The sequence below is a fragment of the Amborella trichopoda genome, chromosome 1, assembly GCF_054954075.1.
Source record: "Amborella trichopoda isolate Santa Cruz 75 chromosome 1, AtrichopodaSantaCruz75HAP2 v2.0, whole genome shotgun sequence".
Taxonomy (NCBI): Eukaryota; Viridiplantae; Streptophyta; class Magnoliopsida; order Amborellales; family Amborellaceae; genus Amborella; species Amborella trichopoda.
The window spans coordinates 40,670,245-40,742,333 of NC_142336.1; the positions used below are offsets into that span (position 1 = coordinate 40,670,245).

At 35.4% G+C, this 72,089-nt stretch overlaps 2 protein-coding genes, 1 long non-coding RNA gene and 2 other non-coding genes across 6 annotated transcripts; 4 read left to right on the forward strand and 1 right to left on the reverse strand.

Annotated features, from left to right (window-relative positions):
- The first annotated feature begins 499 nt into the window (after nucleotides 1-499).
- On the forward strand, nucleotides 500-18,057 carry LOC18426345 (dihydrolipoyllysine-residue acetyltransferase component 2 of pyruvate dehydrogenase complex, mitochondrial). Of its 2 annotated transcripts, none has more exons than XM_088865407.1 (18): nucleotides 500-635; nucleotides 2,991-3,127; nucleotides 3,251-3,540; nucleotides 3,649-3,689; nucleotides 4,243-4,298; nucleotides 5,084-5,158; nucleotides 5,251-5,343; nucleotides 7,832-8,077; nucleotides 8,213-8,285; nucleotides 11,728-11,822; nucleotides 12,030-12,115; nucleotides 12,214-12,289; nucleotides 15,495-15,562; nucleotides 15,648-15,714; nucleotides 16,423-16,518; nucleotides 16,602-16,704; nucleotides 17,294-17,389; nucleotides 17,648-18,057. In XM_088865407.1, the coding sequence occupies exons 3-18, from the start codon at nucleotides 3,371-3,373 to the stop codon at nucleotides 17,716-17,718; spliced, it is 1,512 nt and encodes a 503-aa protein (XP_088721533.1). In that variant the 5' UTR covers nucleotides 500-635; nucleotides 2,991-3,127; nucleotides 3,251-3,370; the 3' UTR covers nucleotides 17,719-18,057. The 2 variants fall into 2 exon arrangements, with proteins under 2 accessions (XP_088721533.1, XP_006833061.1); XM_006832998.4 differs by having other exon boundaries at nucleotides 3,416-3,540.
- On the reverse strand, nucleotides 16,044-16,174 carry LOC148783830 (U6atac minor spliceosomal RNA). The gene has a single exon (XR_016047588.1). It is a non-coding gene; the product is annotated as a U6atac minor spliceosomal RNA (small nuclear RNA).
- A 10,330-nt stretch (nucleotides 18,058-28,387) lies between the features above and the next one.
- LOC148783831 (U6atac minor spliceosomal RNA) lies at nucleotides 28,388-28,519 on the forward strand. Its single transcript, XR_016047589.1, has one exon. It is a non-coding gene; the product is annotated as a U6atac minor spliceosomal RNA (small nuclear RNA).
- An 8,217-nt stretch (nucleotides 28,520-36,736) lies between these two features.
- Nucleotides 36,737-37,811, forward strand: LOC110006572 (hypothetical protein). Its single transcript, XR_016054627.1, has 2 exons — nucleotides 36,737-36,862; nucleotides 36,941-37,811. It is a non-coding gene; the product is annotated as a hypothetical protein (long non-coding RNA).
- Nucleotides 37,812-64,115: 26,304 nt separating this feature from the next.
- Nucleotides 64,116-69,955, forward strand: LOC18426338 (peroxidase 52). The gene is made up of 3 exons (XM_006832994.4): nucleotides 64,116-64,442; nucleotides 65,542-65,733; nucleotides 69,095-69,955. Exons 1-3 carry the CDS (start codon nucleotides 64,236-64,238, stop codon nucleotides 69,641-69,643), a joined length of 948 nt encoding a protein of 315 aa, XP_006833057.2. The 5' UTR covers nucleotides 64,116-64,235; the 3' UTR covers nucleotides 69,644-69,955.
- Nucleotides 69,956-72,089: the final 2,134 nt, after the last annotated feature.

Consider the following 72,089-nt stretch of genomic DNA (forward strand, 5'->3'; position numbering starts at 1 on the left):
TCTTTTTTTCTTTTTGCAAACTAGCAAGTTAAATTTTAAGAAATTTTTAATAAAGGCCATTTCCAACCGATTCATCGATTCGAACCGGTTTTCCACATAAGTGATCCGAGTCACCAATCCATTTTTTAAACCTTGATGTTGGCCATGGGCTTGAATCTTGAGCTCGAGATTGCATCTCTTTTCATACAGACCCTTATTATAACTCATTTTTGTTCTCTAAAAATGAAATACTCTAAATCATAAATGAAACGGTTTGTGACTCACTTGACGTAAATTAGAATGCTAGATGATAGGAAGTATGCAACTTTTATACAGGATGGAAAGAATAAAAGCTTTCTCCTAAAAAGTATGGTGGGATGTGGAAAAGTAGAAATTGGGGGCGTCTAAAATTTTCCCTAAATTTTTTGAATACCTTTCTTCATATTGCCCTCAGCGCACGAGGTGGCACGTAAATTTCAGTTCTTGTTAAATATCTGAAAGAGAGAGGGGCTGTTGGTTTGTTGCCAAAAGAGCTTGAAGGAACGACGAAGAAGCGAGGGAAGAGTTCAGTTTTAGAGAGAGAATGATTGCTGCCAAGTTGGCTCGGCCATTGGCCAGTCGCAGGAACCAATTTAGTCGCATCTCCAACTCTGTTGGTAATTCGATGGATTCCATTTTCTCCCTCTCTCTGTTTTCTCTTTTTTTTTATGTCAGATCTCTTCTCGAAATTCTTGGAAACTCGATTTGGGTTTTGTTGTTTGGGTCTTTTTAGATGTGGGTTTCCATTTGTACTGGCTATGGTTCGTCTTTTGAGCTCTGGGTTTGAAGAAAAAATGGGAGAGAACGTGATTAGCATTTATGAGTTTTATGAATTTTTTCTGGGGTTTATGAATTATGATAGGATTATTTTTGCCCTTATGTTAACTATTACCCTAGAGGTTTGCTGAGGATGTATGTTAATCTCTGATGCGACCTTTCGGAAGTAACAGGACCCTGTTACTTTCTCTCTCTATGTATATATATTCCTATGCCATTGTTTCGCCCTCTATATTTTCTTTTATGTTTTTTCATTAAATGGTGTTTTTTGATGATTTGATCTTCAAAAGTTACTGGTAAGAGGACTAGTAAGAGGATGATTGTGTTGCCATTTGAAATTGATTTTTAAATACGAAAAGGTGCCGATTCCCATTGATGTTGCTGAACCAAGATTTTAGGATACCTACATCGGCTGATGAATGGAGAATTTGAGTTTTTCATTCTAAAGTTTGACTTTTGAGTGGTTGAGATTCACATTGGGAGAATTGGGACTCTCAGGGTTTGGATATGGAGACTGGGTCTCTCTCTTCCTTTTTATTCTGGATAATTGATCGCTGTGTATCTCTATAAAAGAAAAAAAAAAAAAAAGAAACTCAGAAAAAAAAAGAAAAAACTTGGCTTGATAATTGAATGCTAGTGCCATATAACATTTGGCGCTGTTCTGACTGGCTCAATCAACTGGTTGTGGCTAACTTACTGACACTTATTTCATTTGATTAGATTGAGTATGCATAGTCGACAAGATGAGGATTAGTAAAAAAATTGTAACCATCGATAGGTTGGAGCACACTTGGTGCTCCACTGGCTAACAATCAACTGGTTGTGTCATATAACATTTGGTGTTCTACTGACTAACAAAAGCAACAATGCTTTGAGTTTCAATGACTATGCCGGAAGTTTAGCTTTAGGGCTGATTGCCATGCATGTCCTCGAGTGAGTAAACTCTGACATGGATCAACCAGGAAAAAAAAAGAAAAAAGAAGACCATGTTCCAGCATTGTAGTTGTAAAACTCTTAAGCTTTAGCACAGCTGTGTGTGTGTGTGTGTATTGCACTGGTGGAACTTGGTAAGTCTTAGTTGAGTCTTAAAAACTTGGCTAGAGCATAAGCTGCACCCATCAAGTGAATCTTGAATATTAGCCATGAGTCTGTCAACAATGATTATAGTTGATTAAATTTAGAAATATTTGTCACAAAATGATTGTCATTCGACTTGAGCTAAATGTCTATGATTTTAGTAGTTGCAGGAATTTTGTATTTGTGCTGGCTCTCCCCCTCTGCTACTTCAAACACAATCTTCATCTCATTAATTCTTGAAACTCTCTCCCTTGCTGTTTCATACTTTGGATCTTTCTAAATATTATTGTTCTCCTGCTTGTCTGCCTCTACCTCTCTCACTCATTATCATTCACCAGTCAACTTTAACTTCTACTCATGTTGGCACCCTTGTTCTAGACAAATTATATATCTAGTTAGTTCTGTTTTAGTATGGAAATCTAGGTATAACGTATGGTAATCAGTTTATTTACTAGTTTGTATGCCATCATATTAGATCTCATCTCCGTCATGTCATAAACTAATCATTGTTTAAGAACTAGGGATGGAATTATGGAAATTCAGATGAATCTTTGAGTCAACTTGGTGTGATCACATTGCATTTTTCTAACAGTGAAAATACATGGGAAAGATTCATGATTTGACCAGCCAACTCTTAAAAGTCATGTGAGTCCCAAAGTCGCTTTGGCACCTTTTCATTATATTTGGAGAGGGGGCTATCAAGCCTTTCTATTGGAAGCTCTCTTCTTGTTTATTGATTTTAACCTTCTAAATCATTTACTTTGTTCCTTTTGAGTTTTCATCTCTTCATAGTTTCTGTTTCACAAAAAGCAATGTATACTTCTACATCTTTGTCTGTCTACACTTTTGTTTGCAATTAGATGTATAAACTTTGTTATGAATAACAATGCCATGGGGCTTCTAAAGTTGGATTTGGCTGCTGCATTGTGACTAATTTGCTAATAGTTGTTTATATCAAGTTTTTCATTGGACACCTGATTATATCAAAATCTCCTTGACATGATGATACAGGAAAGTATCAGGCCATCAATAATCAATCAAGCAGTTCTTTGCATGTGAATTATAATCTGTCTCGGGTTTTCTTCTATGATTTTCTTGTTTATTGGAATATCTTGCAGGTCTTCTAAGAGGACATGGACATGGTTTGGCCCCAGAAAAGAAAGCCAGATATGTTGTCTCCCCCATTGGAGACTCGCTGACATCAACGCACAGCTTCCACCTTAGCGATGGATCCAGAGCTTTTGATTCAACTGAGGCAATAGAACCTTGCTTCCTTTTTTTTACTTTCTAGTGTCCCTTTTTTGTTTTTACTTTATCTCCATTTATTACTTTTGTCATTAGCAGCCATCTTATCTGCAATTTTGATGTTACTTATCAGAAAATCAGGCTAGGCAGAGAAAGAAAGCATTGACTGGAAATTAATGAATACGGAAGAAGACTATAGGTTTCATTGATTCTAGGCAGTAGCTCTCTTTTGATTCATAAATATTCTGGTAGTATGGAATGTTTACTTGCTCCTAAATATGTCCAGCATTCTTTTCAGGTTTCTCAGCTTGCAAAATGCAAGGAAATTTTTTCACAAAGTGTGACTCAAATGGGTTCACATATGGCAGCCATATATTATACCTCTTGCACTAAGAGCAAGAGATTTACCAACACCTTTGCTGGGTTCGTTGCGGAATTCTTCACTCTCCGTTCATAAACTCAAACACTAGTATCTAGTTTGAATTATCATTTTTATATAAACTACCTAAACTTGGTATTCTTCTGTTTCAGTTCACTGATCCCTGCAAAAAGAGGATTTGCAACTGACTCGGGTATGGTGTTTCTTGCCGACCAAAATTTCCCATCTTTTTTTTTTTGTTGTTTCTGGCATGAATGTGATGTGTGGGACTTTCAGTTCTTTTTTTTATCAAAAAGTTTCCAGTGTTCAACGTTTATAAAAATCATTTAGGATCAGTAAGTTCTGTTCTTGTTGTTAGCTGCTCTTTAGCAGGTTCATTGTCTTCTTTTTCCCATGATACTCTCATTGTATCTGCATTTTAAAGGACTCCTACTCATGTAATAAATTTTCCATTAATGTTTATCATAAACGTATTAATATTCAATTAGTTGTATTGAACAGTGTTTATAGTGATAGCTGATATTCTGGCTTGTTATGACCATATTAGATCCTTTTTTTTATGAGCGTCAACTTCAGTAGGAATAATTCTAGGCATACACTTGGCAATGTAGCAAGATTGAGTAGAACTTCTTTAGCGACTCTATTACATGTGTGTCAAAATTTTGGAAGCTGATGTTCTACGTGCGTTTCTGGCTAACATATGCATCTCTACATGTTTATAAGAAACTACACAAATGTGATTTCAGGGCTTCCTCTGCACCAAGAAATAGGAATGCCGTCTCTCTCTCCCACAATGACCGAGGTATGCTTGGCTTTCTTATCTTAGCGATTTCGTGATGCACGCCTTTTGGTGGAGGTTCTAGTTTAGTCTGAAATGAAAATGTAGTGAATGAACTCTGACACTTAAAAATTGATTTCATCTGTCATCACTTTGTGAAAGAATAGCCTAGTTCTTAAAATGCGGATTATTAATTAAAAGTTTTGTGGATTGTTAAAAGAAATATCTTCTAGTTACCTTGTCCTTTGTTGTTCCTTTTTCTTTATTCCGGAAGTGTTTCTTCTTATCAAATCATTTTTCTTGTAAGGCTTTTTGTCACCATAGCAAATGTTGTCACAAGGATATGGGCCATTTAGATCTGTCAGTTTGAAGCAATATACTGAAAACTGGAGTGGACTGCCCAGTTCAAGTGGTTGAGCCAGGAAGGTGCTGGAAAAGTTATCCTGTGATAAAAAACTGGTCTTTCGAAGAGACCTGGTTGAACTTGTGAACCAGTTAGTTGAACTAGAAAATTTGCCTGTTATTTAGAAATTGTCTTTATTTATTTACAACCATGTGAGCTGATTGAGCTGGATTGGACTGGACCGATCCCTTCTGCGGTTCCATCTCTTTTCCAGCTTTTATATCATTGGCTTAAGCTCTGTTCAGTTCCTTTTGTTGATCTAGAAGTTGGAGCTAAATTGGTAATGAGCTTGATTCCAGTCAGAAGATTATGGTTTTGATACTGCTGTCTTGAAGATGTGTATATCTGTCAATTTTCAGACAACTTTGTAGTTCTTACTCCTTGATTAATGTTTCTGTATATACAGGGTAACATTGCGAGGTGGCTGAAAAAGGAGGGGGATAAGGTCTCACCTGGCGAAGTTCTATGTGAAGTTGAGACAGTAAGCACTATTTACCATAACGTTTTTGAAATAGAACCTTCTACTCTCTCATGCCATAATATTGTGTTTACTATTCATGTATCTTCCAATAGGATAAAGCTACAGTTGAGATGGAATGCATGGAAGAAGGCTATCTAGCGAAGATAGTACAGGGGGATGGAGCAAAGGAAATCAAAGTTGGGGAGGTATACTCCTGACTCTACAATCCTATTTACTTTTGTGCTCTGTAATGCTTTTATAAAAATAATTACCTGTGCAAGTTTCAATCAATGATTTGTACAATTTATTGTTTTCTAAGACAAAATTACAGTAATCTCTCAGTGCACTCATCTACCCTGCAAACCCGATTAAAGGAAAATCTGGTAATGAATTATGAAAATAGTCAGACACTCACACCATAATCTTAAATGGATGAGTAGAGCAGACCTGCTGTGTTTTCATGATGATCAATGAGACTTAGAAGTGGATATGAAGCGTGGGGTTAACTTCACTTTGTTGTTTGCTGTTTCCATTTCACGTAATTCTTTTCTTGACTGTTTTGTTGTTTACTTTTTTACTCTAAATAGTTTTGATACGGACTATAAATACTGATATTTGGTTCTTCTATTTTCGTCGTTCTGAGTGCCTTGACTTATTTAGAACTTGAAACGGTAAAATATTTTGAACTGTTGCGACTGTAGTAATAATCTAACAATGTGGTTGGTTTGGTAATAGTTTGCTTTTATGTCATCCTACGATTTTTTCTTTAGTCATATAATTCTGGCTATACAATTACTTTGAATGATTTTGTGGCATAGAATTTGCTAGGGTTTATGATTTTATAATTTTCTCTTGACACGTATGACTTCTATTGAGATGTCCCTTGAAGTGAAATTTACGATTCAATAGTTACTGCTGTGATGGAATCCTAGTGCTTCTGTTAGTCCCTTTGTTTTCTTTATATTCTAGTTTCATTGTAATATTGTTTATTTTTTTTCCATATCCAGTGTCTTTTAATAAGTTCTAAAGTTGACGCTAAAACTTTCAGAGCTTCACTGGTTTTTCATAAAATGCTTCACAGTTTCCGACTACTTTGTTTTCTTTCTACATTAGAGAATTTTCCAGAAAACTGAAAATATTGAGGATATATTTTTTATTTTCATATCTTTGCTTTTTGTTAAAGTGTAAGCCTCTAAAAGGGCAAGAGGAAGGCCCAAAAGGAAGAAGTAGTGAGAAAAGATATAGTGACTTCTGTTCTTATTGAGGGTATGGTCATTGACAGAGAAGAATGGAGGAACAAGATTTATGTAGCTGACCCCAAATAATTGGGATAAGGCTTGGATGATGATTATTGTATTTGCTTTTTGTTATAATTTTATGGTGGCTGTCTTTTCGGTTGGTAAAGTTTATGTAGTTTTCAATTTTTCAAATGGCTCGTCCACCAGACCAGTGAGGGGTTGCTCCAATCATAACTGGTCCGGCCACCTGGTTGAACTGGTCAGGATGGATGTAAAATAATAAGATAAATAGGAATAATAGCTTAAAAAACTAAAACATGTTACCAAAAAGGTTGCCATCTTTGTTTATTTGGTCTAACTAATCAAACCGGTTAGTCTAACTACCTAAAACTGGTCAAACTTTGGTTCTAACCAGTTTTTTATCAAACTCGTTTGCTTGCGACCCAAAGGTACCAGTCTTGATTGCTATGATTACAAGGATTTGGTTGGTATTTGACTTGGATTTCAAGATACAAGGGGTTCTCTCTCGGTGAATTATTTGGGCCTTTTCTGGTGGGCATTGTATGGTAGCCTTTCATATGAGGTTGTTTGTTCCTGGGCCATTTGATAGGAAGGGGCTTCCTTGCTGCAGCATCATCTGGTCTCCAGGTGATAGTAATCATTTTCAAGGTCTATGTGACCAGCTAATGAAAGGTGGAATATTCATTTTCTGTCTATCTTGATGGTATCCATTTGGTTTTGTGTGAACGAATTCTTTTTTTGATTATGGCCCCGTATTTTTAGAGATGATTTTCCTCATACCTTTGATTCAGGTGCACATACTAGGTTGTTAAAGAAAAAAAGACACGATTCCTTTAAAATGTGGATGTTGGTATTTTTATCTTTAGTGTTCTTTTTTACTTTAGTTATTCCTTCTGAATTAAGTGTTCTTTTATCCATTACCCACATAGATATCATTTTTTTTACAAGCTTTAAAACTGGAAAGATGCTATGGCTGCAGGACAGATGTGCAATTCAATGTATTGTATTAGAGTGCGAGGAGAGACATCTGTTTTAAGTTGTATGTAGTGAAATTTAAGTATTAGTGTGTTGTTGCTTGGTGCCTTTATGTGTCAATGTATGCAGGTGTGCGTGATCATGTGCTTGTTTCTGTATATGCATCGTGTAGGTCAGTGGTGGGGTTTGACTCTGGGATGTGTGCTGCAGTTGTTAATGCTGTAATCATCAAGATAGGTGCCCAAATCTCAATATAGATTGACATATAAGCTTTTTGGGAGGCAGATTTTATCTTGCTATTTAACATGGAGAGTTGCATTTCACTAGTGACTGTTCATGCTTATTGATGATATTCAAATGGTGCCTGGGGTCTGAACTCCTATGACCCTTCTTGACACGAAAGTGTTCTGTTTTGCAGCTGGAATATTTTCTCAATTCTTTGAATGTTGATCTTATTTAGGTGATTGCAATAACTGTGGAAGAAGAGGATGACATAGCCAAGTTCAAAGATTACACAGGTCCATCTTCCACTGCTTCTGCTGCCCCTTCTTCTGGTGGTTCATCTGAACAAGCCCCACCTAAAGAAGATGTTCCCCAGACTTCTAGTGTTCCTGAATTAAAGAGTAAAAAGACAGATGGACTTTCTCAACCAGATGATCGCATTTTCTCAAGCCCCCTCGCACGAAAGATGGCAGAAGATCACAATGTGAGTAATTATGGTTGCTAAACTCTTCCATGACTTTTAATTGAGGGAGAGCTAGATATAATTTATTTCTTCCTTTATCCTCTTACATATATGTCTTCATCTTGTCTTCAAGTCAACCTGTATGCAAAATTTCAGGTGCCCCTTTCAAGCATCAAAGGTACAGGTCCTGATGGGCGCATTGTGAAGGCTGACATTGAAGATTACTTAGGTTAGTACTTATGCTGTGCCTTCTTTAGTGGATAGCCTGAAATTGATCTTTTTTTCTTGGTTCTTTTACTTGGTGTGTTGTTTGGCTTGTCTAGATGGTCTTTTGAAGCTCTTTCAGTGGGCATTAGTAATTAATTTTTTGTTTGTTGTTTCTTAACATGCTATCATTAAAATAACAAATAAAAATGTGCAATGGGTGCCCAGATGATCAATGGCATATTGCCCAAAATACCATGCTATTCCTGATGACACCCATGTTAGCCAGTTGTTAGCCACCTTGTTTGTATCCCTATATTCACTATTTACTACATTTTTTATGACTTTGACAACCACTGATTGATAGCTACACGTGTCTCCCAAGTTTCCAAGGAACAGGAGAGCCCTACCCCCCTGAAGATCAGATTGATGGCCTATTCCTAGGGTGTGCATAAGTTGTAAATAGCACGACTTTCCATGTGGACATTTGTCTGGAGCCAATAGCTACATATAGCCCCTTATATGGAAAACACCACTTCCTAGGTATAAGGGCAAACTTCAAAAAGCTCTTTCCCCCTTATTCCGAGTAGAATGGTTTGGCGTGGCCTGTTATTTTTCCATGTAAAAGGATGCTCTAAGATAATCACCCTCAATTAGTCCTTGACTCCTTGTCCAGTGAGCTCATTTGTTGGGATCTGCAGTCCACCCATGGTAGTATTGTTCCTCCACCACAATTAATATCTTTGGTTCCTAGGGCTTCAACATTACACAAGGCTGGTCTTTCGATTCCTTATTGCATTGGACCTGCTAATATTGGTGAACACAGGTTCCCTATAGCTGCCCTAGATGCTGTTAGGTCATCTATTTTGAGGCCTTCTTTTAATCTTTCCCATTCACCCATGAAGTGATCTCTGAAGAAGAACTCCAATACTATTATATCCAGGCTCTGTCATGTTTCCTCTAAAACTCTATTTTCCTCTTATTCCAGATGTAGACACTTTGTAGGAAAGGACAATCATTTTCGTATGGATCTGCTCTTGGTTTAGCCTTTACCCACCAATACCTGTAATAAACTAAGAAAGAAGGTTGGCATCACCTGGCATATTTGAAGAGATCAATTACCATCCAAATTATCCATTAAAAATTTGCTGAACCATAGATGACTCATTGATTGCTCCTCCCCTCCGTGTAATATAAACATGCTAGGATTAACCATAGGTTTGTGTTGTAAATGGGGAGGCACAAGAAATTCTCTGTATGCTAACCTTAAGAACATGGCCACCAGGATCTTTTTCCTTGCAGTACTTCGAAATTGAATGAGAAGCGTGGAATCTCTGCACATAGTTTACCATCCATGAACATAATTGAACACAGCTTGGAAGTTTCAAATCCCAGACCATCTATCTTGTCTATTGCTCTTCCCGGAGATAAAGTTCATCAGTCACAATGTTTTAAAAAAAGGACCGCCCAGCGCGGCGCCCAAGGGGCCTTAGGCCACACACCACTACCTAGGCGGCCCAGGCAGGCGCTCAGCATCCAGTTATGAGCAGGTGCCCAGGCCCCTGGGCCCTTTTATATTTTTAAAGAAGAGCCCCTAAGGGTAAATGAGGTAATTTTGACCCCAAAAATGCTTAAAATGAGTATGGGGGTTACCCCCCAAAGTAAAAAATAAAATAAAATAAAAAATCCATAAACCCTAAAACGATTAACTATACCTATTTCTCATAATCGAAAAAAATTTGAACAAGCATCATAAGCATCCTAGACTATTAGATTTTTATCTCTTTCAATTTTTTTCACTAAATTTTCTGTGATTTGAAGTTTTGAACAGGTTTGTTCTTAACATGCGATATGTTTGTATAAAAAAAGTTTGTTACAATACATATAAATGCAAAAAAGTACAAAATCAACACAAACATATGCATGTATGTGTGTTTAGACAGCACATATATGTATACATCTAAAGAATTTGTACTACAGGGCACCCTAGGTTCTTTGCGCCCACCTAGGTGCAGGGTGTTGGGTGCCTGGCTGGCCACCTAGGGACCGCCTAGCGTTTTTTGAAACCTTGATCTGTCAGCCCTAATAGATCTGCTGGTCATCTCTTTCAACATATGCAGACTTATCTGGTCAAAAGAAGTTTAAATAAAGGCATTGTGACCTATATTGAACCATACTATTCTTTCTCCTGATGCTTGTGATATAACTTATCTTGGATTGAACCCACCTATAATAGGTTGTGGGGCCCAAAAATAAACCCTTATGACTGGAAGTAGATATGGGGTTATTCCCCATATCGTAAGAGGTTTGAATATAAGTTTTCGTTTTGTCCATTTTTTGATGTTTTTGCCCCTTACAGTACATATTATTGGACAACTGGGACATAAATTATGGAGAAAGGTCCAAAACTAGCATTTGGGCCGGAATTCAGCTTGGGCTTGATTGGCTAGTTGTTGATGATTGCAACAGTGCTATGTCCCAAGTTTGATTGTACTGCTGAACTATGCCCCACAAACCAAAAAACAAAAGGAACAAAATGTCCACCTCTGGATTTGGGAAGGACCACTATGGAACATGAAAAAATGCATTTATTGCAAACACAAAGTCATTATGCCTGGTTAACAAATTTAAACATGGTACAAGTGAAAGGCATGCAGAAGAAAACCCTTTAGCATTGTTCATAAAATTGAACTTGTCATTTGCACATCATACAACTAATGAGAGGCGTTCCTAGTCTAAGATCATAAGGTGTGAACCATCCTATGTGGATTGAAGTTACACGGAGTTAATGTGGTTTAACAAACTTTTAGATTGACCACCTTCACCCTGCTTCCGCAGGAGTCCTTTAAATACTGCACTTTAACTGTAATTTTACCTCCTGATTTCATTATTCTTGTACCATTTCCTTTTCAATAGAAGGCATTTTGGAAGCAGTTGTAAAATGGGTCGACCTGCTGTGACAATGACCAATAAAAATTTTCTTCTCCAGTTTATACTGGTTTTGGGGTTCCTTTGTTTTGAAATTGTGATTCTTAATTGGAAGTATAGTCTGACTCTGTTTTTTGCAAGTATGTATTTGAACCTAGAAGTAAATTTCACATTGTTAGATTTCCCTACTGTTTATACATTGTATTCAGCTATAACATATGTATAATTTGTATTCTTGCAAGTCTCTCTCTCTCTCTCTCCTCCCTCCCTCCCTCCCTCCCCCCCCATAGACACATGTAGTATGCCTATATAACTCATGCTTTAGTATCATCAATGCATGAAAATGTAGTTGCCTATAGCCCTGCAAGTTCTGATTCTCCTTATCTGTAATTCTGTGCATGCTTCGTATGTGCCAAAGGCTGGAGTGGCCTAAGCACCTGAACTTGGTTCCATATCAGATTTTTATTCCTTTTAATAAAAGTTTTCCTTTACTTATAGTGCTTTATCATGTTATAAGGTGTTTCATTTATTTTATGCAGCTAAGCAGGGTCCTACGCCTGTGTCCAAGGTGAAGGATACTAGAGTATCTCAAACACTAGAGTATGAAGATATTCCACTTTCACAGATAAGGAAGGTAATGATGATTGAAACATATATACTGCCTGGCCCCAAAACCATTTTGTGGATAGGGATATTACACACACTTTTTTAAGTTATCACGCAGATGAGATATTTTGTATTCTTGATCGCACTAGTTTTGTTAGTTCTGTCGTTTATTCTGAAGGTCAAGCGGCTTCTGCTTTATAATTTGTTTTTTCCTCGATATACTTTCTTTAAACAGGTTACTGCATCACGCTTGTTGCTATCAAAGCAAACTATTCCTCACTATTATTTAACTGTCGATACACGCGTTGACAAACTTATGGAGTGAGTGTTGGATGCTTTTCATAGTGTTACCATATGCATAACAAGTGCTAATGACATTTTTTTTATTGAGATTTAAATTCTTTTCTTGCCTCATACAGATTGCGAGGCCAGCTTAATTCCTTGCAGGAAGGCTCTGGGGGGAAGCGTATTTCTGTCAATGACTTCGTAATAAAGGTCTGTGGTGTTGATTTATTCCCTTCACAATCGTCTTTCTACCTGTTTCCTTGTAATATCTAGAGGTTTTATGAGATGCTTACATTTCATAGAAAAGAATTCACAATTTCATTATTACTCCATATCATCTGGTTTAGCAATACTACATTGAAGTAAATTTTAAATTTTTTCCAACATTTACAAAGTTAAGTGCCAGTTTGGATGTACCCAAATTTGAAATATTTCAGATGCCAAGAAAAAAATGATTAAGATAGAAGGTAAGAACCATTTGGATAACCTCATAAAGATTTCTAGTTCATCCAAAAAGATATCACTTTGCCCTCAAAACAGCATGTCAAAAAAATTCAAGTGGGACTCAAAATCTTTTTTGCTTTAGTCGTGTTTGTCTTGAAAACTTTACCCTCCCGTGCCTCTGTCTCTCTCTCTCATCAACAAGGTCTGTCCTCCACACGTAGGCCTCTCTCTCTCTCATCAAGGCCTCTCGTCCACACGCAGGCCTGTCTCCCTCATCAAGATCTTTCCACATGCAGGCTCTCTCTCTCTCTCTCTCTCTCTCTCTAGTCTCTCTCCCTTTCAGGCTGTGCACTAATTTGTTCTCTAGTTTCTGCAACTTTTGCAAATCAAGTAGCTTGTTTCGCTGGTGTGTTTAAGATCATTTGTGGCACGTTGTTGTCTTCAGCTTTTTGGTTGAGAATTAGTGGTTAGGCAGAATTCTTGGGTTTTCTGCTCAAAATAGAAGCTTCTACGAGAATGGGGCATTTTGGAGCTTTAGTAGCTTGGCATCAGCAGATCCTCAAACTTTATGCCTTTGTTGTATTAATTTTTTGTGTTTTTATTGGATACTATTTTGTAGGTTTTTGTTGCTTGCCGTTTTCATGTTTGCAATGGTTAATCAATAGGAATGCCAACATAGCAGCCTTTGTTGTATTCATTTTTTGAGTTTTTATTAGATATTTTTCACAGGTTTTTGTTGCTTGCCGTTTTCATGTTTGCAGTGGTTAGTCAATAGGAAAGCCAACATAGCAGTGGTTAATCAGTAGGAAAACCAAGATGAAATAACTGCAGAAGAAAAACCTTTCTCTTTGTGTGGAAGTTATGGCATGAGTTGTTCTTTGGTGTTCTCAGATTGTGTCGGACCCAAATCACATTTTCTTCTCATATTTTAATAAACATCCAAACAGTCTACCAACATAATAAAATAAGATCATAATGTTTCTCAATTGAGGAGGAAAAAACTTGCAATTTTTTCTTTGTGATTATGTTTTTCTTTGACATCCAAACTGGCCCTAAAGTAGATTAAGAAGAAAAATTGAAATGAAGTTAAAAATGTAACATTTATGTAAATTTTGAGTGAGAATGGCTTCTACCAGATGTCAAAATTCAACTATCAATTTTGTAGACGGATGTTAATGGAAATTCAATTATGAAAATTTAAATCTTTATTTTGAACCACAAAAACTGGATCTCGTTATTCCAATTAAAGAAAAGATGGCTGTAAAGAAGAGTTCGGATGCATGTGAATAAACAGTGCATTTTACATGTAGATGCTTATAAAATCCAATTTCTCTGCTTCATGGGCTAGTGAAGAGCAATTCATCTTGCATGTCTTTTTGTTTTCTTCATATTTTGATGGGTAATCTCCTGTGACATGCCTCCCTGGTTTCCCATTCAGTCTATCTCTCTATTTTCCTTCCATCAAAGTAAAACAACATATTTCCAGGAGGATTTGCATTCTGTTGTACGTGTCATGGGTGATAGGATCAGTGGCTACCCTAATGGAGCAGCAATGCAATATGTTGTGCTGTGATAGGAATCATTTACTTTGGAAGATGTGTGACCTGTAGGAATCTTTTGAGGTATCTTGAAAGAGAGAAATAATGGGATTTTCTGTGGTTTATTTTAGAGTTATATGAGGACTGGAAATGTTGGTACACATGATTCTGTTTACCAAGACTAGAGTAGTGTCTTGGCTTCAGCATGGAGGACCCAATTCAAGAGTGGACAATAGTTCCTTGAAGCAATATCCTGTTGTCCAAAGCAAGCAGTGCAGGAGGTCAAACCATGTGTCCCTAAGATTTTTATAGTTGCTTGAAAAGGCATTCAGCTCCATCAGGTGTAAGAGGTCTCATTAGAGATATCCCTGGCAGAATCTTGAGTAACTTTGCTGAGTCAGCTGTTCTGTGACTTAGTAAAGTTTCAAGCCAAAGCTCTCATGATGGGTCTAAAAGGCTTTATTTTCATTGTTCTCTGAGGCACAATGATCATGGCTTGATTCGTTGTTTCTAGGTAGGTCAGCTTGGTTTGCACGAGGGAAGTTTGAACCTCCACTCAATCTTTGCTTGCAAACCTGGTATCTCACCAATAGTCAAAAGGCCTGGTTGGCAATCATGGAGTTATTCACCCAATGTGATTGGATAGGTCTGGAGCGTTGTCATTTAGCTTTAGAGATTAACTATTATTATGTAAAAGATTTTCTCTCAAGGGAATGGGGTCGCTATGTCTCAATTTCACTTGCTTTGGGATGCAAACCCCCCCCCCCCCCTCCCCCTGCAGAAAAAAAAGGAACGGATATCCTACTATGACGTTTTCTTCCCATGCATTGTGAATAAACTGGCAGTTTACATTTGTTGTCCATCAAGAACAACAATAACAGCTAATAATCAATGTTGTAAAAAGCAACTGCTGGGCAGGCAAGCTGGCCCAGGAGGGGTCTGGGCACCTCGGTGCTGGGTGGATGGCTGGTTGCCTTGGTTTAAAGGTGCCCCAGACACACATGTATGCATAGATTTGTGTCTAGGCTGGTGGACAAGAGGCAAGCGAGACGGGCACCTAGGTTTAGGTGTTGCTTGGGGCCGCCTAGGCACCCGCCAATGGGCATGGTTAGGCGGGCGCCCAGGCTTAAGGCACTAGGCGCCACTTGGGCTGCCTGGAGACCTACCCAGGGGCATGGTACTCAGGAAGCCCTGCCTATGCGGCCTAGGCAGGGCAGTCCAGCCCCCTAAGCTAGGTGCTGCAGCTGCTTAGGTACTAGGTGGGCCCTTTTTTGAAAGTGGCAATAAGAAAATAATATAAATGAGCTGGTGCCTTGAGCAGGATTGATGCACATTTTGTTCCATGTATTGTTTATCTTTCTCATGTTATGCTAATCAGTTGGTTATCTTTATCCTTCTATATTGATTTAGTTTTGACATAAGCTTAATCTCAGGCAGCTGCCCTCGCTCTTCGTAAAGTTCCTCAATGCAACAGTGCATGGATGAATGAGTTCATAAGACAGTACGTAGTAATTATATGTATATGTGTTCACTATTATTCTACTCTTATAGAAGAAATTTTAGTCATTGCTCTTAACAACGTGCAGGTACCATGATGTCCATGTTGGGGTTGCAGTGCAGACTGACAATGGGTTATATGTTCCTGTCATTAAGGTTGGTCATGCTGATCTTTTTAATGAAATGTATAAAATCCTGCAATAGTATTTTTTGATAAATGAGTTAAACTTTTCTGAACCATACCCCAACAGTTAGGTTCTCCCATGCTCATGATTTTTCTCACTTATTTTCTAAATATTGCCTGCCGTCTAAATTTCTCTTTGCAAAGATTCTTTAAGAGTGTGACCTCCTTAATTATTTCAAAATAACAACTTCTTTCGTGTTTGTTATAAGCAAATGCTGGGTCTAACCGGAATCGCCTGGTTTGACTCGGACTGGTGAGTGATTCCCACCTATTTTTTAATTATTATTATTTTTTTTAATCTAAAAAAATTGGGTAAGATCCACCTCAAAGAGGTGGGTAGCCCTAACCGTATGTATTCGGTAACAGAAAAGCCCAAAGGCTGTTCCCATCGCTTCAGGGGAGATGCCAACTGTCTCTTCTTTCAACGAACACGATTCGTTTCTCCAATTTGTCTCTTCCGAATCTGTTCCCCAGATGGTCGATCCAGAACCCAATTCTGTGTTCTATAACACTGGTTAAAATTGACTAGTGTCGCTGTAGTTTAAGCTACATTAACCCATATGCCTGTGATTTTCAGTGTCAATGATGTCTTTTATTAAGTTTAGTTCTCCTTATAATGTCATTGGCTTTTCTCAAATGGTTTTTCTTGTTCTGGCCCATTTGTTTTTGATGAATCACAGAATGCAGACAAGAAGGGACTATCTATAATAGCTGAAGATGTGAAACATTTGGCGCAAAAAGCGAAAGATAACAATCTAAAGCCAGTAGATTATGAGGTAATGCTGTTAATCAAAATATTACCTTGATATAATGCATTGTTACTTGTGAGATGGTTATAACTGAAAATGTTGTTATGCAGGGCGGCACATTCACTGTGTCAAACTTAGGAGGGCCCTTCGGAATTAAACAGTTCTGTGCTATCATCAATCCACCCCAAGCTGGCATTTTGGCTGTGGGATCTGGTAAGATAACATTCATCAGATCCCTTGGACTTTGCATCTGAATTCTGTTTTATTATATGCATGGACTTAACATATCTATTCTCAAGTGATCTTCTCCCCTTTGATTTTCTCTGTGTATGTGTGTGTGTGTGTGTGCGTGTGTGTGTGTGTGTGTGTGAGAGAGAGAGAGAGAGAGAGAGAGAGAGAGAGAGAGAGATTCACCATACTCATGGAAACAACATTTTCACAGATGAGGTACCCCTTGGGAATGCTCTTAAATGGAACTATACATGGGGCAGATTACACATGCTAACCAACACACATGCACACATAACACACAGGGCCATAAAGTGGTCATTTATAAATTCGGCTTTGACCATTTGGAAATGGTGGTTTATCTGGACATTTATGTTTCTGCCCCTACCCTTTTTTATTTTTATTTTTTTTGACATGTCAATAGGTATAATAGGTAGGAATGGAAACCACCATGTCACATTGTGGCTCAGCCACCCTGACTATTGCGGCCTCGGCCCATTCCTATATGTATTTTATGCCCTTATGTTGATTTTATTGATGTTAAACTATAACTTGTGTTGGATTGTTGTGGCAGCTGAAAAGAGAGTGATACCTGGACAAGTGCCTGATCAATATGATATAGGCTCCTTCATGTCTGTCACATTAAGCTGTGATCACCGCGTGATTGATGGTAGGCCATTGTGTTTATTTTACAGTGAAAGTATTCGTATGTATTCATGCCAAGAAATCATACCCATAATAATCAAAAGATCAGCCTAAGGAAAACAGAAATGATGGACCTCTGAAATATTGCCTCTTTGTTGGCATTCTGAAGCTTATCGTTATCCTCTATACTGTGGTACTAGCCGTCGTATTGATGCAATAATGTTGGTAATACTAATATAAATCATAACATCAAGGCCTGAAGCTTGCTATTGTCTTTGTCTAGGGGCCATTGGTGCAGAGTGGCTAAAGGCATTTAAAGGGTACATTGAGGATCCAGTATCAATGCTGTTGTAGTTTTTTCCCTTGGATTTTTTGAGGAAATCAGCCTCTCAATTTGTTGCCAGGACATTGTTTGTTCACTAGCTCGTTCTCAGAGATTCACAATATCTCGTTGAACATTTTTGCGGCTGTGTCGGAATAAGAGCTTTTATTATTGTGTAGAGATAATAAATGTTTTATTTTCTAGTGCTTCAGTCGCATATTGTGAGCAGGACTGAATTAGCTTTGATTTTCATTTTTTTTCCTTTCCTTCTGTTTTGTTTTTTCTTTTGCCAATTTACTACAGAATATATATTTGTTACATGTGGTTTCTTTGGCATTTTTATTCCATTCTGTTCAACTTTCTTCCTACTATCTTTTGGCCCTTTCTGTTAGACTTCTTTTATTTGTGTTATTATTAATCATATTATGGCACCTACATTAGCCAGGTTTTCTCTCTATGTGCAGACCATTGAGTTTGAACTTTCACTTCTTCGTGATTTCGCTTTCTTTATACAAGTACATCGTATCAACGGATTATATTTAACCATAAAAGTAGAAGATGGGTGTAGGTTTTGAGATTTTGATTTCATTCGTTATTTTCATGGTTTTTAAGTTTGTCAATGAAAAGGTATGCCTAACAATGGACAGGGCAGCTTGGCCTGCATCTGAGCAACTAGGGATTAGCTACAAAATATAGCTCGAGGGTCGGGCTACCATTGCTCGAAGGTCAGTCTGGGCCTAGGACATGACCGTTGCGGCCCGGCTTGGGCATCGGGCATTCAATCCATTATAGGTTTGGTACCTAAACCTATCCTTTAGGGACTTGGGCCGAGCTTGGGCTAGGCAGATCCAGCCCGTTGCCGTAAGAAAGGTATTGGAGCTAATGTAGCAGCTTGGAGCTTAGGGTTTAGCAAAAAAGATAGAGAAATATTAAAAAACCAGAGATAAAAAGAGCACTCGTGCTCTAGGGTTTTGAATAAAAGTTCATAATATGATTATTTATCATATTTGAGTACATCTCTTATATAAAAAATTTATAAACAAAATATTGATCTGGGCCATCCATCTAATTTAGTCATGGCAATTTAATATAAAAGACATTAAGTGGATACAAAGACAAGATTTAAGGAAAATTATTGCTTATGCCTAAGTGAATAAATTGATTCAAGAAATAAATAAATAAAAAGACAAAAATGTATTCAATTACTGATTTCACTTCATTTTGTAAACTTTAAGTTTGTTTCTCTTATATAGTAACCACGAGCAGTATTCTTGGCTGTATTAATCCACTCTTCCTCCAAAGAATTCGCTTTTGAATTTGACAGCTCGTTGTCGGAGGTTTTACCACGATATGAAATGAGATGCTTGACATTAAAATATCGGAAGTTTAAATATGGCTGGGAAGCTTCAATTTGTAGGCATTGTCATTAATCTTGCACACCACATTTCATGATTGATATTTAGAACAACTTGGTCCAGAATCATAACGAAGCATAAGAGGAAAAGAGTCTTGAATCACTTCTGATCATACGTCTTCAGAGATACCCATTCAAAATAACTTTAGAGTATACCAGTAAGAGTATACTGAGAAGATCAAAACTCTGAATTTTTTTTCTCTTGGAAACATTGTAATTCAACCTTAAAGGTATACAATTCAAAATAATTAGAGATCAATATTTTTCCAGGTTATGGCGCCTCTCATATATATTTTATCCATCATGTTTTGTGCAAATTGAAAACTAATATTGATGCGATGCAAGCGCGCAACATCATCGATCATAAACATACATGAGGAAAACTTCTCTTAAATTGCAAGGAAAACTCTGAACTTTAAGCCTTGCTCTTGTTGATTTTTTTGAGATTGACATGCAAATATTTGGCTTCTAAGGTTTACGTTTTGGGGAGGATGATACGGAACATATTTGGTTCTTCCATCAAAGCAAAATACCTTTGGAGAGAATCTCCTATATTAAACTCACTAGCTAAGAGCTTAGGACAAAATACCTTGAACCCTTTGGTGTGAACATCATGTGACACCCTAAATTCAGGTAAAATTCGAAGAAAAACAATATCATTATCATTACCTCTGTCAACGCCAATTCTCCTCGCTACTTTTTCTGGGGACTAAGAAACCAATTACCTTCAATACGTTGGGAACAACTCTTTGACATCCACTCTATTCTTCATCAAGAGTCGGAGTATGTACAAAATCCTTTCTAGCTGTAGGATCTTCTTTTTATCCTCTTTATGAATGCGATCACCATTAGAGCTATGATCACCAACTTCTTTCTCAACACCAAAATATTCATCCAAGTACTTGTCAAAGACTAATGATGATTTTTAGAACTATTTGATGAGAATAAAGTTTCTCCATGCTTGTCCTTGGATAGAGTTCCATACACTTTGGGATCTCAACCTTGAGACTGGTTTCCAACCTACTACTATCCCTATCCATATGATTAGCTACCTCTCTTCTTGGAGCTTGATCATGGAAATGATTTATGGATTCCTCATCTGGCTCATTCTCATACTCCTGAGATGAAGCTTCAATCTACTCTAAACGTAGAGCTAGATCATGGAAAGGATTTTTTTTTTTTTTTACCAAAAGTACTGCTTTTATTGATAACTATGAAAAAGAAATTACATCATCAGAGACAATAAAAAAAGGGATAGACGCCCCACCCTTAGCTAACAAATCAGCTACTGAATTGGCTTCTCGATAAATATGAGAAAAGGAGACCGAAACAATAGTTGCCAAATCCATCATTTGCAACCATATGGACCGAAGTTCCCAAGGGACTCTATGTTCCTTATTGCACCACATGATAACATTAAAGGAATCCCCTTCAATCGTACAACTACATCTCATATTCCTTCTAATGAAAATCTTCAAACCACATAGCAACACACTCATTTCTACAAAATTTGCCATAGTAGAACCTATCGGACCAGCATAGGAAAGCAGAATATTACCATAGCAATCTCGCATCACACCTCCAATTCTTGCCAGACCTAGGTTGCCTAAGGAACTACCATCAAAGTTAAGCTTTAAACTTCCTAGACACGGCGCTATCCAAATATATCTTGGTCTAATGTTGCCACCACATCCACCTTAGAAATACCCCATCTCTCTTTATTAACTGACAACCATGACCATATAGAACTTTTAATGGTCTGGATGAGTTTATCAAAAGGAATAGCAATCCCTTCAAAGGTCTTCCTATTTCTTTCCTTCCAAACCTCCCATAATATCACTCCTAATGCAATCATTCTCATAAATCAATGGAAGGGATTTATGGATTCCTCAGCTGCCTCATTCTCATATTCTTGAGATGAGGCTTCAATCTATGCCAAATGTAGAGCTAGGTCTGCAATCCCTTCTCACGAACTAACATCAAGTGCTTGTAATGTTTTGACTTATCCTCCTTTTCCTTTGCATGGAGGCATGGCTGTTGATCTAGGGCACAAAAATTGATGTTACATTATGGTGCTATAGTAGCATGCTATAATATCGGCTACAATAACGTGCTACAGTACTATCTGTATAGATCGTCGAGGTCTGATACCAATTTGGCGCAAACCTTGTAGCTTGGAAATAGAGTTTAGCAAAGAAAATAGGGAAGATCCAAAATTAGAGAAAGATTAAAAAACTAAAGATAAAGGAATGAGTACTTACTGCTCTAGGGTTTCAAATACAAGTCCACAACAAGTTGATTTATTATACTTGAATACATCTTTTATATCATAAAACCCTAAACAATAATCCTGGTCATCAATCTAATCTAATCATGGTAATTTATTATGAACAACATAAAATGAATAAAGAGACATAAAAACTCTAGACGTTACTACTTATGCCTCGAAGTGAATAAAATAACTTAAAAAATAAATAAAAGGCATAAAAGGACAGATTCAATAACTAATTTGCCTTTATGTAGTTCCTCTTGTAAATTCTAAACATCTCTCTTATCTAGGTACTTGAGAACAGTATTCCAGGTTGTATCACGTGTGGAAACAAGTATTATAAAAGAGACAAACAAATTGTTCTTCGTAATTATTCGTCGACGTTTGCAAGCATTTTAGTACTTCTAATTGGGACTTGGTTTTCGATTTCTGCGTGTTCTCCATAAGTACAATTTAATATAAGGTGTCAACCTTAAACAATCAATTAAGTGCACCTCCAAACCCTACTAGAAGATGAATTTCTGGTATCAAAAACCTAGTCAAAAGACCCTTAATTATGAAATTTTATACACTAATAAATAGTTCAATTGAACAGATCTTCAAACACTTGAAATCTTTTGAAATGAACGGTCTGGATGATGTATAATAAGGTGCATTCTTCTTAGGACTTGGATCCTTTTTTCTTTTCAATATCAGATTATCAGTTCAGGGGTTTTCCAATATTAGAACAAACTTTTTTGAGGTGCGCCTTACTTTTAGAGTATAAGCTTGATGTCTTTTTTAAACTTTTCATTTAGTAAATGAACATTTTATAATATTTGAATATACTTAATCATGAAATGACATTAGATGGAATGCTATCATGGATGCAATTGTGTGAAAGCCTCGATTTTTTTTGGTTTTTTCGTTTCATGCAATGTGTTAAAACACAGAATCCATGCCTTGGTCCCAATCCAAATCCGCTGGATCGTCAATCTGGATTGGCTGGATTTTAGATTTAAGATTGGTTGGATTTCCGATCTAGGATCGGCTTGATTATCGACCTAGATAAGATAGATCAGTGATCTAAAAAAAAATTGAAGAAGGGGATTTTAGGGTTGAAAAAGTCGTAAGAAATAACGAATGACAAAAAGTAAAAGAAAAAAAATAAAAAAATAAAAAAGGAGGAGGAGGTAAACTAGGGGTTGAGGGGTCTAGTCCTAAACAATCAATAGTCTAGATCAATGATTCTTGATTCGGATCCCCATGTTTCAAATCACTGCTTTCATGAAAGGATGATGCAGAGGAGGATCACATAAGGAATATTGGGCATGGTATTAAAACAACCAAAAAAAAAAAAAAAAAAACTCCCTATATATTGGGCATGGTATTAAAACAATAATAAAAAAAAAATGCCCTATTAACCATGATAGAATGGAAGTTCACAAGTGGGGAAGATTATTGGTAATTTATTAATTAGACACTTATTGGGATTTTAAGTCTGGGCTTGGAAATGCATACATAGCATATGTTATCAATCATCAAAGATGATTCTCATAAGAGTGCCGCGCAATGTTGGGGTCGAAAAATCAACTAATCCCCTCTCGAGATGGTACCCCTCTCGAGATGGTATTTCTTTCTCAAGTGTGTTTTTTGAGGTGATCAGAGAGCATGTGGATATAAATGAGGCTCTAAAAGCTATATGGAAAGGACCATCAAAGAACATCCATTCGGTTTTAAAAGCTATATGGAAAAGACCATATATTAAATATATTTCATATATTCCCGGGACCCAGATCCGATAGTGTTTGGATTTAAGATTTGGATCTCGACCCGATCCGACAGGTCCAATTCTTGGACCCATACCTAAACTCGGATCAAGTCTACCCCTCTGGGTCCATTGCCACCCCTAGTTTCTTGAAACTTTATGGAAGGTCTCTCTCCCTTTCATAATCGGCTTGGCAAGAAATGAACCAAAAAGTAAAAAACAATTATGACCATTCCTTCCAAGCGAGATAAATAATATAGAAAATTTTGAGATTACATTCTAGACTCCCACATATGAGATGAGATTTGTTTTCCTCGCATGGAGAGCTTGGAGTATAGAATTTGATAAATGTAGCCTAGGATATTTATATATTATGGAGAGCCTTTCCATTTGTACATCTTTTACAGATTGATATAATGGGTGTGGTGCTCTCTCAAACCCATTGAAGCATGTTGCATCCTACCTAAACCTTAGAAATGGATAAGAAAATATATATTTAAGGAAAATGAACTTCTCTACTGCACAAAAATTGATTCCCTTTTTCAATTATGGTGGTAGTTAAAGCATGTTGCATCTATGTAAGACAAAAATTTGCAAGTTGCTGAGAGGGAGGTATGTGTGTGCTAAGTCTCAAGCTATTTATGGGGAAGTCCATTGAGTTTTTAGATTGGGTTGTTATATATATATGAAAAAGTTTATATAAGGTTGTAACTTTAAAATGTAGAAATAATGGTGCACCTCAAAAATCCATCATAAAAGGTTGTTTGGATATTGAAAAACTCTCTAATTGATCATCTCGACATCGAGATGTATGAATATGAAAAGATAAAAAGATTTTGAATCCACAAAATAGTGCATCTTGCAACACATTATATGAACCGTCCATTTTCAAGATTTTCATGTGTTTCTAGATTACATTAGTGATGAAAATTTTATATCAAAATTACATTAATGATAAAATTTAGAGGTGCGCCTTAATTGGATTGTTTAAGGTTGCAACCTTATGCAAACCACACCCACATATATATATATATATATATATATATATATATATATATATATATATAGAGCCGAGGCTCTAAACAATCAAATTTGAGCCCACCTCAAGAATTTCACTAGAAGAGGTTGTTTTGATGTTGAAATATCTTCAAATTGACTATCTTGCCATCAAGATGCTGTACATAAGAAAAAAAAATAGATTTCAAATTTTGGAAACAATGTATTTTATAATGCATTTTTAAACTGTCAATTTTCAAGATTTTCAAGTTTTCATAAATCTACCGGTATACACTATTTTTGAAGCTTTAAACTTTATAAATAAATATAAAAATATATTTTAAGGCTACCACAAAGAATTCCCACATTGAAACCACATCTCTCGACACTATTTGAAGGTGGGCTCTGATTTCATAAGGTTTAAGAAGGTTTTCCTTTTTGATTTTTTTTTAAATTTTTTTTCCTGTTTTAAGAAGGTTTAAACTTTATAAATAAATATAAAAATATATATTTTTTGAAGCTTTAAACTTTATAAATATAAAAATATTTTTTTTCCTATTTTAAGAAGGTTAAGAAGTAAAGAATTCCTGTTAAGAAGGTTAAGAACTTTATAAATTTTTTTTTCTTTTTTAAGAAAGTTAAGACGGTTTTCTTTTTTTTCTTTATTTATTTATTATTTAAAATATAAAAATATATTTTAAATTTATCAAAAAAAATCCATCTAAAAAATAGATTTATTAAAGGGCCCACATGAGGGCTTGGTCCGCATGCTAACCGGGTCCTTATATATCATAAGGGCCAAATTATGATGGTCGCAATTTCGCCCCTCCCCAAGGATCGTGAGGATCACATTTTGATGGGTCAATCTCCGTTTTCGCCCTTCCATTAGAATAAGGGGCTTTAAAGAGGAATGTTCATGGTATTGTTAGTTTTTTTTTTTACCAACATCTCACTGTAAACATCCAAAATATTAGTAAATACTTATATTTCAAAGGTGACCTAGTGAGATTCTGAAGATTCAATATCAAAGGAGATGGCTTATTTTGTGATATAACAGTGCTCAAACATCGTAATATCGGACAGGGTATTTAGAGTGAGATTGGTGTTTGAAAATGCGGATATTTTGTAAAAACTTTGATGGCCATTTTCGTAGGAATTTAAAGGCACATTTGGTTCGCATTAAATATTTTTCTTGTAGGAAATTCATTTCTTAGAAAATGGATTTCTTAGATTTAGATTTTGCATTTTTTTTTCCATGTTTGGTAATATTATCTAGATTTCTTATGAAATTGTTTTCTTTCGTTTGACAAACTATTTGAGAATCTACCCAGAATTTGGAATGAGCTATTCTCTCTCTAAAAATCCAATCTCTCTTTCTTTCTATAAAAATCCAATCGCTCTCCAAAACACATCCTCTCTTTTTAGAAACCCAATCTTTTTCTCTATCTAAAAACCTATTGTCCCTCTCTAGAAACTCAATCTTTCTTCTCCTTTCTAAAAATCCATTATCTTTCTCTCTCTAAAAACCCATTCCTTTTATTTAGAAACTCAATCTCTCTTTCTTTTTCTAAAAACCCATTCTCTCTTTCTCTCTCTAAAACCCAACCTATCTTTATCTCTAAAAAGCTATTCTCTTTTTAGAAACTCAATCTCTCTCTAAAAACCTATTATCTCTTTAGCATTCCAATATCTCTTTTTCTCTAAACAAACTCATTACCTCTCTTTCTCTCTCTAAAAACCCAATCATTCTTTCTCTTTCTAAAAACCCATTCTCTCTTTCACTCTAAAAACTCAATCTCTCTCTAAACATTCATTTCTCTTTCTCTATCTAAAAACCTATTATCTCGTTCTAGAAATCCAATATCTATTTCTCTCTCTTCAAAAAGGCATTATCTCTAGAAACTCAATCTCTCTCTAAAAACCAATTCTCTCCCAATATCTCTTTCTCTCTCTAAAACACATTTTCTATATCTAGAAACCCAATATTTCTTTCTCTATCAAAAACCCCAAACTCTCTTTCTCTCTCTAAAAACTACGGTCTCTCACTAGAAATCCAATCTCCCTCTAAAATCCCATCCTCTTGCTTTAGAAATCTAATATCTCTTTTTCTCTAAAAACCTACCCTCTCTAGGGACAAACCTATCTCGTTCTCTATTTTAAATCCCATTATCCCTTTCTTTCTCTAAAAATCCAATCTATCTTTCTCTCTAAAAACCTATTCTTTCTCTAGAAACCCAATATCTATTTATCTCTCTAACAATCCATTCTCTCTCTAAAAACCAATCTCTCTCTAAAACTTATTCTCTTTCTAGAAACCCAATCTCTCTTGCTCTCTCTAAAACCCACTTTCTCTAAAAACCTAATCTTTCTTGCTCTCTCTAAAAGCTATTCTCTCTCTAGAAACCCAATCTCTTTCTCTCTCTAAAAACCCATTTTCTCTATCTAAAAACCCAATCTCGCTTTCTCTATCTAAAAACCTTTTTCTCTAGAAATCCAATCTCTCTTTCTCTCTAGAAATCTAAGCTCTATTTCTATCTTTAGAAATCCACCCTCTTTTTCTCTCTCTAAAAATCAATCTATTTCTCTCTCTAAAAACCCAATCTCTTTCTCTCTCTAGACATCAATCTCTTTCTCTCTCTAAAAACCCAATCTCTTCTATCTCTAAAAGCTCATTATCTCTCTTTAAAAACCAATATATCTTTCTCTTTCTAAAATCCTAATCTCTCTTTCCCTCTCTAGAAACCCAATATCTCTTTATCTATCTAGAAACTCAATATTTTTTAAAATTTTCTAAAAACTATTTTTGGCTTACTACAAACAAAAATAGTTTGAAGAGTGAAATAAAAAAAAAAAAAAAAAAAAAAAAGAGGGGACGTCTTAAGAGGCCGAGCCGGGCCCAAGCCTAATATATTCTTTTTAGGTTAGGTTGGGTTGGGCCGGGCTTTGATAGTATATATTTGGGGGCGGTGTGGGATTTTCGGTACCGGGGCGGGCCAAAGTATTTTCGGGGTTTGCCGAGCCTTGGGCCAGCTCGGCCCAATGGTAGCCCTACTTATCCCCCTTGCCCCCGATTATTTTGAAAGAATTGGATTCATACCTACATAGGTATGATTCAAATTTTTTAGATTTTGGATTATGAAAATTAATTTTATAGGTAAAATGATTTCTTACTCTTGTGGCGAACCAAACATGATAAATTAGTTATTTTTTTAAAAAATGATTTTCATACGAACCAAGTAAATACTAATATTTCAAGCGTGACCTATTGAGATACATGAGATGGCTTGTTTCGTGAGATATTAGTGCTCAAATATAATAGTATTGTATATGGTATTTAGAGTGAGACTGGTGTTTGAAAATGCATATATTTTGTAAAGGGAAAAGTTAATATAGAGCACAGGCTCTAAACAATCAAATTAGAGCATACCTTAAAAATTTCATTAGAAGAGGTTGTTTTGATGCCCAAATATCTTCAAATTGATCATCTCGACATCAAGATGCATGGACAAGAGGAAAAACTGGATTTCAAGATTTGAAAAATAGTATGCTTTGTAACGTATTTTTGGATGGCCAATTTTCAAGATTTTCAAGCTTTCATAGATCTATCAATCTACACTATTTTTGAAGATGAAAATATATTTTAAGGCTTTTACAATGATTTTCAGTATTGCAACTACATTTCTCGACACTATTTGAAGATAGGCTCTAATTTGATTGTTTAGAACCTAGGCTCTATACAAACCGCACCCTTTGTAAAAACTTTAAACATGTCTGCTATTGGTATAAGGACCTATTTGATATTGGAAACTGAAAGTTCTCAAGGAGTGGAAATTCTGAATTTTTAGAAGCTAGATATTTTGATTTCTGAAATTGTGTATGAGAACTTTTTTATAATTCTAGGAACTCTAGCCGCCTATGTTTGATTGAACTTGGGATTTTGGAATAGGGGGATACAAAAATTAGATATATTTAACTATTCATTGAAGTGTTTATCATGAGAGGGTGATATTTGTTCAATTAAAGAGATTTGAAGGGAAAGGGGTTGGGGTTTTGGTGGTAGTACCTTCACATCCTAGTCACCACGTTGTGGTTTTAATTCACATTAACACCATCCCTTTAACACTTTTAAAAAAATGACTCCTAAACTATTTGAAAACATAGGTACAGGCTAGTATTTCCCACTGAATTACACCCCCCAAAAAAGGAAAAACATTCTTTTTTTGATTGTGGGTTCGAGTACCACCATGAATGTATTATTGAAGTTATTTCACTTTTGTGTTTGTTGAAAGGACATATGATTGGCATCTTCCTAAATAGGGACAAAACAGCCTTTGGGCCTTCTTATTACCAAATATAACACCGTTAAGGCTATCCACCTCTTCGAGGTAGATCTTACCTAATTGATTTACATTCTGGCTAAGGTCTTGATCATCATCTCCGATGTATTCTTTTCAATATTGATCTTTTCTAGCTGCAATAATTTTTTCTCTAGAATATCTCGAATTCAATAATAACACACATCAATGTGCTTCGTTGGAAGCTAGCATTCTTGCTCAAGTGCATAATGCTTTGACCGTCATAATGGACGATATACTTGTCTTGTTTCAAACCCACTTCTCGAAGGAATCTCTTCATCCTTATCATCTCCTTGCAGGCTTCAGTGACTGCAATGTACTCTGTATTTTGGACTACCATGTAACAATTGGTGCTTTAAGCCTCCAAACTTTATTTCTCTTCGTTTATTTTATTATATTACACAATTGTCTTATAGTAGGACTGTAAAAGCAATGAGTTGTAATCTGTTTTTATTTTTATTAATAAAAATTGGATAGGGGGCCTTCTCCCCCACAGATTTATCCAAAAAAAAAAGAAAGAGATTTTAAAAGCATAGGTCATCTACAATATGTTTGAAAAATTGGAAAGTTTAGATCACATTAAAAAGAAAATAATGTGGCAATAGGTCAATATAAAATTGATGGTTGAGAGCATATCTAATTATCTCAAATTTATTTTACTCTTTTATGCATTGGAATGAGCTCAAAATGTAGGCATCCATACTTCTCACCCTCATGCACCTGTAAAAAGTGTAAGATAAATTAAAAGAACTCCTTAAAACGTTGAGGGATACTTTTTTCATTTGATTGTATTTGAATTTTTTTTATATTTTTTTTGTAGAGGTGCACAAATGAGGTGTATGCACGCTTCAAATTTCATGTCGATTTGATGTTGAAAAAAATAAACATGGATGAAAATAACATGGAAATTTTTCAAATGACCAAAGAATCCACATTGTAGCCACCTAAAAATATATCAATCTCGACCGCCTGATCTTAATTGGATGGTTGATAACACGTCTTAGAATTTGAATTTAATCTTGTTTTACGTGCATCATATTGAGCTGAAATTTATCTTTTTAAAATAAATATTTTAAAAAAGTAAATTACCACAATACCTTGAAAACTTTTAGGTATATTTTATCCATTTTAATTTGCTTGAGTTTTTTTTCTTATGGTTTTTAAAGGAGGTAGATGAGACCAAATCTTCCAAAATTCGTTTAGATCTAGTTTTATTAAAAAAATAAAAAAATGAAATATACAAAACAAATTAAAAAGTTACATCGGAGTCCATCAGCCATTTCTACACTTCAGTCTTCCATGAAATGGCAGTATCAAATTTTCATAGAAATTGGGAAGTTCTAGATGGGCCTCCCATTATAGAACTTCTTGCTATCAAACAAAGAAGTGCTACATAAATCTAGAACTTCTAGCTCCCAAAGCTATGAGTTCTAGAAATCAAACCTGCCCCAAGTTATTTACTCAAATATTGGCGCTTGAAGATTCCAATATAATTGCATTTTACTCTATAAAGTATTGTTGATTTTTTTTTAAAACATTTTATTTACTTATTTTATTTAAATTTTTAATGAAAATGCTCCCAAATGATGTATGCGAAGTGTAAAAAAAGTATAGTGGGCTAGATTTGACCACCAACATAATTTTGTCGAGTAATTTAAAAGCTAAATCTCCAAGCTCTTGATGCAGCTGAAATTTACTGGCAACAAATACCTGTCAAATACAACTGTGTTTTGGAAAGAACGACAAAATGCTAAGAAGAAAACAACAAAAAGATAGCGAAACATGTGGATCCAAGTCCTCCTCTATGTCCCCACAAGCACAAAAAAAAAAAAAAAAAAAACACAAAAAGACCTCCCTCTCTCTCTCCACACTCTAAAAAAAGACTCTTAGAACTCTTATCCACATCATGCTTCACCCCATACAATATCCTCCTCCTTATTTTTTAAATATACTCTTTTTTTTTTTCTTCTCACTCAAGAGTCAAGGTAACTTGTTGGGTTGGGTTTCTCTCCATGTGGAGTATGGTTCAAAGTTCATCATTCTTTTTGGGTGAAGCCCATACGGAGTAAGGGCATTTCAATCATTTTAGCTATTATATGTTAAATGAGGGTTTTCCTCATTCGGTCTCTTGAAGCATGATTAAAAAAAAGAGAAGAGGGTGTGTTGTCCGCAGAAACGGAGAGGAGAGGAGAACATTCTAGGTTTTAAGGCACTGTGCAGTCATCATCAAGAGCTCCATCGTATAGCCATTCGCAATCCAATTGAGCTAAAATTTTGACAGCAGGTTCGCAACACATGGTTCTTCATTATGAACGGTGTGATTGACGTTTGGAGTCCTCTAACTCAGTTCTGCGGAGTCGTTTTTACTGCCTTTGTTTTGATGAGATCTATTCAATTTTCTCCTTTTAGAGTTCATCTTGTTTATAATATTTGTCAAGAATATATTATTCTTGATAATTGGTATTGTTGTATGTCTCTAGTTTTAACTAGAGAACACTATAGTGTATTCTCATTATTTGGTGATAGTGGAAGCTTTGGGTGGACTACGGTCTCATGGTTGTTTACTCCTCACTTTGAGGAGGTTTTCCACGTAAAAATTGGTGGTGTCTATGTGTGCGTTTATGGTGCATTTGGTTGTTGATTTGGGAGCTTGATAATTGCTTTTATTGTGTTTGATATATTGCTCTCTACTTGATTACTTCTTATTAGGTTCACTCAGGAGAGAAAGAATTATTTTGTTCTGTTGTGCTTGTTGATCAGGTATTGTCCGGTTTATCTTTCTTCCCAACATAACCCTCTCAAGATAACCACATTACTAACAACTACATCCCCTTATAAAAGGAACCTACCAACTAATATCATTCGTACTTTCCTTAATAAATAAAAAAAAAAGGCTCTTAACTGGCTTAAATAAATCCCCACTAAAAATGCGGACACTTTTCTACATAAATCCCACCAAAAAATACGGACACTTTCCTTAATAATTTGGACCTTAAAAAATTGCAAAATTTAAACCAACAAAATCTTTCTAAAAAGTACACTCTAAAAAAAATTAAATAAACTCATTTGTCAAAAGAAATAAAAATAAACTCGTCTTTTCTCGTACTTCCAATCGTGATCCAATTGCTTTAGATAATCGTGCACGATCATCTAAACTACATCAGCTCTCGCAAAAAAATAAAAATAAATGATGACCCATTGCTCAAAATCATGCCCAATATCAAAATTCCGTCGAAGACCGAATTCAAGGTGACGTAGAAAGTCCTATAAGACACACACAAAACCAGTATTTGAAGGGGAAACGGCACAACCCTAAAACTCAGAGAACCTTCATCACTTTCATGCCCACAATAGACTGAGGCACAAAGACTAACATCACATTGATCACAAATGAGATCATGAAAGTCACCAAATAAATGCTGAGCAAATCTGCCAAGGCGTAAGGTCGAGAGTTCTCGAACGGGAGTCGAAGGCCAAGCACGAATGCGGAAGCCATGCCTATGGCCACGAGGCCGATGATCTTGTATGTTGGTTTTGGGTCTGCTGGAAAATGTGCCTTATCGCCAGGATTCTGCAAGTCTTCAACTGACTCCAGTGAAAATTTGGTTCTCATTAACATGTTCTAAAGGTGCAATGGTGGCTGGTTCTTTGGTGATTGGGGTGGAAGTGAATGAACGTGGTGGTGTAACACAATCTTTCACATGTAAAAAGGGAAACGAAATCCAGTTATAGGGTGCGTTGGGATGCAGTTTTGTGTGTGTGAGAGAGATATATATAGCTAGTGTTTTCTATTTTTTCCTAACAGGGTTTTTTTTTCCGAGCTCTAAAGTAATAATTTAATAACTACATAAGTTTTAAAGAAAATCGTTTTAAATATGATTTTAGACTTTCAAGATCCAAACTCATTTTTAAATTTCAAACCTTAAAGATATGAAGCCAAGACCCCATATCAAAATGACTAAGGTTTTTGCTTTAGACTTTAAAGATCCAAAAGCAAGACCTTCACATCACAAAACTTATGTATTGAGACGTAAGCATTGGCTTTAAACATTCGAATTCCGAAGTCAAGACTTGTTGGATTAGACTTTAGATCTTAAAGGTCGAGAGTCATTGTTTCAACTAAATTTCTTTGGGCATTTTAGATAATCATCACATAAATTATTACTTCTAATCATAACGGTGTGTAGTGGGGAACTTTGAGAAAAAATATCGTAATAATATATTAACATAAAATACAGTATTTTAAAGGAATTTTTAGTTATTTTCAGTGTTCTAGAACTGCATTAGGATAGATGGTCCTAAGGCACCCATCCAAACACGCCATAAAAAGTATGGGCTTATAAACTTTTTATAGAAAAGCAACAGTATGCTACCTCTAAGTCAAGAAAGAGGGTGCTCATCCAAACACGACATGCTACCTCTAAGTCAAGAAAGAGGGTGCTCATCCAAACACGCCGCCATGCTATCTCTAAGTCAAGAAAGAGGGTGCTTCAAAAAGAGAAGGATCTAGAAACATGAGACCCACCACCAATACAAAGAGACTTTTTATACAAAGAGAGTGCTTCGAAAAGAGAAGGATCTAGAAACATGAGACCCACCACCAATACAAAGGGACTTTTTATACAAGGCACAATAACCAGTATGCCTTTTTTTGTTTTGTAATTAAAAGAAGCGTTAATAATGTATATAACTATTATTTTTCTTCATTTTTTTAAAAAAAAAGAGTTGGACTCGGGCGAGTTACACATACTCGCCCAAATAAATCGCCTCGGCCAGATCCCAAGTACCTTGGCCGAGTTGATTTTTTTAACACTCAACCCAACATTAAGTGAGAATGCAAAGAGATATGGATAGGAGAGGATTTTTAATCATATATTCCAAAGTCAACTCCCATCAACTTGAAATATTTGGAGGTTTGTCTTTTGTTTCTCATTAAATCTACACGCAAAGTTCATTTTGAAAACCTCCTGATTAATCTTCTCAACCTCATTATGTCTGAGAAAAAAAATAAATTGAAGTGCTAAAAATACTGCATTGTGTAATACATTATCGAGACTTGCCTATTTTGAAATACTTTCAGCCTTTATATATCTACTCCTTTTGTATAACTTTTAGATTTGTATAACTTTTAAGGCTTTAAATTTTATAATTAAGAGTAAAAATAATTTTTTGGGTCATCGTAAAAGTTTCCGGCACCAAAGTTGTCTCTTCTATCAAGATTTAGAGGCGGGCTTTACTTTAAGTTGACACCTTACAGGAAAGCCAATGAAGAAGTTAGACAATCATGCAAAAAGAGGGAGTCTCACAATCACTTACGGTGATTGTAATTCCTGAGTTTCCTTTCCCTGATTTCATGTTGTAACCAGCTAGTTTCAATAAATTACATCATTTTGTAAAAAAAGAAACGCAAAAAAATATTGGCATCTTATATAAACTATGCCCTTTATGTATTAAGATTCCGTATCTAAATATATTTATTCAAAACTTAGGCTTTCTTTGACAAAACAGATTCCGACTATTTAATTTATTTAAAATCTGAATAAAGGCATTGCCCACTCTTCATATATTTGAATTATATATTATTGTGATATATATTTTTATGCATGTTTGGTTGAAAACCAAATTTCACAATTTCTTCAGGTGCAACGAAGGGTTTTTCAAAAGGATAAATCACAAGGCTCTACCTCCCTCATCCATTCACTGCCATAGTCACACAAAGAGGGTGAAAATCAAAGTAAAATTGGTTGAAAATCACTAAACAAAACTAAATAAAATTGGAAAATAGTAAACGAAAAAACCAAAAAATAGAGTAAAAAAATAAAATAAAACAAAAAAGTAAACAAGAAACCCAAAGAAACTTGGGTTAAAAAAGAAGGTAAATGAGCCCCAAACCTAGGCGTTCAAATGGGTTCTCTCTTTCTTTCTTTGTGAAATTGAATGGCTTTATCTCTTGGTTAATGTAATTGAGAGAGAGAGAGAGAGGTATATAATCCCAAATGCCAATATATGGTTCGACAGAGGATTTTGAAACAAGGAAAACTAAGCTTTGAGGAAACCTGGATGGGAAGATCGAGAAGAGGGAGAGGACGGGGTCTCATAAGATATGAGAGAGGTAGAGAGGCAAAAATTTTTGAGGGAAAAATTGAAAGCCGTAAGTTAGCATTTTTAAAATCCTTTTAAATTCAAGTCCCACCTGTTTTTTCTTTCAGAAGATACTGATTTTGGGGTAACATTTAAATCTCATGCGATCAAGTTAGGCTCTATCAAATACGGCTTTTACCATATTGTGTTAAACAATATCTAAATCTTGTAATATATAGGAATATCTAAATATTATGTGCTTATCAAACATACCCCTGATGAGATTTAGATATATTTATCAACAAGAAAATGGTTTGACATGATTTTCTACTCTATCAAAATAAGTAAATCCTCACCTCATAACTCATCGAATATTGCAAGTCAAGCATTAAAAAACCTTACATCGATTATCTTGATTTGAATCATCATTTTAGTTTTTCTCCAATTAATTGGGGTTGGCTACATGAATTGATTCTTCATTCTGCTCTATTAATGATTATATCTTCCGTGAGACTATAAGTCTCCATATCTTTTCGTACTACTTTCAACCACGCCTTTTTTTTGGCTTACCCCTTGTTCTTTTCAGTTATTTCACTTGAATTAACTCGCACCTCCTAACCGGTGTTGTACTTGGTTGGCACCACACATGACGAGTCCACCTAAGTCTATTATCTCTCATTTTAACACCTATTGGTGCCATGCTTAAATGCTCCTGAATAGATTCTTTTGGAATTCAATCCTTCTTGTCTTGCCACTCATCCATCTCAACATCCTCACTTCTGCTACACTCATTTTTATGGGTAAATTGGTTTTTGTCTGACTAACATTCTGACCTATAGAGTAAAGCTGGTTTTACCATTGTCCTATAGAAGATTATCTCGATTTGAATATTATAGTTGTAAAAAAAAAGAAGACGATTTTAAGGTCTAAAAATAGTGTATTTACGAACAAGTTATATACACCATACATTTTTCTTTAAAAATAAGTATTCATAAATCCGCAAGATCTATATCATTGAGTTTCAAAATTTATTATCCAAGCCACTAAAAAGATTTCCATCACCAAAAGTACTTTCTCGAAGCCTCATTCGCTACGAGTTTTTCCTTTTTCTTTGGTGGGGGACGGAGGAACCTTTGTATTCTTCCCGAGAGTACAAAACAATGGGATGAGATCATGCTGAGGATGCTTGTTGTAATGTTATCAAATAAAATTACAAAGTTAATGATGTCATCGATTTCTTTACATTAATATATTGCAATGGAAAATGAGGGAAAATAAAACAATGCCCTTGGACTGGTAGCTACAGTATTAGTCGAGTTTCAAAATCTTAATTAAGAATTTTTGTGCAATGACAAGGCGGTCCAATGATTCATATTGAACGGGGTCCGGGCGATGTCCGGGGTCTGTTTAAACTTAGGGACCCGACCCCATCACGTCTGGATCAGTTCCAAGTCAAACTCGACCAGGGGGACCTCACCCAACCCATTTACAGCCTGCCACATCCAACAATCAAGAGACAAAAGAGAACGCCACACATGCCATATAAGACACTTTTTTTCTCTATTTATTTATTTTTTAGGGTAATTGTCACGTAGGAAAAGGCCTCCTCTCCACGTTATGCCTGTGTCGTAATGGCTATGACGTCCAAATTGACGTTGGGATAAACGGCTGGGATGACGCGTGATTTCACAAGGAAGATTAACCCATAAACTGAGGTTTATCATCATCGTCCATCTGAAAAATCAAGGGACATGTTGTTGCATCCGAGAAGTGCCGGTTAAACAGAGCAGATAAACCTCAGAAAAGCGATTATAGTATGACGAAACTATTTATATGCCTTACCAATGATAAGAAAACAATAAGATTTTTTGCCTCAAAAAAAAAAAAAAGAATCACGTCCTAGATTTGAACAGAAATAGGAACAATCATATCTAAAATAATCATTGATAATTCTAAAGTAGACTTTAGAAATTTAAATAAGAAAAATTACTGCACCGTGTCTTTTTCCTTGGGGAACAAGTTTACAATTTTACAAAACTAAAAAAAAAGAAAAAAAGTTTTTTATTTTAATTTTATTTTATTTTTTAATACATAGAGGTGAATAGCGCTCTCAACCGCCAACAGTCGGCCAAGATATCCTTTTAAAAATTACGATTTAGTACATAGCATTCCTTTTATACACCCCTCTTCTCAATTGTAGGAATAGGAGGATTCAATGGCATTAATTTCCACTAATCCTTGCACCTTCTTCTACTCTCTCTCAAGTCTACTTATCCTTGCATGGCGCCAATTTTTCTTTCCTCCACAGGATCAGGTGACAAGAAATCTCTTTCTCTCTCTCTCAATTTCATGCCGACCACCTCTTCACTGTCTTCTTTCTCTTTCCTTGCAGGAGGATGAGTCCACTCCACAACCACCTTCCATCAATTCAAGCCTCGGAACCAATGGATTAAGCGGTTATGATGCATCTCAAAACGATGAGACCACGGCGAAAAATCCCCCCACCTCATCTAGCCCATCAACTGAATTCAGTCCTACAGACATTGAAAATGACAGCAATTTCGTGCCGGGCTCCAGCCAATCTTCACCAGAACCCGGCAACCAAGTGCATGCCCTTGTGGACCCAAAGGCCACATACAAAGCTATAGCCCCCTTGGCCGTAGCCATGGCACCATCCACCTTTGCCTTGGCCATGAGTCTTCCACTTAAGTCTAACCAGACTTATGTGGTAGCAGCACTACTGAATATTTACTTGCTCATTTTTGTGATCTCAGTGGAGCTTGTTGTGCTGATAGTCTTCATCCCCCAGTCCATTAAAGACATGATGGTCATGAAGGGCCTCCTAGGCCTTGGAATAGGCCTTTTTGTAGTGGCTTTCCCACTTCAAGTGTTGATTTCTCTGCCCCATAACTGGATCTTTAACCCTCTTTGTGGGGTAGCTGCTTTCATGGCTGCCTTCTTATTCTATCTCACTATGAGGATCCATAGAGATGCCAATAAAGAGAGAGAGAATATAGAGGTATGACAGTCCATAGAGCTTCCATGAAGAGAGAGAATATAGAGGTACGTGTGTGTGAGAGAGAGGGTGTTTCCAGGTTTTAAGTTCTATTTGAGTGCAGTGTGAAGAGTTTGATAGAGTTTAACATCTATGCTTTCTACATTCGTTCAATAAGTTGGATATTTGGTTTGAGCACAGTGAAATGTATGATTTCCTGGCCATCCATGTGTGTTTAAATCTATGAATTCCTAGTTATATCTTGTTATGTTTGTAGTTTATCATGGAAGTGTTTAAATCTAAGAATTCCTAAGTATGTCTTGTTATGTTTGTTGTTTATTATGGAACAAGTGCAATAGTTTCTATATTCTTACATGGAATTAAGACTCATGTCAAGAGATCTGCTCTGTGTACCTTCCGCCAACCCCTACTTCCCCCTGCGCTGCTGCTTCAATGACTAAAACCTCCAATGACCAGCAAGTTTGAGTGACCGGCAAGCCTTTTGCTCTGGCGACCAGCAAGCTACAACGACCTCGAGCTCTATCCAGTGAACTTTTCTTCGCTTGTGGTTTTCCTCTGTTCCGAATATTTTCTCCCCTGTTTTGATTGTTCTTTCTCTTCCTCCTAGATCTAGCTCACTTGGCTTCTTCCTTCATTTTGTTCTCTTCCCCTTCTGATTTTCATCTTTACATCTTGTCTCTTTCCTCTCTCTTCGTCTTACTTCTTTATATTTTCCCTTCCTTGGTTTTGTTTTTAGTTACATTGTTATTTCTTTTGTTTTGAGCTTTTCTGTTCATGATCTCCTTACTTGTAACCTTATTCAGTGTCCCAGTGGAGATGTCCGGAACACTTCCCTCTACCGTTTAGTTTGGTTATTTGACTTTCCCCCTCTTTTGTTCTCTCCTCCTACCCACGTCTCTCTTTTCCTTATCTCTCAAACCCTACTTCTGAATCGCTGGTTGCATTGACACCGTTCAGGCCATAGTTATTGGGAGCGGGAGCGGGAGTGTCTGAGCGACGTCTGACCAAAGCTCCGGAGCTCGGGGAGTGAGTTCCGGTGAGAGTAAAAATAGCGGATCGAGATCCCGTATGAATAGGGAGTATGTTCCCAATACATCGGGATCGAAATCCCTATTTAACGGGAAAGCTTTTCATGTCAAATGGGATCGTGTTCCCATATTCATTAGGATCGTCCTCCCATCAACAACAACATCGCGTCCCCCATCTAAGAATGTCTGTGCTCTTATTTGGAAAGGATCGAGCTCCATTCAAGGAAGGATAGCGTTTTGTGTATGATTAGTCCATGCTTCCATAGCAAAACTCCACTTTTATGAAAATTTGGCTTAAAATATAATTATTTTACTTTAAAAATAATTTTATTGAAGAAGTTCTTTTTAGGATGTTTCAGGGAAATAGGGATGGAGTTGCGGAAATATAGGGATCGCACTCCTAAAACTCTAGCACTAGGGATCTAATTAATTCAGGAACAAGATCCTAAAATTTAAGGAACGTGTTCCATACAGTATCGGGAGCGAGCTATGTTGTGAACGGGATCAAGAATCCTAAAAAATAGGGAACAAGTACCGGTAGAGATCCCGACTACGGAGCTGGGTTTCGAAGCGGGAGCGCCACCCTAGTTGGGCGCTCCAAGTAACTATGGTTCAGATGCCTCCATGAGTCTAGGCTCTGCCAGTATTTTTAGTGTTGCCCCAACCTGCGCTTATTATGATGGGATAGTGCTTTGGAGTGGTGGTGAGCAGTTGGGGTTAGGGCTAAGGGACTTGAGAGTTTCTGTCCATGATGGGATAGTGCTGCTTATTATGATGGAATAATGCTTCGGAGTGGTGGTGAGCAGTCAGGGTTCGGGCTGAGGGAGTTGAGAGTTTCTGTCCATGATGGGATAGTGCTTTGGAGTGGTGGTAAGTAGTTAGGGTTCAGGCTGAGGGAGTTGAGAGTTATCGTCCATGTGTGGCAATAAGTGGTTAGCGGGGACTTGGCTTCTTGGTAGTGTAGGGTATTTGAGATTCGGTATTTGGTTGTGTTTGAGAGTGATGATAGGTCCTTTTTAGTAGGGATTCTTTATTTCTTCCTCTTTGTCATTGCAATTTGGTGGGTGTCCCTTTTCATTAATGAAATCTACTCTTAACATGCAAGAAGAAAAAAAAAAAAAAAAAAAAATACAAAAAAAACAAAACTGGATCCCAAAATGTAAGATTAAAAAAGATCCTCCAAGTAGCTCTTTCGCATAACTGCAAACATATAGTCAGTGGGAGCATCCTCTACACCCTAAAGCTTAAACGACTACCCTGTTTTCTCGGTCACTTCTAAGAATTGCTTGCATGTACCTCTTCTAATGGCCCTACACTACTGGACTCGAAGAAACTCGACACAGATTCATGGTTTTCCCTTTCATCATATCACGAACCTGCACCATAAACATCATTTTTAAAAGTTTTTCCTTTGCTTTTTTTTGATATGCTCCGTGTATAGTTTTTATACCATAATTTTATTAAGTATATGGAGATTTTCTTGTTTTATTTATCTGCTTTTTCTGTGTATTCTACTTGAATACATGTTCAAGGGTTGCCCTTTCATCCCATCACGAACCTGCACCAGAACCATCATTTTTTGTTTAGGATATTAAGGCTTTTCCTTATTTTATTTTGATAAATTTTCGTATAGTTTTGCAAGACATTTTGGTGTTGTACTTGAAAATTTTCTTGTTTCTATATATCAGTTTTTTCTAGTTGTGTTCCTTGATGTAAAAAGGTTTTTTCCATTGAGAATTTATGCATTCACAGACACACAAGGACAAAAAATAAAAATAAAAAGGTTACCTCTTCAGCTGATGATTCTGGTTATTTTTACCCTCATATAAAGATGATAATGTTGGGTTTATGTGGCCTTTAAAGGCCTTATGAGTGTGCATTGAAAATACTTTCCTTATAGTGAAATATAAACTCAGTGGGAGTGTGGTTCCTCGAAGACCATACTAAGCAAATGATGTTTACTTATATCGGACTGTGATTATCGATCTAGGCTAGACAGTTGGAAAACCCAAGGTACCTGGGCATAAAGAATTAACCGAGGAGGGTTTGGGGTTAGCCCTTGATGAGGTCGAAGCTTATGTCTAGATGAGAGAGTCGAGGGACTGTGTGACCCTTGTGTTTGATGGTACGCCCACTGAGACGGGGGCCAAAACCTCATCCATGTTCCATCACACGGCATGCATATCGATGTATCATTCAAGAAAGCTAAATATCCACATTTGGGTAAAGCGTATGCATGTACGAGAGATACCCCTATGCACCATAGAGCTGTGATTGGATCAGGTCGTGGTGACCTTGATTAGTCTCTAGGGGAGCACCTGTAATCCACAGACTGGGATTGCAACCCCTTGATTTATCGACTTGACTTTGGTGACCCGCTAATGAGCTCCTGCTTGGACTGTAGGTCATGGGAAACACTGGGGTTCGATAAAGTTAGTGTGGTCTGTAGTCCACAGTTGGAGGTGGAGTATCCCATATTTACAGATTGAATTTTTAAGACCATATGGATCATTTTCCCATCATATTAATTTAATTGTGCTCATTTTATTATTAAAATGAATTTAGTTTTATTAATTGAATTTTTATGAATCTCTCAATATTGTATTTGTAATTTTTGGTTTTATAAAAATACAGTTATTAATTTTACAAAGTTATAAATAATTCAAATATATATTCATTCATTTTAATTTAACTTTAATACTTTATAAAATTTCTTGGGGGCCCAAAGTGCACATGGGCCCACCATGTGGCATGTGGGTGAGGGCCCACAAGTGCCATAAAAGGGTGGCATCCCCACCCTCTTTGGATTCTCTTGTTTGCTTTATGTTCAAGTTTTTAAGTTAAGGTAAATTTGATTTGTGGCATGTGCTCAAATTTTGGAAGGGAAGTATTGACCATGGCTTTATTTGTTTTATAGCAAGTTTGCTTTGAAGAGATGGTCAATTTGAATAGCTAGTAAATATTGACCTTATCTTATTTATATTTGGTAATATTTATTTACTTGATAATATTTGACATATCCTTACAGAATATGTGACATGGATTATGCAATTTTATGTAATGCATGATATTTATTTTATTTAAATATATTGATGGAAAAAAGGTTTAAATAAAATGGGATAATGGTTCATGCACATTCCATAATGTTGATGGCCTATCTATGGAATGGATGGCTCAAATCTCTCACCTCACAAGTCACCTTGATCAACGATCTAGATTCAATCTCATGAAAGAGTCAAACTATGGGAAAACCCTAAGAAACCCTAAACCTAAATATACACTATAAATAGGAGTGCTCTTGTCCAATCTCTACACACAGAACCTCTCTTCTCTCTCTCTCTCACCTCTCTCTACTAGAGGGGCACGCCCCACTCTCTCTCCTCCATCTTTTTCTCTCTAATTCTCTCTCTTTCTCTCCAAATTTTAGGTAGTACTCTCTCTCCTCTCTAAACCTAAGTTAATTTTGGGGGTTAAAGTTTTAGTAAATCACTCATAGATGGTATGTGATCTTCGACAGGATATCACATAGGTCTTTCTTTCAGTTTACATTTAGGATCCTTGATGATTCTTATCTACAAGTTCAATGTTGCTAACATATGAAATTATTATAAGATTGGGCGTGTTCAAAGACATGGCTATGAAATTATTATAAGATTGGAGGTGTTCAAAGACAAGGCTGACTTGACTCGGACTCGGCCGGGCTACTCAGACTTGGCTCATTGTCAAGCTAAGTACTTGAGTAAATTCAGGATTATATATAAAATAATTATATGTATATAATGTATAAAAATGTCGATATGCTAAAATTTGACAACCATGCTCTAATGATACGATCATATAAATCAACATAATTTCTTTTAAAAGTAACCATAAATGGCTCAAACCAAGCATTGCACTTCACTCAAACACAGGCGCATGCACACATAAAGTTTAAATTTCTCTCTCTTCCTAGTTGCTATATATTCAAACCGATGCCATGTATTGATTGAAAGTATACCATAGACCAGTGATGCATGGTGTAGAGTACACGATATGGACAAATGGTGGACACTAGCCATATTTCTCAATGACAAGCATTCAACCGGCTATGAATAACCACCGTCCATTGCCGGTAACAAATGGGCGATGTGTAATATGGTTTCTTGTATCTTATCATTTCTGAAAGCTCCCTATTTATGATTTGTGGGCTAAGCACACTTAGTGAGGCTTTTGCTCTAGAAAATTATAGCCGATGCACCGCACAAAGCGAGGCCGCATGCAACCCAAACTAACCATATCATGTTTGGGGGTAGACTTATCCATAAATACACCAAAAATGCCAGTGTTAGGCCTACGATGGTTGCGGGAGTTGCCTTTTTCAGGGCACTTCTCTTCTCGAAAGCCTCCGGTGATATGGAGTACACAATCATGAGGCCATTAAGTGCCGCTATGTTCAACAAGGTAAGTACATAGAAAAGGTTGATCCAATGGTTCTTTTCGGCCCTCGAAGCGGCTTCGAGGGCGCTGAAGCCAAAGAAGGCCAGCCCCATCAAGGGCATAATCACCGTCGATATAAAAGAGAAGTCAATCCTAGCTGCTCGATCTCGTACTTCCATGATGCCCCCTATGATGTTTTGGACTAAATCTTCCCCTTATGAAAGAATTAGGAGCTAGAAGATTGTTCTCGGTAGCTGAAGTTCTGGTTGATGTACGTATATATAGCATTAAGTTAGTTGGGTGTGTTTGCATACGGTTGCAACCTTAAACAATCCAATTAAGGCCCACCTCCAAATTTTATCATAAATGTAATTTTGATATAAAAAGGTTTAGGATGGTTTGGGAATCTATTTTTATCTCTAATTATAAAATTTTAAATTTTAAAAATAGTTCAAACCAAGTAGATTTATAAACACATGAAAATCTTGAAAAATGATGGTCGAAATAATGTGTTGCAAGATACACTATTTCGTAGATTCGAAATATTTTTTTCTTTTTATATTCGTGCATCTCGATATCGAGATGATCAATAAAAAGGTTTCTAATATGTAAACAACCTTTTATGATAGAATTTTTGGGTGTATCTTTAATTCTACATTTTGAAGTTGCGACCTTAGTTAAAAAGACTGACACTCAATTGGTCTTGTTTTTATTCTTTCACAACTTTTGAATGGAACCTGCCCTAGTCAAATAATTGACTATAAGTGAGGAGGAAGGTTTTGCCATTTGTTATTTCTTTAGCAAAGTGGGAAAGAACGATCTAAGGAGGATCTATCAGGTTTTGTTATTTGTTTATTTATTTGGCTAAGTTGGGAGGAAAAGAAGGATGAAAAATTCACCTATTCTGTATTTGTTACATATCTATAATTTTTGGATGGTCATATATAAGTAATTAGGAGGGAATGACACTGGGGCATTGATGGTTTGGGGGGTGGATGTCACAACATAATGTCCCACTATCTATATGGACTACTAACATATCATTATCATCATCACCATCTATCAAGCTTTATCTCAACTATTTGGGAATGACTACATAAACCTATTCCACCATTTTTCTCTCTTAAGGGCTATACTCTCACTAAGGTTATATGACACCATGTCTTTTTTCACTACTTCCATCCATATCCTTTTTGTCCTTTCCTTTGGCCTTTTAGAGCCTTCCACTTGAACAAAATCGCATGTCCTAACAGATACAGTATTAGGTAGACACTACATATGGTCATCCAACCTAAGTCTACTTTCCCTCAACTGCTTTCAAGCCACACCTAAATTCTTTTCAATGTATTCATTTCGAATTCTATCATTTTTTTTCTTGCCACTCATCCATTTCATTATCTTCATCTTAGCTACGCTCATTCTGTGGATATATTGCTTCTTGACCAACTTAGTTGATCTTTATAACCGTGCCATAAAACTTTCCTTTCAGTTTAATTAGTATGTGACAATCATATAAAACTTGAGATCCAGATGCATACCTCCATTTTGCTCATCTATCTATTATCCTACGTGCGGCAAGTTGCTCATCTCTCTATTCTCCTGGATTATTGAGTCAAATATAAAAAATGATATCTTTTAGGTATTTCTTGGCGATCAATCTTACCTCCTTTTTCGTTTATACTTCTATTATTACTCAACTTGCATTCCCTATATTTTATCTTACTCCAACCAAATTTAAAACTTTTAGATTCTAGAGCATCCCTCCAAAATTCTGTATGTTGTTGCCGCTTCTAGTCTCATCAATCAAAACTATGTCTTCCGCTAAAGGCACGCACCATAATACTTTATTTTGTAGGTGTCTAGTTAACTCGTCCATATCCAAAACAAAGAGATATGGACTCGGAGCTAACCCTTGATGTAGGCCTATTGTCATTGAAAATTCACTTGTCTCTCAACTTGTTCTCTTCGCACTAGTCCGCACCCTAGTACATATCTTTCACCATGTCAATATAGCCTCTTGAGACTCTTTTATTTTCCAATGCCTACAAAATTAAATTTCTTGGTACCCTATAGTATACTTTATATAAATTAGTAAAGACCGTATGGATGTCATCTCTTGTCTCTTTAAACTTCTTTATCAATTGGTTAAGCACAAAAAAAACCTCACTTGTTGACCTCTTTGACATAAAAACAAACTAATTTTCTGATACAGTTATTCCATGCGTTAGTCGTTGCTCGATCACTCTCTTTTATAACTTCATAGTGTGGCTCATAATTTGATCCCTCAATACTGCGTATAATTCTATATGTCTCATTTATTCTAATAAATAGGTGCCTTAATACTTGTTCTCCATTCGCCTGGCATTTTCCTTGTTCTCAATGCATTGTAAAACAATTTTATCAGTTAGCATATGCCCATCTCACCCAAGCACTTCCAAATCTCTATTTGGATACCATTGGGTCCTAAAGCCTTTCCTATCCTTATCTTTCTCGAAGATTTTTTTGCTCATATAACCTAATCTTGCAAATGTATCTATGACATCCGCCTACTTTTATGTTAAAGTTTCCTCTTAACGTTGTGTTCCTATAGTGTTCACCATTTAACAATTTTTTAAAATAAACTTTTTACCTTTCATTGACATTGTCAACCTTCACCAGGACCCTCTGATCCATACTTTTAATGCAGTTAATGTGATCTAGATCCCTACACTTCCCTTCTGTCATTTTTACTAGTTTGAAAACATATTGTCCACCTTTGCTTGTCCCCACTGTTAACATATCCCAAAAGAAAAGGATATAAGTGATTAGGAGCTCCAAATCCTTCTTTTTTCTCATGTAAAAACACTCATGGTTATTCTAAAGGGTGCGCATTGGATTGAGCCGAGGCTCTAAACAATCAAAGTAAAGCATAACTTAAAACAGTGTCAAGAAATGTCCTTACAATACTGGAAATCTTTGTGATAGCCTTAAAATATATTTTCATATTTAACTATAAAATTTAAAGCTTCAAAAATTTTGTAGATTGAGCAGATCTATAAAAACTTGAAAATCTTTAAAATTGACGGTCCAAAAATGTGTTACAAGATACACTATTTCCGAAACTTGAAATCCATTGTTTTTCTTATGTCCTGGCATCTTGATGTCGAGATAATCAATTTAAGGATATTTGTGCATCATAAAAACCTCTTCTATTGAAATTTTTGAGAGCGGCTCTAATTTCATTGTTTAGAGCCTCGGCTCTATATACATTTTCCCTATTCTAAATTAGTACCTTAAGATAAAATAATCCTCCTAAGTAGCTCGTTTTCTCATGGGCAGTGTTTTCTAAATCGGATCGGTCAGGGAACTGGCTATCCAAAAAACTACTCCAGATCAATGAATGGGTTGGATTCTTATGTGTGAGAATATATCCAAAGGAATAGAAAAAAATTTGAAAAGAAAAAGAAAAAAACAAAAAATTGATGGAAAATTTATCAAAATACCAATATGAGATGTATCCATCTCTGTTGATTTAATTTCCAAATACCCAAAAAAATAAACATCATGATATATTGGAAGGGTGCAGTTGGCATACGGATGCATCCGTAGCTGTAGAGGTAAGGTGCACCTTCAAATTTAAAAATGGCATATAATTTTGATGTAAAATGTTCTTAGGATTATCTCAAAAATTTATTTTTATATCTAATTATAAAATTTAAAATTTTAAAAATGGTTAAAATAAAGTAGATCTATAAACATATGAAAATCTTAAAAATGGACGGTGTAGATAATAAGTTGTAAAATGCACTATTTCTGAGCCTTAAAATATTTTTATTTTTCATGGTCATACATCTCGATGTCGATATGATCAATCAAAGGGTTTTTCAACATTAAAACTACCTTTTTCCGATGGATTTTTCAGCTGCACCTGTAGTTCTACATTATAAGGTTGCATCCTTATATAAACTTTTTCCATGTTGGAATAGTTTGCAAAAGGGTAAAATTTAAATAATTAATCTTTCGTGGGTATATTGATAATTTTACCAAAATTTAATGTGTGGGAAGTGAGCGATCTATCCTATCTCAATCGGCCAGTCCCTAATAGAGTTAGTTGGCCAGTTCCGTGACGGAACTACATGGTTCCAAGGAAACCAAACCAATTCCATGGTTTGACAGTCTATATCAGGGTTTGAAAACTCGGCGAGTCGAACTAGACTCACCCGGTTCAACTCGAGAATCGGCAGACCCCGTACTGGTTCCACTACAATACCGGGAATCGCCCGTATCTAGAGAGAGCCGGGCGATTCATTCTCAATAGTGAATCGCCGAGTCACTGTCATGACTCGCCCGATTCTATGCAAGCGCAGACGTTTCATTCCCAATAGTGAATCGCCGAGTCACAATAGTGAATCATGCAAGTGCATAACGTCATGAGTCACAAGGGGCATTTTTATAAATTTTCGAGTTACAATGGGCACCCATTGTCAAAAACACTTACTCCATCACAAACCCACACTGCTACGTGCGTTTCGCACGTGACTAGCTTTGGTAGCATAAGACTATTTATTCTTACCAAATTTGTTCTGTGGGTTCGATGCTGGACAATTGCATCAAGGTAAATAGCTCAGAAAGAAATATGATATAAGTATTGAGTGACATTTTTATATCATAAGTTAACATTTAATGTGGTGGTTACAGTGTTGTTTTAGTGTGTTAGACATCGTGGGATCAATTTTTGCCCAAGTGTCATTATTCCTTCACAAACAAATTAATTTTTTCTTTTTTACAAAATAAATTTTTTTTACAAAATAATTTTTTTTTACAAAAAAAAAAAAAGTTTTTTATAAAAAAATATATTTTTGTTAAAAAAAAATAGAAAGTTCTTGTCCAAAAAATAAAAAGGTAATACAACAAAAAAAAAATTTCTTGTCAAAAAATAAAAGCTTATTGTAAAAAAAATATAAGGTTCTTGTAAAAAAAAAAAGAAGCTAATACAACAAAATTTCTTTTTCTTGTCAAAAAATAAAAGTTTATTGTAAAAAAATATAAGGTTCGTGTAAAAAAAAAAAAAAAAAATTTATACAACAAGTATTTCTTGTAAAAAAAAAAAAAGGTTCTTGTTACAAAAAAAAAGAAGAAGTAATACAACAAGCATTTCTTGTAAAAAAAATAAATAAAAAGTTATTGTCATAAGAAATAAAAGGTTTTTGTCAAAAAAAAAAGATCAAAAGTAATACAACAAATATTTATTGTAAAAAAAATAAGAGGTTGGATTTGTTATTATTTGCATAATAAAATAATTATAAAATGTAAACCAACAAGTTCAATTTCAGTATATAATGTTCTCCACCAATTCGAGATTTTGGTGGCCATTTTTTATCAATTAAAACCATTTTTTATTATTGTTCATCTATGATTATATATTTCATCCATGATAATTCTATGATTTTTCTTTTGTGTGATGTAAATTTAAGAGTCAAAATAAGTTCATACAGAGAAAAAAATCTCAATATTCACATATTGATGAAAAAATGAAAATTAATAATGTAGTATCGCGATTTCTTATTGGATTCCTAAAAAACAACATTTATAATGAATTTTAATATTTTTTTTAGATTTTTTTAAAGCTTAATCCAACCTATTCGGTCGATTCCCGATCCAGATCGCCTATTCACCGATCCAGATGGGTTTTTGGGGTGCACGATTGGGGTCACCGAACTGTTTTTTAAACCACTGGTCTATATAGATTCCCGATCCAGATCGTCGGTTTTTTAAACACTGCTTGTGGGAGTAAGTGCATAGGTTGCTCCGGTACGAGTACATCACACGCGCACTACAAAGAAAGAAAAATAATAATCCAGAATTTTGGGTACATTGTGCTATGTGAACCATGTCATTTGATCGAAGATTGTGGAGTACAGTTTTTCCACTCATGCTCCATCGCAATTTAACAAATATCAAGATATTAGAGTGTACGTTATCGTGTAGCACGTGCTTAGAATATGAGAATTAGAAAAGGAAAAATGGTTTGATAGGGCTGCAGCTCTATAAAACTAAGTAAAGCCTCACCTCATAATTTTGAAAAACCTTTATATTGACCATCTCTGTTTGAATATTATGGTTGTGAAAAAAATAGAATTTCAAAATCTAAAAATAGCGTATATTGTAACAAATTATCTAGACGGCCCATTTTGCCCTAAAAATAAGTGTCCACATATTTGAAATATTTGTACCATTTTTTGAGGTCCAAATTATATTGTCAGAGTTGGAAATTGATTTTAGAGCCATCATGAAGATTTCAGTTGGCGAAAGTGCTTTCCATATAAAGATTTGATGTGAGGTTTTATCTTGTTTTCATAAAGCCTAGGCCTTATGGAAATTTCATCCTTAGAAAAGAGCTCCTAGCTTCTTGCCAAACTTACTTTTCTATCTCCAAAGTAGCGAGTATGAAAGTGTTAATGTGTGTTCTTTTATTTTTGTTTTATGCCTTTTACAAAAAAAAATCAGTCTAAATAAATGTGAAAATACATGATCTCTAGAAGGTTTTATTTGAATTGAGAGAAGCTCCAACAGAATGAACTAATGTGTTTCGTCGGAAAATACTTGTCTTGAAGGATGTTTGAATTAAATTAATATGAACATTTTCCAATCATATGAATTTAATTGTATTCATTTTATTATTGAAATGATTTTAGTTTTATTATTTGAATTTTATGAATCTCTCAATATTTTATTTGTGATTTTTTGACTTATAAAAATACAGTTATTGTTCTTACAAAGTTATAAAAATTCAAATATATATTTTAAATTGGTTTATTCAATTTTAAAAATAATATTTTTTCATTATAATATTCCATGGGGCCCATAGTGCACATGGGCCCACCATGTGGCATGTGGGTGGGGGCCCACACGTGCCACAAAAGGGTGGCACGTCCCACCCTCTTTGGATTCTCTTGTTTGCTTCTAAGATAAGGTTAGTTTGATTTGTGGCATGTGGTCAAATCTTGGAAGGGAATGGCTTTATCTATTTTGTAGCAAGTTTGTTTTAAAGAGATATGATCAATTTGGATTGATATGGATCTTATCTTATTTATATTTGGTAGTATTTATCTACTTGATATTATTTAACATATCCTTATGGAATATGTGACATGGATCGTGTAATTTTATAGAATGCATGATATTTATTTTATTTAAATATATTGATGGGAAAATAGTTTAGGAAAAGCGGATAATAGTTCATGCACTTTCCATAATTTTGATGACCCATTTATGGAATGGATGGCTCAGATCTCTCACCCCACAAGTCACTCTTGATCGACGGTCTATGTTCAATCTCACAAGAAGAGGCAAGCTAAGAAAAACCCTAAGAAACCCTAATCATATTCAAAGCCTATAAAAATAGATTGTCTCTACTCAAAAATCTCTATACCTTATATTTTGTACCTAATTCCCGGCTTTCTCTCTCATATCCCAAAAAGGGGGCGCACACCACTCTCTCATGTTTGATCTCTCTCTCCCACATTGTGAAAAAACATAAGGGTTTAGGTTATGGAATTATTCTCTCCTATCTCTCAAATATGGATTTATGGCTAAGGGTTTTAGGATTTAGCAAAAAGAGAATCCATCTCTCTCAAACTAGGTCGCTAAAAGAATTCACCTAGGGTTTGATTTTGTGATCAAAGGGGTTTTATGTTCCATTGGTGTGGCTTGGCCGAAATTTGCTATTCCGGTTCGAGATTGAAGCTAGACCATTGATCCCGCTCCATCGGATGGTGGTGACTTAGTGTGGGGTGTAATAAGCCCGGTTGAGGTAATCTCCGACACTCTTCTTTTTTTTGTTTCTTGCAATCTTATATTTTATTCTCAAACATAGTGCATAGTTGTTTCAATGGCATCAAGTTATTAAGATCTTGGTTTTTTTTCACCGTTTTCTTTTGGCAAAAGATCACTTATAATAAAGACCACATGTAAGTGATCTTTTGCCAAAAGAAAATGGTGAAAAAAAAAAGAACAAGAAAATAAATGTATTCTCCAATAAAAGATCACCTAGGTATTTCTTTCAATAAATATGGGTGATTAACCTAGGACTGTATCACCGAGATATAAAATAGCCATATGCAAGGATACTTGCTTGGGTTTTAATTGTGTCACATTCGAATGTTTGTCTCTTTCTTTCATCTTCTTTATTTTTTTCTTTCTTTCTTTTTTTTTTGGCATAATATCAATTTTGGCAACACATTCGGGCAGGGTTGACATCCTTAAACTTTAATCAATCCATTCCTATAATCTATATACTGAAAATTTGGACACAAAAAAAAAGTAAATTTCGACCTTGAGAAAAATAATGGATGACAAGAAAAAATGTGTTTGCTCCATGTCCAGGAGTGGCAAATCGACAGAAAGAGAGAGCTTTTCATATATGAAATAGAGAGAGAGAGAGAGAGAGAGAGAGAGAGAGAGAGAGAGAGAAAGAGAGAGACGTTGGGAGGGATTGAGGGTAGGCATGAGGTTCGAATGGGATTTCTGAACAAATTTCCCCAGAACTGCATTTAAATTAGAAAAAAGACTTATTGGGCAGGCTAGTACTATCAATGTTGAACCACTCATAAGTTTTGGAAGTATGGGGCAATTCGATGCTAACAACTTTGCAAGAACCATACTTAAATAGAATCCTAAGTATGGGGTGGTTAGATACTAGCAACATCAAACCTCTCTGTACTTAAAAAGAAAAAATCTAAGCAGGGAGTAGTTCGATGTCAAGAAGTTTGTGTTGGATTTGGTGCTATCCAAAATCACGCACATAAGAAAATCCCATATTATGTAGGATTGAAATTGATATTGATAAGTTTCCTAAAGAAAATAAAAATCCAATAAGATTAGGTCTCTTGGATATATCTCTTGGTTTTGAGATATATGTAACATCTGTTGAAGATTGATGTCTTGTATTATGAGTAAATAGGTCTGCCAAGGTGGAGTAAAAAAAAAAAGATGACTTCGGAGGACCATTAAAGCTCAAAGGGTATTTCGGTAATTTGGGACTCGATATATATTCATACAAAAGTATATATATCAATTTGGGACTTGATATATATCTGTATAAAGGTATTTCGATAATTTGTACCATCTATCTAAGACTTGATATATATCGTTGCGATTAAGGGTTCATCCAAAAGTTAAAGGTTAAGGGAAAAACGCAGATGTCTTTGTAATTAAATAAAAACAGTGAGGCGTGAGGAAAAGAGCAAATTGTAACCCCATTTTCATTGCCAATAAAGAAGCTCTAATCTCCCGTGGACGTAGGCACGTTGCCGAACCACGTATATCTTTGCGTTGTGGTTGGTTGTCTATTTCTTTTGTGTTTGTTTCTTCTTTCTTATTTTCGTGGATTACTTTTTGTTTCTACAAATTGATATCAAAGCTTACAAGGTTATTCCGTGTTTGGGGTTTGCTACCACGATGACAAAAACGGGCTCAAGCATCAAGTATGACATTGAGAGGTTCAATGGAAAGAATAATTTCACCATTTGGTGACGAAGGATGAATGATCTTTTGGTACATCAAGGTCTAGCTAAGGCTTTGCTAGGGAAATCAAAGAACCAGCAAAGACGGATGATGAAGAATGACAAGAGATGGAGGAAAAGGCGGTAAGTGCGATTCGTCTGAATCTCTTAGATGACGCCTTGCGTTATGTGGTGGATCGCGAAACTGCTCCGGAGGTTTGGATAAAACTTGAAAGTATCTACATGACGAAATCTCTGACGAACAAGTTGTTCTTGAAGAAGCAGTTGTATTCCCTTCAGATTGAAGAAGGCATATATCTGCTTGAACATCTTAGCGAGTTCAACCAGATCATAAGCTAGTTAGCAAGCCTTGAGGTCGAAATCGAGGATGAAGACAAGGCCCTACTTCTGTTGCATTTGCTTCTAGGATCATACGATCACCTGGTTATTACTCTATTTTACGTAAAGGAGACTCTTAAGACGGACGAAGTCATTACTATTCTTATGTCAAACGAGACAAAGAAGAAGACTAGCAGTATTAAATCTCAAGGAGAAGGTTTTTTTGAAAAACACAAAGAGAGTCATGAAAGGGAGAGATTAAATCAAAGGACGTCTGAAAGAAGAAGTCAGTCAAAATCAAAAGGGAAGGGCAAGTTTATTTGCTGTTACTACAAAAAGAAAGGTCATATGAAGAGAGACTGCCGGAAAAGAAAGGATGATATAAATATGAAAGAAATAGGAAAAACATCTGATGAAGCTAGCGTGGTCGATAGCTCTGACGGAGATGATGAAGATCTTCTCTCTATATCTTCAGGTAAGAATCAATTTACTGATTCTTGGATTTAGATTTTGGTTGTTCTTTTCATTTGTGTCCAAATAGAAACTGGTTCGAAACCTACAAATCATATAGTGGTGGGTCTGTTCTAATGGGGAACGATGCGGTATGCAAGACCATTGGAATAAAAACTATCAAAATTAAGATGTTTGATAGGATAGTACGAACCTTATCAGATGATAGGATAGTACGAACCTTATCAGATGTGAAGCATGTCCCACAATTAAAAAAAAACTTAATATCTCTAGGGGCTCTTGATTTGAATAGTTACAAGTATACAGCAACATGTGGAGTCCTCAAAGTTAGTAAGGGATCTATGCTTTTCATAAAAGGTCAGATGACTGGGAACCTATACAGGTTGATTGGGAATACATTTACAGGTGGAGCTTCCATAACCACAGCTGTTGAGTCCAACACAGATGACACAAATCTGTGGCATATGCATTTAGGGCATATGAGTGAACAAGGTAAGATGAAACTTCATAAAAGAACATTGTTGAAGGCTGTCAGAGCTTGTAAACTGGATTTCTGTAAGTACTGTGTTTTCGGTAAACAGTGCAATATTATATTCAAAACTGCAATTCATATAAGCAAGGATATACTAGACTATATAGACACTGATGTATGGGGGCCTTTACCAATCAAATCCAAGGGTGGGGAAGAATACTTCATTACCTTCATTGACGACTACTTAAGAAAGGTCTGGGTCTACTTCATGAAACACAAAAGTGAAGCATTCACGAAGTTTAAACAATGGAAAGCAGAGGTAGAAAGGAAGACATGAAATAAACTGAAATGCTTGAGATCAAATAATGGAGGGGAGTCCAAGTCTAGATAGTTTCAAGAATTTTGTAAAGAATAAGGGATTGTACGTCACTTTACCACACTAGAAACTCCTCAGCAAAATGGTGTGGCTGAGAGGATGAACATGACTCTTTTAGAAAGATCTCGAAGTATGAGATTGAATGCAGATTTGAAGAAAAGTTTATAGGCAGAAGTCGTTAACATGACATGTTTCATCGTTAATAGGTCATCATCTACAACGATTGATTGCAAAATTCCAAAAGAGATGTGGACAGGAAAGTCGGTAGATTACTTAATGCTAAAGATCTCTGGATGTCCAGCCTATGTCCATGTGCAAAGTGAGAAACGTTCCAAATTAGAATCTAAGTCTAAGCAATGCATCTTTCTCGGTTTTGAGAAGGGAGTGAAGGGATTCAAGCTTTGGAATCATACTTCACATAAGGTTGTGCTTAGCAGGGATGTTGTGTTTGATGAATCTCATATGATGAAGTCAATCAACATGCAAGATGACAAAGTGCAAGTAGATGAAAGTGGTGAAGAAAGACCGACAGTCAAGGTGGAACTAGAATAGTCTAAAACACCAAAAGAGGAAAAATCATATAGCAGCATACTAGAACATCAACAATCACATGGTGAAACTTACAGTTTGGCAAAAGGCAGAAAAAAACTTGTTCACATAGCCCCTGTGAGATACAGCTTTGAGAACATGGTAGCCTTTACTCTAATTGTTGGTATTAGGGCAATCGACTCCTTCAAAGATGCTCTACGTGATGCACAGAGTGATAAATGGATGACAGCCATGATGGAGGAGATGGAGTCTTTGAAAAAGAACAAGACTTGGGAGCTTGTCAAGATGGGCAAGGGAAGGAAAGTGATTGGGTGCAAGTGGATCTTTCGGAAGAAAGAGGCAGCAACAGAAAATGAATGTGAGAGATTCAAGGCTAAGCTCGTAGCAAAGAGCAACACTCAGAAGGAGAGAGTGGACTGCAATGAAATATTCTCTTCTGTTGTCAAGCACACTTCAATAAGGTTATTACTTCTTTTAGTAGCCATGTTTGATTTGGAGCTAGAATAGCTTGACATGAAGACAACGTTTCTTCATGGTAATTTGGAGGAACAAATCTTTATGGGGCAACCTGAAGGCTTTAAGGTGCATGGAAAGGAAGATCAAATTTGCTTGCTTAAGGGATCACTTTATGGTCTTAAGCAATCTCCCAAGCAGTGGTACAAGCAATTCGACTCTTTTATCGTACGGATTGGCTATTCAAGAAGTGAGTATGATTGTTGTGTTTATTTTAAAGTTTTTTATGATAATTCACTTATTCTCTTGATGCTTTATGTTGACGACATGTTCATCACTGCCAAGAATGCGTGTGACATAACTTCTCTCAAGTCTATGTTAAGTTTTGAGTTTGATATGAAGGATCTAAGGGTTGTTAATAGGATCCTTGGTATGGAGATTCATAGAGATAGAAATGCACATAAACTCTGGCTAACTCATAAAAGGAATGTTGAAAAGGTGCTGGACCGTTTCAACATGGAAAAGGCCAAGTCAGTTAGCACTCCATTGGCGAGTCACTTCAAGTTATTTGAACAGCAGTGTCCCACTACGGATGAGGAGATAGAGCAGATATCTCTGGTGCCCTATGCTAACGTAGTCGGAAGCCTCATGTATGCTATGGTTTGTAGCAGGCCAGATTTATCTCATGCTGTCAGTGTTGTTTATCGATACATGAGTAATCTTGGAAGGGAGCATTGGAATGCTATTAAGTAGATTTTCAGATATCTGAGCGGGACGTCATATCTCGAAATTATGTTCAACAATAAAATAAGCTCTACAAAACTGTCAATTTCGACTATGCTGGTAATTTAGATAAGCGAATGTCTATTGCAGGGTATGTCTTCACACTAGCAGATGGACCTATTTCATGGAAGGCAATGCTTCAACCCACGATTGCCTTGTCTACGACAGACGTAGAGTACATGGCAGCAGTTGAGGCTGGAAATGAGGCGATCTGGTCGACTGGTTTGGGGTGGAGCAAGAAGGTAATGTGTTGCATTGTGATAGTCAGAGTGCCATAAATCTTGCAAAGAATCAAGTGTTTTATACAAGGACAAAACACATTTATGTGAGACATCATAAGATCTGGGAGATTGTGTCAAAAAGAATTATTCACCTGAAGAAAATTTATACGAATGATAACCCTGCAGATATGCTTACAAAGCCGGTCACCACGGAGATGTTCAAGCTTTGCTTGGATTTGCTTAATGTCTCTCATTGTTGAGAGTGAGGGAAGCACCCCATGGCAGGTGGGGGTGCAGTTGCGCACCTTTATAGACGTATGGGGATGAAGACATCTTCAGGGTGGCTCGACAAAATTCAAGCCAAGGTGGAGATTGTTGAGGATTTATGTCTTATACTTTGAGGAAATAGATTTGCCACGGTATATAAAAAAAAAAAAAATACGACTCTGGAGGGCCGTTAAAAGCTTGAAAGGTATTTCGGTAATTTGGAACTTGATATATATCCGTACAAGGGTATATATATCAATTTGGGACTTGATATATATCCGTACAAGGGTATTTCGATAATTTGTACCATCTATCTGGGACTCGATATATATCGTTGCATTGGAGGTTCATCTAAAAGTTAAGGATTAAGGGAAAAACACAGATCTCTTCGTAATTAAATAAAAACAGAGAGATGTGAGGACGAGAGCGCATTGTAACCCTATTTTCATTGCCAATAAAGAAGCTTTAATCTTCCATGAACGTAGGCACGTTACCGAACCACGTACATCTTTATATTGTGGTTGATTGTCTCTTTCTTTTGCGTTTGTTTCTCCTTTCTTGTGCTGATAACTTTGCAACAACCATATGTAAATAGCATCTTAATTATGGGGTGGTTAGATGCCAGCAACATCAAACCTCTATGTACTTGCAAAGAAAAAATCTAAGCATGGAGTGGTTCGATGTCAAGAAGTTTGTGTTGGATTTGGTGCTATCCAAAATCATGCACATAAGGAAATCCCATATTATGTGGGATTGAAATTGATATTAATAAGTTTCTTAAAGAAAATAAAAATCCAATAACATTAGGACTCTTGGATATATCTCTTGGTTTTGAGATATACGTAACATCTATATGAAGCTTCCTATTAATGTGGAATCTGAATCTTATATATATGGGATGAAAGAACATAGAATTTGTGTGCCCTATTTGGATCATCATAGGGGAATGGAGATTCCTTTAGAGAGACGGAGGCATAGCCTCCTATGCATAAGATACAAGGTCTCTTGTTAGAGGGAAGAGAGCTTCCTATGGAGAGAAACTTTGTGATGGTGCTATTTTGGAGAGTGATATGCTAGTTTCTTATAAAGAAGTGGTTTTTATAGAGATTTTGGGTGGATTCTTTCTTTTAGTAAGAGACAATATCAGTTGCTCTCAAGGTTCTCTTTTTAGTTGTGGTCTCTTACTAGATAATGGTTTAATTATGGAATAGAGAAGAGAGATTGGTAGTGGTGTCATTTGGGAGAGCAATTTTAAAAGAGTTTGCTTGACTGGGTTATGTCGAGGTTAAATAGATAATTCCATGTCCCAAAATCTTTCATTGGTATAGTGGATTTCAGCTTGTCGTGTCCGTAGATATCGCTCTTCTAGGGTGAACCACGTAAGTCTTTGTGTTCTCTAATTTTTTTTCTTGCTTTATTTGCTTATTGCCGGTTCTATTTTTTTCATACTTTATTTGCCAAGAATCAACCCATCAGGTTTAGAGCTTTCGTGCACAACAGTTTGAACCGCCCCATGCATTGTCCAAAATCATTTGTCGTGTAGTTTAATGTTCCTATTATCGACCAAACAATTTGATTTCTACGATGTCATAAAACCCTATAATTCATAAAATGAAAGTACAACTTGATATGGCAACATCGAACCAAGGTTCGATGTTTACAACATTGAATGAGGGATGAAACTAGAATAAAAGGATGTCAGAGTATGGCCACAAAGGCCTCATGACAATTGTTAACTAATATGCTTCCTCTTTCTTTCGATATTGATGAATTTAATAACATTGTTTGTTTTCTATAATAATATTATATTTCATAATTATTTCTAACCACCTCTTATACAACGTGCCATTTTTTTTCATCAATAAAAGTTGAAAAGTCATTTTTAAGAAAGAAAGTTATAGAGATCGAATGCCTATTCATAGATCATAGGCAAGGGCAAAAATTTACCATTAGATGCAAAATCTGCCTTAAATACCATCGAGGCAAGGGAATAAGCAAAAAGGCCTAGGGTTGGCTACACCATTGTAAAAAAATACTAACAAATACAAGAGCTCCATGCAAAAAAATACTAACAAATACAAGAGCTCCATGCCTTTCTTGGTTATCCATATGCTCAATAACCCATTTTCGTAACTATTTTCGTAACTTTCATCAAAAGAAACATAAAGAAGTAGGATCTAGGGGTAAATTTTGGCAAAGCATGGACCATTGGTAATTTTACATTTTTCAAATAGATATATAATTTTCTCAAATATAAAAAAATAAAAAATTTTGCATAACAAAAGAAAGAAAATCTGACCAAATACCAATGAAAGATGTATTATTTAACATTTTGCACATTCAAATCATGATCATGGTGTTCTGATGGGTATTTGAAATTAAATCAGATAGGTAAGATGTTAAATAGTTGATTTCTCATAAGTATCTTAATAAATAGCCCACAAAAGAATAATATTAGATCAAACCAAAATAGTGCAAATTATAGATAGCCCCCAAAATGAATTTTGTAGACATCTTACCCCCCATATTTTTAGTGTCATAAGGCCAAACACTATTTTTTCATGCATTTATCCCCCAGTTAAAAAGTCAAAAAACTTGAGACTGAAATGTTATGCTCCTCTCTCGCTCTCTCTACCCACAACTATCTTTATCTCACTCTCTATCCACCCTCACTCTTTCTCTCACTACCTACCTTTTCTCTCTATCTGCCATCTCTCTCACTCTCTCTACCCACTATCTTTTTCTACCCACCCTCTCTATCTCTCTCTCTGTTGACTGTCTCTTTCTCTCTCTACTTGCCCTCTCATATTCTCTCTACCCGCCCTCTATCTCTCTAACTCTCTCTATCTACTTGACCTCTACGACCGTTTCTCTAATGCTTTCGGGCCACGGCAACGCTCGCTTCAGTTATGGTTAAGAGCTTCTGATATCTATACTAGTTACAAGGTTTTACTCTCTCTCTCTCTCTCAGTTGTTTTTCAAATGAAACAAGATTTTTTCTCTCCCACTCTCTCTCCCCTCTTTTACAATTAGTTTTTTTTTTTCCAGATTTTTACGACTCTCTCTTTCTGTTTGAGATATTCTCTCTCTGTTTGAGATAGGCTTTCAAATGTTTCAAAATTGTTTCCCACACTCTCCTCTTTTCAATTGGATTTTACCGATTTTATGAGGCTCTCTCTCTAATTTGGGTTTTTCAAATATTATATGAACAATTAAAGAGAGGAAGATAGAGAGAAGGCAGGTAGAAAGAAAGAGAGATAGAGAAAGGAGGGTAGAGAGGGTGGGTGGAGAGGGGGTAGAGAGAGCGTGGATAAAGAGAGTGAGAGAGGGGAGGTAGAGAGAGGGTAGAAAGAGTGAGAGAGGGCGGGGAGAGAGAGTGGGTAGAAAGGCATAAAAAGAGATAGAGGGTGGGAGAGAGACTGAAAGAGAAGAAAGGCATTTTAGTCTCAATTTTTTTGACGTTTTGACTGGAGGTTAAGTACAAGAAAAAACCGTATTTGTATATAAGGTGTAATATTAAAAGTATTGGGGGGAGGATATATGTAAAATTCATTTTGAGAGAATATCTACAATTTTCCATCAAATTATTACTATAACGATTTAATATCGATCTCAAAATTTTACATTTACTACTCTTTTATACCTAAAAATTAAATTTTTTTTGGATAATTATTTAAAAGTTTAATTTTTAAATACTACAATTTTATTCATTTAGAGAAAGAATATGGTTTTATATCGTCTTCTCCATGTAAAATGGTCTAAAACAAAGGTGATTCCCTCTCGAAAAGAGAGCAACCCACAATGCACACATAGCATGTTACAATGGCATAATTAATAACACAGTTTTCAGGAATAAGAATAGGTTTATGTCTAGGTGATCAAGATGGTAGATGTCATAATCTGATGTCTTGTATTTCATTTTTATAATAGTAGAAACCATTGGGCTACTGAAACTGGTCCCGCCCCGGTCCCCACCAAAAAAAACAAAATAGTAATAATAATAATAATAATTTTTCATAGAGTAAGCAACTGAATATTTTGAAAAATTTGTAGCTTGAAAATACTTAAATCTGCATGTGGCATGCTTTGTAAAAGTGCTTTATGTTTTATTTTTTATTTTTGAAGTGTTGACAATGGGAATGGAGAACAAGACATTATGTTGAAGCAATCAAAACCTCTCTCTCATATGCGGGGACACTGTTCTCTCTCCTTCCAATTCTGAGCCATTGTTATGGTGAGGTGGCCACGCTCCTCTTTTCAAGCAATGAGCTCTTGTTACTATGACGTGATCACACTCCTATCTCCCACCAATACTAAGCAATCATTACCACAAATTGACCACATCCCACCTCCAGTCATAAGAGCCTTGCAATGTTTACAAAAGTTACCGCTCCCCAAAAAGGTCAATGTTTCTATCATACCCCAACAACGAATAAGTTATTTGTGATTCCACTTCTTAACCGTTCGATTCAAATCAAAAGAATACGTTTGTTCATTTACCAATATCTTTCGAAATATTATTTTATTTTTTATTTTTTTCTACAATATTTTTTCGATAAAATTGTAGACATCCCATCATAAAATTAGGACGAACTTGAAAAACATAAAATAAAAATATTTTATGTAAAAGTAAATGACCAAAATACCCCTGATATTTGTAGGGTTATTTTGACAATTTTTCATCATCAAAAATATTTTATTATTATTTTTTATCAAGTGTGCCCATGTCAGATCTATGCGTGCCCTAAATTTTGCTTTAAAATGATTTATAGATTAAAAATTAAAAATAAAAACTCTAGTTAAAAATCAGTTGTGACATTGTGACTCAATCCATCTTAGCTATCAACTCAAATCTGATGGCTGAGAATAGTCGTCATGGGTGGGGTCACGTAGAAAGCCTTCTCAAAAGTGTCATTTGGCCGTTTATCGGTTTTGCAGTATATGATGATGCATGGTGTATGGGTTTGAACCAGAGAGTTTCAAATCCAAATCACTATACCACCGCTTAGTCAAAATCCTTTTGAAGTATGTAATTGAAAGAAGAAAACCGTTGAAAAGGAAGCAACTATTATATAAGGGAAAGGGCAATAAAGTAAGAAGAAAATGCCAAGGTAGGGGTCAAAAAGTGGCTTGTCGACGTGATCATCCAACTAGATTAGATTCCCATGTCCCAAAGGGTCTTCCTTCAAATTTCGAAGTCAAATCCTTATTATCACTCCATAAGTTGTAATATTATTGGAAAAGCATAGTCACTACGTTGTGATTTCATAAAAAAAAATTAATTATTAAACTATTTGAAAAAAAAAGGGTAGAAGCTTGGCTTTCCCACTGAATTATCAAAAACACAAAACAGTACTATTATTAATTCATTCTAATTATTAGTTCTGATTCTTAAAATATAATATAAAATTCGATTGGAATTTGGATATAATTGAGTCCAATTAATAGCTAGATTTGAATGATAGAATGCATTAGTTATGATAAATATGATTGATAATGAAAAAGAAAAGAAATTACAAATCATGGTATGATGTGGACTGAGGCCTTTCGACGAGGTTTGTATTTGTAATAGATTTGTATTTGAATAAAGATATCTAGAGTAGTAAATAATAACAAGTAATATTTAATATTTAATAAATTCTATAATATTATAATATTTATATGTTATAATATTTAATATATTTATACAATAGGTGAGATTTGTATAAGGTGTCAACCTTGTACTATTGAAGTAAGGTGTACCTCAAAACTATGCTGAAAATGCAATTTTGATGCTGCAAAGCCTTGCGATAATATGAAAATCTAATGTTGTCCCCAATTATGAAATTTAAAGTTCTAGAAATAGTAACGATCAAGAAGATCTACAAATAATTAAAAATATTGAAAATGAATGGTCCATATGATGTGTTAGAAGATAAACTCAAAACTAGAAATCCCCCTTTTTTCATGTCTATGAATCTTGAGGTCAAGATGAGCAATTTGAGAATTTTTCAGCATAATAACAACCAATTCTCTAGTGGGTTTTTTAGGTGCACCTTAGTCATACAGGATATAACGTTGACACTTTATGTAAACTTTTTCCTTATATAATATATAAAGGGTGCGGTTTCTATAGAGCCTAGGCTCTAAACCATCAAATTAGAACCCACCTTCAAATAGTCGAGAAATGTAGTTTCAATGCTGGAAATCTTTATGATAGCTTTAAAATATATTTTATATTTATTTATAAATTTTAATGTTTCAAAAATAGTGTAGATCAACAGCTCTATGAAAACTTGAAAATATTGAAAATTAATGGTCCAAAAATACGTTACAAAATACACTATTCTAAAACTTGAAATCTATTTTTTCCTCATGTCTATGCATCTTGATGTCGAGATGATCAATTTAAAGATATTTAGGCATCAAAACAACCTCTTCTAGTGAACTTTTTTAGGTAGGCTCAAATTTGATTGTTTAGAGCCTCGGCTCTATATAATTTTTCCCATATATAAATAATAAAGAACTCAGTGTTATTTTCTAGACAAAACAACATACGCGAGAGTGGAAAATGACATTGAACATATCATGTACCGGGTTGAAAGCATAATTTTTTTTTTTTTTTTTTATAACATTGGCTTGAGAGCATAATTTGACGTGGGAAAAACACCCATTTCAAGGATTTGTCAGATCTAAAACTTCCACATTAAAAATCACCCAAAGTAATTAAAGATTGGTTTTTGAGTTCCCAAACACCTCGGTCTAAGTATTCAAAGAAAAATTTGATGGTTTGTGTACAAAATTAGGATGTGTATTTTTCATACAAGGTTGAGTGAGTTACATCAACATTTGAATTGTTATGAGATGTGATTTAATGGGGTTTAACTTGAGAGAGAAACTGTAAATTTGCTATTATAATCTAATTTCTTTTTCTTTTTCTTTTATTCTTTGGATATTGAACAATGGCTCAATATACTAGTGAAATTTTGCAGCACTGATCCTGATTTTGATCTCTCAACTCAGGGTTAAAAGAAACAGTTATCTGAATTGGGAAGCATTGATTTGGATCAGATTTAGCATGTCGGGTGAGTTCTCTTGCAAAATCTGGAATAATCTGGATTTCTTTTTGAACATAGAGAATAGTTGATCTAATCCGATCCCATTAAGATTCAATTTCTTTTTTAACATAGAGAATAGCTGATCCAGTCCGATCCCATCAAGATTCAATACATGCCAGTATGGATACCAAAATGATGTCGGTTGTACGCCCAAATAATGGCCGAAACAAGCAAGAGAGTTTAAAATAGGAAAAGTCTTTCATGAATAAGTAGGTGCAAGGGCCCACTAACTCACAAACATCTACGAGATGAGCATTGTAAAAACCTCACAAGGTTTATACAATGTCATATGTTTTTTAGAAAAATCATAATTTAAATTTAAAAAATTTTATTTTATTTTCATTTTCATGATCATCCTAACCTAAATTATAAATTCTTAAAATTTTAAATTAAAACTCCGAATTAGCATATAAAATTAGGAGGCACCCATTTGGGATAAGTCATCCCTATGTCTTAATCCATGGTGCTAATAGTCAAAAGTCAAGGATGATGCCGATCTAGGGAAGACGCGTTTGCAGCCGTGAGTGTGGAAAAAGTGGCATTGCACTAGCAACTTGTGGAACCGCGCTAGATTCACACCACTAGGGTTCACATGCCACCCCAAAGTTTCACTCCCTATAAAATGAAGCACGTTGCCTCTCCCTCCCTTCACAACTTTCAAATATCTTTCTCTCGATTCCGAATCGGGTCACCGATATAATATAATCGTTAGATTATATGGCGAACTTTCGTAATATCGTCATACTCTCTTTCATAACGTTGTTGGCATGTGGAGTAAATGCACAACTTTCTTCTACCTTCTATTCTTCTTCCTGCCCCAACCTGTTGTCCATTGTGCGCACTGCCATGACACAAGCCGTTAATAGGGAGGCTCGCCTCGGTGCCTCCATTCTTCGCCTCTTCTTCCACGATTGCTTCGTTAATGTGAGTCTACAACATGTCGTGGTTTTGATTCTCACCCCTAATAACAACCTCCTAATGCCTTCAAAAAACTAACTCTTAATCTACTCGAAAAAACGGGAGGCAGCCCTTACCGAATTACAAAAAAAAATCTATATTTTCGTATATGAAAGTCAATGATTGCTTGTGTCTTATTTATCGTATGTTCCTTTTTATTCCCTATGATTGGTTTGTAATTATTGGCTTGAGTCAAAAAGATCCGGAAAAAATATATATATATATATATATATATTGGGTGTAAAAGTGGGCGTCACACTCGTTGTCCCCTTGTCGCGTTGGATGCATGCACACGTAGTGACGTGCACTTCTTGCAACCATCCATTTTTACGCGTCATGTGTTTTTTTCTTTTCGACGGCATACGCGTTGTTGCTTGTTTATAACAACAAAATATTCAATGCTTACACCATATGCACATAGCAACACAAACACACGCTCGTGATGGAGCACCTGCCTGGTAAGTTTTGGAACCAACTTGCCCTTTGTTTAAAATAATGAGTTTATTTTTTTTTAAATCATGATTGAGAACTATGTTTTTAGATCATTTATATTGTTTTTGTAGTGATTTTGAGATTTTTCTCTTAATATGTTTTTTAAAAAAGTTTTTTATTTCTTGACTTTTTAAATATTTAAAGATATAAATCAAAATTTTAAATAATCCATTTTTTGGGGATTTTATGGACTTTAATGAGCTCTATTACTCATCTTCCTTTTCTCTAATTTTTTATAATTTTTAATAAGTTATTATATATATATATATATATATATATATATATTACATGTCTTCATGTTACACTGCTTGGGCAAGTCTACTCAGACTCCACCGAGTTACGTAGCTCCGTTTAGAGCCGAGTTTTCGCTCAAGCCAAGTGGAGAAACACTTAACATCCCTTTCAACTTGAACACACACTCTCTCTGGAGGTGCCTTCGGATTTGGTCACTCATGGGAAACAAAACTTCCAACTTTTAGTTATGCACATGCCCCTCCCCCCCTCTCCCTCTCTCTGTGGCTCAGAGTGGTCCAGTAAGAGATTTGAGCTGATCATATAGCTACACTTGCTGCAGGGTTGTGATGCTTCGATCCTTCTAGACGACACTGCAAATTTCACTGGAGAGAAGAACGCGGCCCCCAATCGGAACTCCGCACGTGGCTTCGAGGTGATTGACACCATCAAGACACGAGTGAATGCAGCTTGTGGAAACGTAGTGTCATGTGCTGATATCTTAGCACTTGCAACTCGAGACGGAGTCGTTTTGGTTAGTACATGTTTCTTTCTGTTTTTTGGAGGGAAGTTGTTTTGCTACATTTTTTTTTTTTGTTCATCTCAAAATTATCTCGATGACTTCGATCATGAATTTATAAAGGTATAAATAATCTTTCTATCGTTTGGAGGGAAGAAGTTTTGCTACATTCTTTGCTCCTTTCAAAAGTATCTCTATCACTGCTATCATGAATTAATAAAAAGTATAAATATAATTTTATTTTTAAAACTAATTCAAAAATTAAAATTAAAATTTCATAGGTAGCAATTTTAACAATATCCCTTCATTGTTGAGGAAAAAATCATTAATGAATGCAGATAGGTATTCGAATGCTCAAAGGGGTTATTGGGAGATCTGCTAGATGGCCCAAATATAATTTAAAAATGGAACTCAAAATCAATTTTTTTAATGTTAAAATTTTGTTTGCCTTTTAAATTTTTTGGATTTTAATAATAAAATTTTGGAAACAACCCGCACCAAAATCATATTCTTTTTGAGAAGCACACTTAAGTTTTCAATTCCTCCATGGCCAGTCCTTAGCATAGATAAAAAAAGAGAGTTATGTTCATCAAAAAACTTTGTAACATTTTTTCATGAATCCTTAATCTAAATGATAGAAAAGAATTTGTGTAGGCAATCCTTAATAGTTGAGATAGGGCGTGTCAATTAAGACACAATAGCATACCCAAAGTGTGCCTAGAGGTAGTTAGTTTTTTTAAAAATAATAATAATAATAAATAAGCTCAAAGACTATTAAGTTAAGGGATTATTGTTTAGTAAAGTTTAAAATATTGAGTAAATTACGTATATATCCAAAATAATTACTTAAATTACAAAATGATCCCATTATAGGCGGAAATTATAAGGAAGATCGGTCAACCTGTTTTTTTATTTTTCCAAAATTTCCCCTCAGTAAGAGGAACAGCATTTTAATTTTTTTTAGTTTTTTTGTTAGAAAGGCAGTGCCCCAAGCTTTAAGGGGAATGTTTAGGCAGTCGGAAGTTAGAATCCTCAAATTGCCCGGCAAATAAAACAAAACCCCAATAGAGCAGTCCGAGGCCCCCATCCTTGGAACGTTGTTTGTATTAAAAAAAAACGAAATAAGACCTCATATTGTTGTCTTTTTCAAAAAAAAATAAGAAAGAAAAAGCGGTCTGAGGATGAAGACCTCAAACTGCTCAGGAATTGGAACCTGCTAAGTTCAGAAGACGGTTTGAGGAGTCTTACCTCGGACTGCATGGGCATTGCCCCTAAAGCTTCGGGCACTGCCCTACTAACAGGAAAATAAATAAATTAAAATATGGTTCGAGGATACCATCCTCGGACCGAAAGGCAATTTTGAAAAAAAATAAATAAAATACAGGTTGACCAACCTTCCACGTAATTTTGCCTAAATTACCCATTTCGAATTTTAGGTAAAGTTTTCGGATCCATACATAACTCTAAAATCTTTTCTTTGGTCTTGGACATTTTTTTATGAGTTTATGGGGTTGTAACTAAGCTAGGGGACTATTGACCAGTAAAACTTCAATTAAAAAGTTCCTCTTTGTTTCTTTTGGATTACATAAGGGAGTCGCCTAGCATGGTTGACTATAGGGCAGAAACCCGAAAGGGTAGTCATAAACTCTTTTTTTCAAGTTTTTAAATCAATTGGGCATGGTGGACATGAGGCTCAGTCTTTACCTAACATTGTCTCCATTGGTTTGGGATGAAAGAGACACATAAGCTTGTACAAGACTGAGTCTTTACATCACTCCAGTCACAGGCAATTTCCTTCAAAGGCATTACTCCATCAACGTTTACCAATTTTAATGTAGTCTAATGTAGTCTAATCAGATTGTACACGATTTATTTTTGGTACGAAGAAGTTCGAATCAATTTTAGCCATGCAAAATTTAATAGATAAAAGTGTCTCAACATTCAAAAACTTTTATTTTAAACTTTGTGCCTTAGTTGCAAATCTAAGAAGCTCTAAGCTGCTCTGCTTCACGTACTAAGTTCCGATAGCATTAAACATATTCAACCACCCGATTCAAATCTAATGGTCAATGATCTGACCTCTTTATATTGAAAGTAAATGGTCTCATCGTATACATTTCCATATCTAATAATTATTCACAAAAATTTCTCAGATTATTATTATTAGGGTGCAGTTTGTATAGAGCTTGGGCTCTAAACAATCAAAGTAGAGCTTACCTTCAAATGGTATCGAGAAACGTGGTTTCAATATTGGAAATCTTTGTGATAGCCTTAAAATATCTTTTTTTATTTATTTATAAATTTTAAAGCTTCAAAAATAATGTAGATCGCAAGATCTATGAAAACTTGAAAATCTTGAAGATTGACAATCCAAAAATATATTACAAAATACACTATTTTCAAAACTTGAAATCCATTTTTTTCTCTCATGTTCATGCTTTCTAATGTCAAGATGGTCAATTTGAAGATATTTGAACATCAAAACAACCTCTTATAGTGAAATTTGAGATAGGCTCAAATTTGATTGTTTAGAGCATCGACTCTATATAAACTTTTCCATTATTATTATTATTATTATTATTATTATTATTATTATTATTATTATTATTATTATTATTATTATTATTATTATTATTATTATTATTATTATTATTATTATTATTATTTTTATTATTATTATTATTATTATTATTATTATTATTATTATTATTATTATTATTATTATTATTATTATTATTATTATTATTATTATTATTATTATTATTATTATTATTATTATTATTATTACTATTATTATTATTATTATTATTATTATTATTATTATTATTACTATTACTATTATTATTATTACTATTATTATTATTATTATTATTATTATTATTATTATTATTATTATTATTATTACTATTATTATTACTATTATTATTATTATTATTACTATTATTACTATTACTATTATTACTATTATTATTATTACTATTATTATTATTACTATTACTATTACTATTATTATTATTACTACTATTACTGTTACTATTACTATTACTATTATTACTATTACTATTATTACTATTATTACTATTACTATTATTACTATTACTATTATTACTATTACTATTATTATTATTATTATTATTATTATTATTATTATTATTATTATTATTATTATTATTATTATTATTATTATTATTATTATTATTATTATTATTATTATTATTATTATTATTATTATTATTATTATTATTATTACTATTACTATTACTATTGCTACTACTATTACTATTATTTTTATTTTTATCATCATTATTATCATTATTATCATTATTATTATTATTATTATTATCATTATTATTATTAAATGAAACTTTCCTTTCAGCTTGGAGGCCCAACATGGACAGTTCCACTAGGCCGAAGGGATGCAAGGACAGCAAGCCAAAGTGCAGCTAACTCCCAAATCCCATCCCCATTTTCAAGCCTAACCACACTCATCTCCATGTTCCAAGCCAAGGGGCTCACTGCTAGGGAGATGACGGCTCTATCAGGAGGCCACACTATAGGCTTTGCAAGGTGCTCCACATTTAGGACCCGGATTTATAACGAAACCAACATTGATGCGACTTTTGCCCGTACTCGACGGGCGACCTGCCCAGCTACTGGAGGCGACACCAATTTAGCACCACTTGATCAGACCCAAACCCAATTTGATAACAATTACTACCAAAACTTGGTCAATAGGAGAGGTTTGCTTCACTCTGATCAAGAGCTCTTCAATGGAGGCTCTCAGGATGCATTAGTGAGGACTTATAGCACCAATGGTGCTACCTTTAGCTCGGACTTTGCGAGTGCCATGGTGAATATGGGGAACATTAGTCCCCTCACAGGGACAAATGGTGAGATAAGGAACAATTGCAGGAGGATAAATTGATTACAATGGAAAACATCTAATAAGAGATGTGCTAAATGAAATAAATAAGCCGCCGGGCGATAGCAATAGCCAACATGTGGTCCGCAAGGTGCCACTAGTGCTCCGCCCTGTGGATCCGGCAAATAGAGTAGGCATCTGTGGAATCTCTCTCTTTCTCTGTTCTCAGATGAAGTGTTAATTATCTCTCTAGTTTTCTAATGTGCTTTTGGTATGTATGCACGAATAAGGACGGATTTTCTTGTTGAAGGGAAAGTACCCTAATATCACTTTCTTGATGCTCCAACAAAAAAAACCTGATGAATATTTGTATTACTATGAGTTTGTGTTTTCTTTTACTAGTTAGATAACTGTAAGTGCAATTCATTTCACGGACACACGCAAAGTATTTGATTTGGGAAGAATCTTGCATGGAAAAAGCATAATGGACAAGGTGCAAAGTTCAACTGGAAAGAGAAAATCGAAGAAAAACTGATGCCATAATAAGGTACAAGAAAATAAAACCGGCAACAAGCAACAAAATAAAAACAGCAGAATTTATGTGGTTCGTCACAGATGTAATTACATCCATGGGCACGACAAACTGAAATCTACTAAACCAATGAAAGTTACATCATGATTTCAAGTTCCATCATAGATTTTGGGACATGAAGTTAGCTCTCTAACCCTCGACATAACCCAGTCGAGCAAACCTTTTTAAGCCACTCTCCTGACCGATACCACATGTCGTTGTTTACGATGAAAAAACTGATAGATCTGCCGATGAAAATCTCTTGAATTTTAACACCTTAAACTAATTAAAAAGATGTAAATAAAGTGGTAGAGAAAGTGGGACATATCGAATTCAGATCTGACGCCAGATTTGCCCGAAAACGAGCAGATCTACTATTAGATATGTGGCAGAGCTAGCATGATTCAGAGCATCAAAATAAAATTTTTAAGATAAGTTAACAGATCAAAACTAAATAAAAGAAGCAAAACAGTAAAAAGAAGAAGAAAGAGAGAGGAAGAAATAATACCACACCGTGCCGGATGACCCGAGATTCCCAAGCCTTCGAGAGCTCGCCCGTATCAGAACCGGTCATCTTTGCCTCTCTAATTCGGATGTTGACCAGCAGATCTCTGGTGTAAAGGATTAGATCTAGGGTTGTTGTGCCCTAATTCTAGTTTTGATCTAGGGTTTTTGCACCCTAGGTCTAGGTTTTCTCGGTCTTGAGGGTTAGGACTTCAGTTGGGTAGGGTTTCTATCTTCTCTAGAGTTTTCAATCTAAATATTTTTCTAAAGCTGTTGGTCTTTCTCGAGGTCTTGAGGAAACTTTTCTTAGATTTCTAAGGGTTTTATGATCTCCAGAGTTTGAATATGACTTCTGAAATTTTTTCTAATTTTTTGGGATTTTTGGAGACTTTTTCTAAATTTTTAAGAAACTTCTAAGGCTTTTTCCTATTTTTAGGTAATTTTTTCAATTTCGAGAATTTCTAAGGTTTTTTTTGTCTTTTTTTTCTCTTCTTTTGGGTTAGGGAGAGGGGGTATTTATAATATTCAATTGGTGATTTTTCTAATTTTTTTGGAGTCTTTTCGGAATTTTTTAGATTTATCTTGAAGTTTTAGCCTTATCTAATTAAAGAAAACATATTTACTGCATCATCAGATGCGTTCACTGCATCATCAGCTCGCGTCTGGGCCCGTCGGGCCCGTTACAGCCCAGCCTGCGGCCCGTCAATTGGGTATCACAGGGACTAAATTATCATTTGTTATATCTTTTTATTCGTAGGTCTGATTCAAGCGATTCTTGGACCATTAGAAAGCTCTTGGGCTCTACTTCAAATTGACATAGGATTTGGGGTAATTAAATTGGGTCTACTAGGATAATGTGGTCCTAAGGGTTCAAAAAATCATAGAATATGTCAGATTTAAAATGGGATGTCTAAAGTTGCCCCTCTTTAGCACTCCTTGTCTTTCGAGGGACAGGTAAGTAGCAAAGAAGTAGACACTTTGGCATTCATTGTCCTTCGAGGGGCAGGTGAACGTCAAAGATAAAGCAGATATTTCAAATTTCTTCCTGAGGTCACGTGGTCAGGAGGCACACCAGCCATCCCTCCAAGTCATTGAGCTCACCCACCTACGGCATTTTCCTCCTAGGGTTTTCGACGTGAGATGTCAATGAGTTACACAAGCTTGAAACTCAAGTTGGATTTTCTAGCTATGCCACTTAACGTCAAAGGTTTTTGTTGTTTGAATTTTTAACCTTGGCATTTTCTTTGATCTCCTTAAGGTTTCCTAAGGCTTTCTATATGAAGAGACTTGTCTGGCTGAATCCGTAATGAGAGACGATGTAGCAACACGGTAATCGCGACAACACAGTAATCATCATATGCGGGTATCCAAGATCCTTCGTTTTTTTAAGAATTTTTTAGAATATTTTGAAAGTAGGGGGAGATTTGAAATAGA

Coding starts and splice junctions, on each gene's coding strand:
- LOC18426345 (XM_006832998.4), top strand. CDS start 563: ATGATTGCTGCCAAGTTGGCTCGGCCATTGGCCAGTCGCAGGAACCAA. Junction 3,541..3,648: donor TTTACCAACACCTTTGCTGG/GTTCGTTGCGGA, acceptor CTTCTGTTTCAG/TTCACTGATCCCTGCAAAAA. Junction 12,290..15,494: donor TCAATGACTTCGTAATAAAG/GTCTGTGGTGTT, acceptor GCTTAATCTCAG/GCAGCTGCCCTCGCTCTTCG.
- LOC18426338 (XM_006832994.4), top strand. CDS start 64,236: ATGGCGAACTTTCGTAATATCGTCATACTCTCTTTCATAACGTTGTTG. Junction 64,443..65,541: donor TCCACGATTGCTTCGTTAAT/GTGAGTCTACAA, acceptor CACTTGCTGCAG/GGTTGTGATGCTTCGATCCT. Junction 65,734..69,094: donor CTCGAGACGGAGTCGTTTTG/GTTAGTACATGT, acceptor CTTTCCTTTCAG/CTTGGAGGCCCAACATGGAC.